Genomic DNA, 72089 nt, shown 5'->3' with positions numbered 1-72089 from the left:
ATATATATTCTTATCTTCTTCTTTATTTTCCTTTTAATATTAATTAAAGAACCAATGATTTATTATTTCGTGAATAATTCATTCATTAGATGTTCTTAGGTTATGTGATAATGATAAATAATTTAATTCATGTTGAAATATTGCCAATTTTTTTTATGAACCTATTTTCTCATTATATTTAATGTATTAATATTATTAGAAAAAATACAATTATTATTTATGGTCTCACGACGTGCAGGCAAATTACTTAGGACTTTTTTAAAAAAAGTGACAATAAAGTTTCAAAATAAATGGGCGATAACATAAGTCTTAAGTATTGGGTGTAGGTGACAATTATGTGATTAATGATTAAGGAATGAGGAGTTGCCCTCAAGTCTATAAGTTGACATTTTGGTCCACTGAATTAAATGAAGGGTAAAAGGGTAAATTGACTAATACCTAATTTAATCAATTTTGGTGGGAATTAAAATTGGGGGAAGCCACCAGCAAGCTGTACCAAAAAAGGAAATGAAATATCTCTCCACCTCTCTTCATATTTTTTTTCTTCCTCTTCTTCTTCGTTGTTCTTGCTTTTCTTTCTTCCCGTTCTCTTTATCTTTTTCTTCTTCTTTTCGTACATTATTGGTCTTGACTGCTAGTCCTTGAGCTTTCTTCTTTCTTCTTCTCAAATCAGATTTAACTAATTTAATCAGTGGATTAGATTTTGTTTTCTCTCAATTGAAATTACTTCATAAATGATTAGGGTCACACACCATTTTCTTGATATGTAAAATTAATAGTTCTTTGAAGTCATTCATCATCATTTGGGCACCTGCAATTTTTTCAATAATTTGCATTCGCGTATCCAACAGATTGCTATATGTTTCAAAAATTGACTGTTGGAACAAATTATAGCAATATGTAGCAACATAAAGGTTATTTCAATAGCAACAGAATTGATAGATGTTGCAATATATAAATTACACAAGCTACAAAATATGAGCTAGACATGTAGCAACATATGACTTACATGTCGCAATCGACATGATAGTTATATAATACCCTTGTAAATCATTGTTTCAAATGTTATATCATATTTTTATTGCTTTAATTATGGTTTAAAGTACTAAAATTTTGTCCAATTTGACATTTTTCGATCCTAAATCACTCAAATTATCGATTAAGTCATCTTGAAGTGACATATGTGATAACATATGCACGTTCTATTGGGAAAATTGAACAAAAATGTCATATGTGGCAACATATCTATATCATAAATGATCTTTTGGTGGTTAAATTAACTTGTCACCTAATTCAACATGTAACATTAATATATAGTCCTACAACATTTCTAAGTACAAAATTATGGTCTAATACAACAACCTTCATCAATTCTATCAATTATTTTTACAAAGACTATCATTTACCCCTAATTCATCATACAATGACCAAGTAACTACATATGATAGTTATATAACACCCTTATAAATCGTTGTTTCAAGTGTTATAACATATTTTTATTGCAAAATTATGGTTCAAATTACTAAAATTTGGTCTAATTCGACATTTTTTCATTCTAAATTGCTCAATTTATTGAATAAGTCGTCATTGAAATGACATATGTAACAATATATGCACGTTCTGTTGGAAATTTTGCAACACAAATGTCATATATGGCAACATATGTATATCATAAAATGGTCTTTGAGGGGTTAATACAATTAAATTGTCACCTAATTCAACATATAAAACTAATATATAGTCCTACAACATGTCTAAGTACAAAATTATAGTCTAATATAAGAATCTTCCTCAATTCTATTAATTATTTTAACAAAGATTATGTAACATCATGTAAATCGTTGTTCCAAGTGTTATAGCATATTTTTATTGCTTAATTATCGTCCAAAGTACTAAAATTTGATCCAATTTTACATTTTTCCATTCCTAAATCGTTTAATTTATAATTAACCCATTCTTGAAGTGACATATGTGGTAAGATATGCACATCCTGTTGGAAAAATTGCAACAGATATGTCATATATGGCGACATATGTATATCATAAAATGGTCTTTTTGAGGTTAATTCAACTAAATTGTCACCGAATTCAACATGTAACACTAATATATAGTCATACAACATGTCTAAGCATAAAAATATGGTCTAATACAACAACTTTCATCAATTTCATCAATTATTTTTACAATACTATCATATCACTAGTTCATCATACTGTCACGACTGGAGTCTAGACCTCAGACGAGAGCGCCGTCATTGACCTCTCAGAGGTCGCAGACTAGCCTACATACGTCATCGTTACTTCATCTAGGTTAATATTACCGGAAAATTTGAACTTCTTGTTACTTAACATTCATATAAGACATTCTACTTAAACTCATAAATGTTCACAATCAACCATCTAATATTAAGATCATCAAATGAAAGAAATAGTTCAATACTGCATTAAGTGTATACTTGCCAAAATGGCACCAATACAATGACTGAAATAAAATGAGAAAGAAATGCTAGTGGAACATACTCCACTAACTCAAACCTATATCTAAACTACAATATAATGGGCAAGCGTCCTTGAAAGCATGAGGTCCTACCAAGTCCGGATGAATGCTCCACGTCCGGATAACTTCAGCATCAACCTGTAAGCTCTAACATTCACATGTGCCTGCACCTAAAAATGTAGAGTTGTATGGGATTAGTACACACTTGTACTAAGTATGGGTATATGCAAGCACACACCGAGGAGATGCATGATTAATAAGAGCTTTTTCCTAATGATATGAATTATGGAAAGTCAAGTCAGTGACTTGCCAAATTTGGATTAGGAAAGTCATGCCATGAGAGTAACATGAATCATCATACTTATCATTTTGCAAACAACACATAACATATTGCACATATCATATCACATAGTTCATATCATTCTTTCATATGTCGTGAGACCTTGGAATCATGGACTTGACATTAGGACTTCCCAAAATGAGGGTTCAAACATATGAGACCTCAACTAGGAACCTTCTTTAGCAAACACAGAGTCTGTTTCATTCATTCATACACACTTCTTTTTCATTCTTTGATATACTAGTGCAACCACCAGTCATACCTAAGATGTAGTTTAAGACTCTCATCGGGTTCGTTGTGCAATGACCAAGAATAACTCAGTGTCATTACTTAAGTCTAGCTCACCTCTTGATTATCCTATCCTAACACTTTTTGTATCGTTCATTTTATTATGTGTATTCTTTGAGGTTGGCCTCATTCTTTCTTTGATAACTTTAACCGTAATCGAATAGATAATGTGAGCATCATGAAATCCAGTTTCTGCCCCACACCAAAAAGAGGTGGAATCACCGGCCAGAGTGACCCGAACATGCTATAGTATATAGGGATTCGAACCCTGCTAGATCCCTATATTGGAAGTATAGGTTCAAAGATTAGAAGATATAAGGAGACCCATATCCGGCATGCCAGACAGTCTCATCTCATGAGATTTACGTGAACCTCCGCTCTTTCCAAAGAAAGGCATCACCACTCATAGCTAGCCTATAGGTGCTTAATATAAAGTTTCATTACATTCAACTCATACATCATGGAAGTTGGCTTCTAGCATGAGGACATCATAGATCATTAGACGGTTTCTCATCTCATCATTAGTATTAAGTATGCATTAACTTCAATATTTAAGTGTTCATAGAGACCGGACTCTTCATTAACTTTACACTCTCAAAGGTGAGTACGTTTTGGTAACATTTACTTAGACTCATTTGAGATTGCTCTCATCTTTCACATTAGCCTCATATCATGTTGTCACCAAATTCATTAGCTTTAGCACATTCGCTTTTCATAATTACTCACGCCTTTTACATGAATGTTCATTTCATCATATGCCAATACACTTGGCCATTTAGTGTGTTTCACACTCTTACTTAACCCTTTTAGGGTTACATCATTTCATCACATACACCTTAGGTTCACTTACTTTTAAACGTATGCTAGACTTATGAGTCTATACATACAAGCCATGAGGCTTCATTCATAGTTCGTTTAAGTGATTCATATCTTCCCAAGATTATGTTGTACAAAACTTATGCATCTTGTATGTATGATAAGATCTCAATTTTGATCCATATAGGCAGCATTCATTTAAACATTTATTCACGTACGACTTATGTATCAATACGGAATTTGGGCAAGGGAACCCGATTTCGAATCCCTTGGACAACACTTAGTTTTACCACTTAATTTTTTATTTACATTTCGGCTTGGAGAGACTCAAGATCGAATCCCCACACCACATTTTCCTTCATTCCCTTTTTTTTCCTTCACTTTTCCTTAGATGTTTAGACTTAGGAGATCCGAGATCGAATTCCCACAACCATATTTTTTTTCTTTTCCCTTAACTTATTTCCATGTTGGTCGAGAGGATTTGGGATCGAACCTCACTCCTCTCATTTTATTAATTTTTTTCGTCTAAGTTAGGAGGGATTAGGCTAAGGGCACACGGGTTCGAATCCTGTGCGCCTCACTCCAATTTATTTATTTTCTTTTTGCAGCTTTCTTGTAGTAAGGTCTTGGGTTCAATCCCTACTGACCTCACATGTTTTAATTCATTTTTAAACTCTCCAAAACTTCAAGCATCTGGCCGAAACCAAATTTCCAGAAAGCTGGAAATTTGTTCACATTTTGCAATCGATTCTCTCCACCTTTTCACATTAGATTTAGGACAATTTTCGTATAACATTTTGTACATAATTAATGGCATCTTTATGATTACTTTTAGTCAAGAGTTCTTCACTCAAAAAAAAAAGCAATAACATCTTCACATGAACATCACGGTTTTACACAGTTATTGACATAAAATAAAAGTGATCTTTATGCCATTAACATGAACAAGCCGAATCTTAAAGTCACGATCCAAACTTGCACACATACACACATGCCTACATTCATATTTCCAAAATACACAAACTTAAGCACATAATCATGAACACATGGACGAAACTAGATCACCACACAAAACATAGTACTCCTAGATTCTATCAGCAATCATACCCAACCTAAGATCATAGGAAGTTAGTGACAGGGAGCATAAAATGGGGGGAACAACCCTAGTTTTCGGAGTAGATTCATCAGAGACTTAAGGGTCTCTTGGGAATGGACCAAGAGTAAGAAAACCCAAACCTGATTTCATGTCGCTTAACACTTCAACTTGCTTCCAAATCCACCCCAAACCAAACGTCCACCAACAAATCTCACACCTTACCCGACGAGAATATAACGTTTTGCTTTACGTTTTCAGATTGCTTTGTCATTTGTAATTTGCGTGTAAGTTCTTCAAGTATGAAGAACTTTTGTTTTTGTTATTATTTTGATTTTGGTTTCTGTTTTGTTAAGCAGAGAGAACGTGAAACAGTGTTGAAGAGAGGGAGATAAACCTGAGAGTGGATAGATGTGAGAGAGAGTGTTTCCTTAGGGCTAGGACTTTAGGCAAGACTTAGTCAAATAAGGTTAAATAATTAATAAATAATAATTAATAGTAAAAATCTGATTTTCCTTTTTCTTAATTCATCCATTAATTATTAATTATTTAAATTAATTCACCAAATTAAATAATCAAATTAAATCATTCCTCCCACCTAGGTTCGAACCTAGGTGGAGCAAGATTTTGCTCAAAGGCTAATATCGGTCCTTTCTTCCCAAAATGTCCCTCCACCATATTAATTAAATATTTAGGGTAATTATGATTCTACCCTTAGCCTGAAAAAATACCATTTTACCCTTAGACCCTCCAAACTTAAGATTTCCCCTTTTGAAGTCTGGTAAAGACTCATCCAGGTAAATCTTCATATTCGAGTGCCCTACATGGCTGGACTCAACCTTTCCTAGATCAACTAACTCACCAAGTTAGTTGGCTTGGCTGTTGCAGAGGTTCATAGGCATGGTTCTACGCGCATCAATCTGTGTGAACCCGGTCTAATCGTCCGCATTCTAGACACATTAAGAATTACTTAGCATATCCATTTTTAGGGTTGTTACATTATCCCCCCCCCCCCTTAGAAACATTTGTCCCCGAATGACACTTCTTATAATCTAGCACAATGTTAGTCATATCATAACATAATCACTATGCACAGTCAAGCAATAACAACAAAGAATGGAGAGATAAGGAAACTTTGACTTAAGAGTAGGAAGTCTGACCTCATGGACCAAAAACATGAGGATAGAGGGATCTCATATCGGCCTCAGCCTCCCACATAACACCCTCAATAAGATGGTTCCTCCACAATACCTTCACTGTGGCAACCTCCTTGTTTCTTAGCCGCTTGACCTGTATGTCTAAAATCTCAACAGGTACCTCCTCATAGGACAAGTCTTCATCAACCTTCAAACCTTCAAAAAGTAGAATCGATGCTGGATCACCTTGGCACTTCTATAACATAGATACATGAAAGACTGGATGAACAGAAGCTAGCTCCGCAGGCAATGCCAACTCATAAGCCACCTCACCCACATGCTGTAGGATCTCATATGGCGCAACATGTCTCGGACTCAACTTCCCCTTCCTGCCAAACCTCATCACCCCCTTGATAAGTGATATTTTCAAATACACCTGGTCACTAATATCAAACTCTAAGGTCCGCTTTCTGTTGTCTGCATATGACTTCTGCTGACTGTAAGTAGTAGCCAACCTGTTCCTAATCACCCTGACCTTCTCTAAGGCCTCCTGAATGATCTATGGACCCAAAATGGATGAATCTCCAACCTCAAACCACCCAACTGGAGACCTACACCTTCTACCATATAGTGTCTCAAACGGTGTCATCCCAATGCTGGAATGATAATTGTTATTATACGAGAACTCTATCAAAGGCAGATGGTCGCCCTAACTACCTCTGAAGTCAATCACACACGCTTTCAACATGTCTTCCAATGTCTGAATGGTGCGCTCTTCCTGCCCATCAGTCTGAGGATGAAAGGCAGTACTAATCTTTACCTGCGTGCCTAAGCTCTTCTGGGAGGATCTACAGAAATGTAAAGTGAACTGAGCTCCTCTATCTGAAATGATAGACAAAGGAATCGCATGACATCTTACAATCTCATCAATGTAGAGTCTCGCATAATCCTCAACTTTGTAAGTAGACTTCACAGGGATAAAGTGGGCAGACTTAGTCATCCTCTCCACAATAACCCATATGGAGTCATGTTGTCTTCTAGTCTTCGGAAGACCAACCACAAAGTCCATATTAATGGAATCCCACTTCCACGTCGGAACCTCGATAATCAGAGTAAGACCGCCAGGCTTAAGATGTTCTGCCTTAACTTGCTAACAATAAGGACACTTGGCCACATATTCAGCAATGTCCTTCTTTATGCCATCCCACCAATAGATTTGCTTAAGATCATGATACATCTTGGTGGAACCTGGACGTATGGAATATCTGGAACCATGGGCCTCTGCAACAATCTTCGTCCGCAAATTATCCACATCTGGTACACATTACCTGTCCTTGTACCTAAGTATGATGTCACCTCCCAAAGCAAAAGACTCATTCATCTTAACCAACACTGAGTCCTTCAGCTCCATCAACACAGGATCAAGATGCTGACCTTTCTTGACTTCAACAACCAGGGATGACTCATAACTAGGACGAACTGAAAACCCCCCACTAGGAGAGTCAACTAATCGCACACCCAGTCTGGCTAGTCTGTGTACATCTTTCGCCAACTCCTTCTTCTCATCCTCAATGTGGGTTGTAATTCCCATGCTCATCCTGCTCAAAGCATCAGCTATAACATTAGCCTTACCTGGATGGTAGTGGACATTAATGTCATAGTCCTTTGAAACTCCAAACATCTCCACTGACGTAGATTCAACTCCCGCTGCGTGAACACGTAGTAGAGACTCTTGTGGTCTGTGAACACATCCACATGCATTCCATATAAGTAGTGCCTCCATAGTTTCAGTGCAAATACCACAGCTTCCAACTCCAGGTCATGAGTGGGATAATTCTTTTCATGAACCTTGAGCTGTCTGGACGCATAAGCTATCATCTTACCACCATGCATAAGAACACAACCCAAACATACCCTAGATGCATCACATTAAACACTGTAATTCTCACTACACTTAGGCAAAGTAAGCCCCGGGGCTGAAGTGAGTCTGTCTTTGAGCTCTTGGAAACTCTTCTCACAAGTCTCCACCCATTCAAACTTGACTTTTTCTTCGTCAAAGCTGTGAGTGGAGCAGCAATGGAAGAAAAACCCTCCAAAAACCTACGACAACAACCAGCCAATCCCAAAAAGCTACGGATATCAGTGGGAGTAAGAGAATTTGGTCAGCTCTTACAGCCTCAGTGTTCCTCGGATCTACCTCCACACCTTTGTCGGCCACAACATGGCCCAGGAAGGTCACTGATCTAAGACGGAATTCACACTTGCTGAATTTGGCATACAGCTGATGTTGTCTAAGTACCTGCAAGGTTAATCTCAAATAATGCTCATGCTCTTCCTTGATCTTAGAGTGGATGAATGAGTTAAGGTACTCATGAAACACCCTGTTCATGAGATCGATAAATGCAGCAGGTTCATTAGTGAGACCAAACGACATAACTAGAAACTCAAAATGACCATAATGGGTACGAAAGGTTGTCTTTGGGATATCTCTGTCCCTAACCCTAAGTTGATGGTACCCTGAACGAAAATCAATCTTCGAGAAGAAACTAGACCCTTGGAGTTGGTCGAACAAGTCATCTATTCTAGGAAGTGGATACTTATTCTTGATAGTGACTTTGTTGAGCTGCCATAATCGATACACATTCTAAGGTTTCCATCTTTCTTTTTCACAAACAACACTGGAGCACCCAAGGGGATATGCTCGGCTGAATGAAACCCTTATCAGTGAGATCTTTTTACTGTAGCTTCAACTCTTTGAGTTCAGCTAGAGCCATTCTGTAAGGAGGAATTGAAATTGGTTTAGTATCGGGTTCTAAGTCGATACTAAAGTCAATCTCTCGAGGGGGAGGAACTCCAGGCAAATCATCAGGAAATACATCTTGGAACTCATTCACTGCAGGCACTGAGTCTATAGAAGGAATGTCATGATCTAAATCATTGACACTCACAAGATGACATAATAACCCCTTGGACATCATTTTATCGGCCTTAAGGTTCGAAATCAAGGGATTAGCACAACTCGAATTGTACCCCTCCCAAACCAGCTCTACTTCATTAGGGAAACAAAATCTCACAACCCTAATACGACAATCGATAAAAGCATAACAACTATGAAGCCAGTCCATGCCAAGGATAACATCAAAATTATGGATCGGTAACTCAACCAAGTCTGCACACATAGTCCTACCACATACAACTATTGGGCAATCCTTGTATACTCTATCAGTTCTTACATTTTCTCCTAAAGGTGTACTAACCACTAAAGGATCATGTAAAACTTCAAGCAATGTCTCAAAAGTGAGAGCAAGCAAAGGAGTTACAAAGAAAAGAGTAGACCCTGGATCAAGTAAGGGATAAAAAGAAGTTGAGAATACTTGCAGCATACCTGTGACCACGTCAGCTAACTTCTCCTACTCCTCCCTGCCTTTCAGGGAGTAGATCTGTTCCTCTTAGGAGGCTCGGCTGCTGCTGCACCCTGTGGATTAGGCCTAGGCTGAGCATTACCTCCAGCCTGACCCCTGTTCTGTGGGCAGTCCTTGACCATGTGCCCGTTCTTACCGCATCCAAAGCAGGCATTAAGTCCCTGTCTGCACTCTACACTGTGAGCACGGCCACACTTGGCATAGTCCTTTCTAGGACGATGTACATCACCTTCATTTCCCTTCTTGGGCTCGGGTGTGCCTTCTCTAGGTGCTACACTCCTCTGAAAGTTAGAGTTTCCTGAACTCTAATGGCCTTTTTTGAATCTGGGCTGCTCACGGACGCCGAAGTTGTTCCTGTTGCCACCATCACTAGGACCTACCTGATCAGAAGGTTTAGGCCTCCTAACATCACGAACACCCCTCTTCTTCTGGTTGTCCTCTACCTGCTGGACATACTCCATCAACCTAGAGAGGTCCATGCTATCATAGAGCATCATAGCTCGACACTCCTCCTCCAGATATTATGTGATTCCTGTGACGAACCTACTCATCTCATCCCTACTATTAAATACAAGGGAAGTGGCATACCTGGATAATTTCACAAACTTTAGGGAATACTCACAGACTGTTATTGATGCCTGCTTAAGGTCTATAAACACCTCAACCTTGGCCTCCCTCATCTCCCTGGGGAAGAATCTCTCTAAGAAGGTTGTCTTAAACAGCTCCCAAGTGACCGGAACTTCACCCAACGCTCGGCTATCCTGCCACATCTTGCACCAAGTCTGTGCAACATCCTTGAGGTGATAGGAAGCCAACTCAGCCTTCTCCATATCTGTGGCCCCCATGGCCACCAAAATCTTATGCACCTCGCCCACAAACTCCTGGGGATCCTCTGAAGTCTTGGATTGGACCCTGTGAAAATGACAGGATTCATCCTCGTGAAATCTCGTAGCCTGTCAGCCATTCTATGTCATAGCCTGGGCCTGCTTGGTGATGGCCTGAGCCATCTGGGCCAGAGAGGCTCGCACCTCCGCATCAATCAACCCAGTTGGGTTAATTGGCATGGCTACTCCTTCAGTTGGAGCCTGGGGTGGAACTTGGTTACCCCCAGCAACTGTTCCTCATCTCCTCTGACCACCGTTCCTTCTAGTGTTCATTTTTTGTAAACAATAAGAATTGATGTTATACACGCTTATAACACCAAGAAATCAGAAATTCGAAAAGGCAAGATAAGATTAGATGAAGGGAATTTCTCCTACACATCATGTAGTCTCTAATTCATGATTGTGGTGCACTTCACTACCATGACCTAGAAACTACTCAATGTGGTTGATGTGAACTTATTATCCTCAGAATTTAACCTAGGGGTCTGATACCAACTTTGTCACGACTGGAGTCTAGATCCAAGACAATACCGACGTCGTTGATCTCTCAGAGGTCGTAGACAAGCCTATATACGTCATCGTTACTTCATCTATGTTAATTTTAGTGGAAAATTTGAACTTTTTGTAACTTGACATTCATATAAGACATTCTACTTAAACTCATAAACGTTCACAATCAACCATCTAATATAAAGATAATCAAATGAAAGAAATAGTTCAATACTGCATTAAGTGTATACTTGTCAAAATGGCACCAATACAATGTCTAAAATAAAATGAGAAAGAAACGCTGGTGGAACATACTTCACTAACTTAAACATATATCTAAGCTAGAACATAATGGTCAAACGTCCTCGAAATCATGGAAGATGGCTTCTAGCATGAGGACATTATAGCTCATGAAGTCCAGTGTTTAACCCCACATCGAAAAGAAGTGGAGTCACTAGCCAGAGTGAACCAAAACATGATAGCATATATAGGGGATCGAACCATGCTAGAACCCTATATTGGTAGTATAGGTTCAAAGACTAGGACATATAAGGATATCCAAACCCGTCTTGACGGACAGTCTCATATCATGATAATTAAACGAATATCTGCCTTCCCGAAAGAAGGAATCGCAACTCATAGCTAGCCTATTGGTGCTCAGTATAAATTTCCATTACATTAATCTCATACATCATAGAAGTTGTCTTCTAGCATGAGGGCATCATAGATCATTAGATAATTTCTCATCTCATCATTAGTATTAAGTATGCATTAACTTCAATACTTTCATTTGATTGTTCATAGAGACTAGAATCTTCATTAACTTCTCGAAGATTGTTTCACACTCTTACTTAACCCTTTTAGGGTTACATCATTTCATCACATACATCTTAGGTTCACTTACTTTTGAACGTATGCTAGACTTATGAGTCTATACATACAAGCCATGAGGCTTCATTCATAGTTCGTTTAAGTGATTCATATCTTCCCAAGATTATGTTGTACAAGACTTATGCATCTTGTATGTATGATAAGATCTCAATTTTGCTCCATATGGCAACATTCATTTAAACATTTATTCACGTACGACTTATGTGTCAATACGGAATTTGGGCAAGGGAACCCGATTTCGAATCCCTTGGACAATACTTAGTTTTTCCACTAAATTTTTTATTTACATTTCGGCTTGGGGCGACTCAAGATCGAATCCCCACACCACACTTTCCTTCTTTCCCTTTTTTTCCTTCACTTTTCCTTAGATGTTTAGACTTAGGAGATCCGAGATCGAACGCCCACAACCACATTTTTTTTCTTTTCCCTTAACTTATTTCCATGTTGGTCGAGAGGATGTGGGTTTGAACCCCACTCCTCTCACTTTAGTAATTTTTTTTCATTTAAGTTAGAAGGGATTCGGCTTAGGGCACACGGGTTCGAATCTCGTGCGCCTCACTCCTTTTTATTTATTTTCTTTTTGTAGCTTTCTTGTAGTGAGGTCTTGTGTTCAATCCCTACTGATCTCACATGTTTTAATTCATTTTTAAACTCTCCAAAACTTCAAGCATCTAGCCAAAACCAAATTTCCAGAAAGCTGGAAATTTGGTCACATTTTGCAGCCCATTCTCTCCACCTTTTTACATTAGATTTAGGACAATTTTCATAGAACGTTTTGTACATAATTAATGGCATCTTTATGATTACTTTTGGTCAAGAGTTTTTCACTCAAAAATAGCAATAACATATTCACATGAACATCACGATTTTACATAGTTATTCACATAAAATACAAGCGATCTTTATGCCATTAACATGAACAAGCCGAATCTTAAAGTCACGATCCAAAATTGCACACATACGCACATGCCTTCATTCATATTTCCAAAAGACATAAACATTAGCACATAATCATGAACAGATACGCGAAACTAGATCATCACACAAAACGTAGTACACCTAGATTCTATCAGCAAGCATACCCAACCTAAGATCATAGGCAGCTAGTGACAGGGAGCATGAAATGGGGGGAACAACCCTAGTTTTCGGAGTAGATTCATCTTAGACTTAAGGGTCTCTTAGGAAAAGACCAAGAGTAAGAAAACCCAAACCTGATTTCATGTCGTTCAACACTTCAACTTGCTTCCAAATCCATCCAAAACCAAACGTCCACCAACGAATCTCACACCTTACCCGACGAGAATATAACGTTTTGCTTTACGTTTTCAAATTGCTTTGTCATTTGTAATTTGCGTGTAAGTTCTTCAAGTATGAAGAACTTTTATTTTTGTTATTATTCTGATTTTGGTTTCTATTTTGTTAAGCAGAGAGAACGTGAAAGATAGTGTTGAAGAGAGGGAGATAAACGTGAGAGTGGATAGATGTGAGAGAGAGTGCTTCCTTAGGGCTAGGAATTTAGGCAAGACTTAGTCAAATAAGGTTAAATAATTAATAGTAATTATTAATTTATTAAATTGATTCACCAAATTAAATAATTAAATTAAATCATTGCTCCCACCTAGGTTCGAACCAGGGTGGAGCATGATTTTGCTCAAAGGCCAATTTCGGCCCTTTCTCCCCAAAATGCCCTTCCACCATATTAATTAAATAATTAATTAAATATTTAGGATAATTTTGATACTATCCTTAGCCTAGAAAAAATCCATTTTACCCCTAGACCCTCCAAACTTAAGATTTTCCCTTTTTAAGTCCGGTAAAGACTCATCCGAGTAAATCTTCATATTCGGGTGCCCTACATGGTTGGACCCAACCTTTCCTAACTCAACTAACTCACCAAGTTAGTTGGCTTGGCTGTTGCAGAGGCTCAGAGGTCTGGTTCTACGCGCATTAATTCGTGTGAACGCGATCTAACCGTAGGCATTCTAGACACATTAAGCATTACTTAGCATATCCATTTTTAGAGTTGTTACACATACAATGACCAAGTAACTTCATATGATAATTATATAACACCTATGTAACTTGTTGTTTCAAGTGTTATAACATATTTTTATTTGTTTAATTGTGCTCCAAAGTACTAAATTTGATCCAATTTGACATTTTTCCATTCCTAAATCGCTTAATTATTGATTAAGTCAACCTTGAAGTGACATATGTGACAACATGTGCACGTTTTGTTGGAAAAATTGCAACAAACATGTCATATGTGGCAACATGTACATCTTAAAATGTATTTTTTCAGATAATATTTCAAAAAGAATAACAACCCAACCATCCTGAAAACAAATAAGTGATAAAAATCACTAAAAAATTCCTAATTTAATACCAATAACTATTATATTTTATCTTAGAAGATATCAACGATAAACTAGAAATGATGAAGGTAACGACGCCTTGTTGTATAAAAAAATCGCAATATATTACCACTAATGTTGTAGAAAACATAGCAACAATTTGAATTGTAAAGAAATAATGGAACGAAAGAAACCAAAGAGAGAAAAGAAAACGAAAAATAGTAAAAATAAATTAAATTTGAAATATGAAACGAAACGACCTTTTATAGAGGAGAGGAGAGAGGGAAAATGAAAGGACGATTGTTTTAGAAATTTTTATTTTATTTTTTGAATTTATTTTTTTGATAATTTATAGTGTGACAATGTTGCCACATATATCCTTTCTGTTGGGGTACATGGAGATAAATTTATAGTTTTTTTTACAACAAAGGTTATATATGTTGCCACAGACACCACATTGGTAATAATGAAATGTTGACACATATCTCCTTTCTGTGACATATGTTACCACATATCTCCATTGTGTAACATATATTGCCACATATCTTCTTTCTGTGACATATGTTGCCACATATCTTCTTTATGTGACATATGTTGCCATATATCTTCTTTCTGTAACATATGTTACCACATATTTTCTTTCTGTGACATACGTTGCCACATATATCCTTTCTGTTGGGGCACATGTAGATAATTTTGTGATGTTTTTTACAACATATGTTATATATATTGTCGCATACACCACATTTCTTCTTTTCCATCATAATTGACATTTGTTTCAACAAAAAAATCATTCATATCAGCAAAAATAAACACTTCACCAATTGTTTTATACAACTTATCACCAAAAAAAGTAATTCACAATGGTATACATAACCATCAATCTAATCTATAGTGGATATTGTTGCTTCACATCACAATTGATGACTTCGATTTTTTTTCTTTCTTTTTCAATTTCTCCTTCTCCTTCTCCTTCTTGTTCTCCTTGCCTTTTGAGTTTGAGTGTGATACAGAATAGTAATCATTGTTTTTTCTTTCACTAATTATAGATAGTGATTGAGAAATAGATTTTTTCAATCTCCTACACTTCAAATATTTGTGGACAACTGAACAAAACTATATTTCTTAAATCATATGAACAAAATGTTCACAAAAAAAAAAACAACAAAAATAACAAAAAATGATTTTTTATTGAATGTTAACATTACATATATATTCTCAAATTATAGCTTTTTAGGTTTTTTAATTCTTTCTAAAACAATAAATAATAGGTACCATTACACTTTATTTTTCACATCTATAGAACAATTTATTCTTCATTAACCCAAGAACAAAGCTAAGTATTGTTCCAAAATTGTTAAGTCTCTCAAATAAATGACTTAACCAATTTAAGTCAAACACAATCTTCAATTCAGAAAGAGGAGAGAGTCACGACCTGAGATGAGAAGGAAGATAAGATAATGGGAGAGAATATTTGTTTTGATAGTCGGATATAGAAGAGCAGAGAGAACATTGAGAGAAAAAGAGAAATACCTATTTTCATTTATTTATTTTTTAAAAAAGATTAGTTTGAATAGAATTATAAAAGTTGAAAAAATGAATTATTTTTTTGTATTTTATAAAAGATTAGAAAATTTTGAAAATGTTAATTTGGTTTCAAATTTACTTAATCACATTTTAAAAGATGATTTGATCAATTTTAAACAATCTGTCACCAAAAATCAAACCAAGACTTATTTGACACATTTCACTTAATTTTCTCAAATTACCTAGCGTGTATATATATATATATATATTGGGCAACTTTCACATATAGCAAACAAAAAATCCATATTTGTATGCTATAGCAAAGTTTGCATAATTCCGCTCCATAGCAAACATAAAACTGTATAATTCGCTATACATATACAATTGTATAATTCGTTGGCCTAAATTTTATAATTCGGTGGCCTATTTCGCTGCAATTGTATAATTCGTTGTCCTATTTCACTGCAATTGTATAATGCACAATTGTATAATTCACTGCCTATTTCGCTGCAATATTTTTATAAAATTTGTTTTGCATACAATTGAATCGAATTAAAATGTATGTATATTGCATAATTATAAGTGTATAGCAAGACGATATATGTTTTTCTCTCGCTTTATACAAAAACAGAAACACAATATATACACTTCTGTTGTATAAAGCTACAAAAAATTGTATTTCACTACAATTGTATAATTCACAATTGTATAATTGGTTGACCTTTTTCTCTGCAATATATGTATAAAATTTCATTTGTTTACAATTGAATTGAAGTAAAATATTTGTAAATTGTATAATTAAATGTATAACACGAAGATTTATGTTTTTGCATGTGTATATACAATTTTCTCTAGCTTTATACAAAACAGAAACAGAAATTATACACTTCTGTGTATAAAGCGAGAGAGGCAAGAATGAGAGAGTGGCGAGCGAGACTTTTGGGAGAGAGGCGGCTGACACATTTTGGCTAACATTTGGTATGGAGCACAATTAAATCAAACCCTAGCTACTTTGCTATTATATACAATTTTCCCATATATATATATGATTGTTGATTGACTGCAAAATTGAAAGAAAAAAAAAAAGCTAAAAGAATAAAAAAAGAAGAAGAGGAAATTGACGGAAAGCCCTGGCAACAGTTTAAAGTGGCCGCAATTAACTAAGCGCTTGCCAGCTAATAATGGCTCATAAAACTACTCTCTCTCTCTCTCTAGTACACATTTCATTCGTAGCACAAAGGGCATACAGCTAAGCTAATTATACGCTTCGCACTTCCTCAATTCCACATCTGACCATTTCTACCTCTTCCTCAGACATTGAAGATTTTGATTACAAACGCTTTTGAAATGTAGTATAAGAATAACGACTTACAAATTCATCACACTTGATCTTCTTTTTTGTTGTATGTATCCATAGATATATCATTCACTTCCCCATCACATACACATACATCTATGTCGACGATCTACAGTCCATCTCGGACTCCAGCTACCTCCAGGTTGCCTTTAGGAGGCGCTGTCGCTGCTGGTGGTGGTGGTGGTGGTGTTAGTGGTGCATCTAGATTGAGATCTTCTTCGCTTAAAAAACCACCTGAGCCACTTCGCAGAGCTGTCGCTGATTGTCTATCTTCTTCTTCTTCTCCTGCTCACCATGGAACACCTTCTGCCACTGCCTCTGAAGCTTCTCGAACTCTAAGGGTCAGACCTGTATCTCTTATTTTTTAATCTAGGGTTTACTACAGTACTTTCTCTTAGATTTTCCTTCTTATCTACATTTTTATTTAAGCTCTAGTCTGTACATTGCCTTGAGTTCAGTCTTAATCTAGGAAATTTCGCAAGGAATTGTCAAGTGTGATGTAGCAATTCTTTTTTTTTTTTAATATATGGGATTCAGCTGCTATCTTTGTGCAAAGATCCCAGGAGAACGTGTGGGGTTTCGGTGCTTGCTTGACTTTAATTAACCTTGGCCAATTTGTCTGATAATCTTGTAAGCAAAGAAACAATACCAAACTTAATGGATTAACTAATACATGAAGATAATTAGATCATGACATACAATCTGTGTGTTCAGACTGATATAGTAACTCTTGCCTAAAAGGGCAAGTATCTAAATAATTCCAAAAATACTGGCATCTTGAAAATTGAAATGCATCTATTTTATTTCATCCTCAATTGAAGACTTTGCAGTTACCCTAAAACTTAGATGCTGTCGTGTTTGGACATTCTTATGAGCCTTATACTGTGAATGTTTTTTTCTTTCTAAATTTTGAGGAGAATCCCTAGTTTTATGTGTGTCTATTTGTGGTTCTTTAGTTGTGCTTTTATTTAGTAGCTGAATAAAGGGATCAATCTAGTTAAAAGAGGTGCTACATTTTTACAAGCGAACTTTAAATGGTAGTTGTATGATCACATATGCTGTTACTCTTGCCAGAAACCTTAAACAAGAAAAGAAAATAACTTGTCCTAGTAGGGAAATTTTCTTTTCATGATAGGAGTTGGAGTCTCACATCGTCTGTGGGATGGGTACATGGACTCCTTTTATGGTCTTGAGCAATCCTCCCCTCATGATCTAGCTTTTGAGTTGAGTTAGGCCAAGTTCGACTTCTTAAACATGATTCATTTATAATTGAAACTTAAATGATTATTGAATTTTGGTGTCCTTACACTTTTATCATAATGACATTGGTAAAGATTACACTTGTTTGGCTTATGTCCTATAATATGATAATCATGTAGTGTTTAATCATTGAAATCCTTTGAACCATCGCATAATATTTCTAAAATTACAAAATGAGATGGGAAGTTGCATTCATGCTATTAACTTATACTCTTACAGGAATATCTGGCAGCATATCCAACAACTGACTTGGCTTATGGTGTTATTTTGGATCATACACTAGCAGAGCGTGAGCGCAGGTAGGCCATACTTTGTTGATAGAGGCAATAATATACTAACATGCCAATAAAGTTCAAAGCAGTATAATTATGTGTCTGTCTCATATGCCATAACTACACTGATTGTTTTTCTAGTACTTCTGTGCTGAATTTCATGTTATAGGTAAAAGCCATTGTTTTAATTTGAAAGTTAAAAAAGATTATCTAATCCTTGTCATGTAGTTACAACAACGATATATACAGTGTAAAGTGGGGTCCAGGGGAGGGTGGTGGGTACACAGCCTTATCCCTACCATGTGAAGGTAGAGAGATTGTTTCAAATAGACCCTCGGCTCAAGTAACGCTTTCTAATAAGCAAGTATGTAAAGCAAATACAAAAGCGAAGAAACCAATGCTGAAACGAGACATGAATGAAGAAGAGAAATTCTCGTCATATAGTTCTGGAACTGATTACAAGAGGTTTCTGATGAGTGCTCTTTTCCGTCTTTATCTTCTAGTCTGATTGGATGTTTGTGAGCGCTAGTTGAAATGAAGTTGTATCAGTATAATTCTCATGAGAAAGATGTCTATCATGCAACTTTATAGGGCACTATGGAACAATGATGTTGAGTCTTGATAAGGGGAAAGTAGGACTTTCAGGCTAAGCCAACTCAATTTTCTAGGAAAATTTCACATACGCAAGCATGAAATTGCACATAAGTTTATGGGTGCATCTCACTCTGATGCTATTAAGTATCATTGTTCTTTATTATGTTAAGTTAGCAGAAAACTAACAAACCATTAAATGCATGCCTGATGTCCTCTCTTGCAGGATGGTGAAGAGAAATAATTTCCTCTCATGGCGTGCCTAAAAAATATATTTTGTTAAAAATCTAAAAGCAACTCTGATTATTAGCTTTTGCAATTTGATACAACGCCGAGAAAAGATATCCCAGTAAATTTTATAGGATTATCTACCCCTTGTTGACTTGATTTAGATAGCCTCTTATGTCTGATTGTGGAATGATGATATTTTGCTGTGTAATATTAGGCTTTACCATGTATTTTCTTTTGTTTATTTCTGATAAGCGACATTGCAGTATATCTTTGTCGAATTTAAAACGTGCTCTTCTGCTAGTACCTGAATCACAACCTACATTGCTTATGCTTTGGGTGTCATATTCTAATCTTTAATTCTTTCTTCAGTAGAAGTCTTTAATTTATAAAAAGATGAAGGTAACAAACAAGTCGTGAAAGTTGATTACCATCTAGAGTTATTTGACCTAATTTAGTGAGAACTGTGAGAACTATTTCCACTAGATTTAGTTCTTGATCCAAGTTAACATTTTGAGTGACAATGATGAACACCATACACTTGAAACATGCAACCATACCTACAAACTGATTTGGAATATGGGATGATTTGGTCACCTCCATCTTCCCAACTCTTAGTGAACCAAAGAGAGTTGAATCTTTGAAGGGTGATGTATATATGATGTTGAATGAAAATATTTAAATAAAAATAGCTATTTCAAAAGACTATTTTGAAAAAAGTTAAGGAAAATGCATAAAGAAACCCTGAAGCAGTGTTTTGGACGGCGAGAGGCGACAAGGGCCAGCCTCGCCACGCGGCGAGGCGAGCGGCGAGGCGCTCGCCTTTTTGAATCGAGGCGCCAATTAATACCAAAAATTAAAAACATTTAATTGCACATATCATATTCAAAATTTCAATAGCAATTACATATATTAAAAATACTATAATAATTACTATAGAAGAATTATTTTTTTTCAAAAAAATAATGGACAACAGTCACAACACAACGTAAGCAGAAAGCATTTTACAGTAATCCGGGACAAAACAGGACAAAATAGAGAGTGAAGAAAACAGAGGAAAAAAAAGAGTAGTGAAGGCGAGCAGCAACTCGAGGGAAAGAGACGAAAATGAGAGCAACGACTGAGGAATAGAAGAAGAGAGCAGCGACTGAGGAAGAGAAGAAGCAGCAGCGACTCGAGGAAGAGAAGAAGAGGAATACACGAAATTCTGATGAAAGTTTGAAAATAGAAAAAAAACCCTAATATTATTAAGTTAAAACTTTTTTTTTTAAAAAAAATCAAAATGGCGACGCCATTTACGTCGCCATTGGGTCGCCTCAGGTCGCCTATTTGAGGTCGCCTCGCCTCAGTGGATAATGGCGACACAGCCTCGCTTCGCCTCGCCATTCGCCAAAGGCGTTATGGCGAGCGCCTTTCGCCAAAGGCGTTATGGCGAGCGCCTTTCACAACACTGCCCTGAAGTATGGTAAAATTTTCAGTTGCACACCTTATTTTTTTGCGGGAATCCTATTATCCCTGGACTTATTTGAACAATATTATCAACCCCTAAATGCCGAGGTGGCAAAGAGAGTGCATTTCACTCTCTTTGAGTGTGAGAAGCACAAAAAACGGGGGTAGACATAGATCACCAAACTTCACAAAATATAACTGATCTTTTAACCTTTTATTTGTTTGAGGGGAACATTTGAAGAATAAATCATGTATATATAACCTGATTAGACACTCAAATCCCAGTTGTAAACTTGAGCCACCTTGTTCAATTTTTTCCCTTTATCACGTGGTAATAACAAGATATTTATCTTAATTATATATTAGCATGGATATGAACTTGGATTATCTTAATAGAAAATTGCACATATACTTGTACTTAAATGGAATTTGAAATTTAAGTAATCAGTAAGAAATGTATTATTCATGTTTTGGGATCTGTATATGCACAGGGATTATTGGTATTTGTAGCTTAGTGCAAATGTATATGCTGGATCCTAGTTTACCCTATTTAAATGACATGACAGTTTGCTGATGCTCTCCTCCGCTCTTTCAGTGTGGGAAAATATTGTTACAGCTGAAGCTAGTAAGGAAAAGGTTATAATTGTTTGTAGTAGCTGGAGTTTTAGTTTTCTGCAAATTTGAACTGTTCTGTGAGGCATTGTGCTTCTTGAATTTCTTTTCTCCCTTCTTGAGATTTTTGTTTTTTGCTATATTGCTTCTTGGATGTTCATGTTTCCTATAACCATTACATTGTAATCTGTCTTACTGATGTCCTTTTTTCCATCTTTGATATTGAATCAGCCCAGCAGTTGTAGCAAAATGTGTGGCGCTTTTGAAACGGTATCTTCTAAGGTAGTTTCTTCCTTTTGCTTAAGATTTCTTCTTTCCCATTGAAAATCTAAGGTTTCATATCTCACTCGAGTACTAACATTTAGCTTATTTAGATTGTCATCATTATACATTTTGTGACAGATTTTTTTTCCTGTTACTAACTTTGAATTCATCACTCAAATTTACATGAACCTGATATAATTAACTTTGCCACCTTTACCATCTATTTATTTTTGGTACTGTAAGTTATCTCCCTCTCAAGATATGCTGTAAAAATCTTAGATTTGTGACTTTTGTTTTTAGAGGCCTTGTTAATATTGAAAAGGACAAGTTTTCGTTAGAGTTAATTGTAATCTTTATAGAACGAGTAAGTTAATCCATTTGCTCAAGTAGATCTTCCAATATTGATGTAAAAATTTGACGTACTCAAACTAGAACATAAAAAAATGAATAAATGGTTTGAGGATTATGAAAGAATTGAATAAACCGACGAACTCTTCAAAAATAAAAAACATTTTTCAATTTCAATTTTCATTGTGAAGGATGTACTTTTAACCTATCCTGCATTTACTCATCAGCATGAATCATCAAGTGCTGGGAAAAATTTGTCGGTAAAGATTTAGGAACAAACAAGTTGATCCATCTGTTCATATGTTTTTGTCAAGTACTACCTACGTTTCCTTCTATATGATAGTGTTTGATATGGAGCATAAGATTAAAATTGCTTTTGCTCTTCAGATTTGCTGAGATTTTAACTAATCTCTGAAGCTGATCTAGTAAGCTTTAGTACATTTTTAATTTTCTTATCATTCAGTTTCGAAAAAAAAGATGTAATCTGAAAAAAAATTGAATTAATTGTTCAAAAGGTAGTTTGATTGGGAAAACATTAAATCAATGTTTATTAAAAGCTCAACAGTTTAATGAATTTCAATTCCTGAAAGTTGTGAAAGTAGTTGATGAGTGTAAAAAGTTGGATATTCCAGAAAGGTGAGAGTATAATTATATTTATTGAATTGGAGGGAATTAGGGGTGTTCATGGAAAACCAAACCAACTGTTAAAAGACTGACTTTTTGATTTGATTTGGTTAGATTTTTATTTAAGAAAAACTGACAAAATTTGTTTGGTTTGGTTTTAAGCAAAAAATAACCAAAAAATCATCCAAAAGGACTATAAATACCTATCCTAAAATTGTATAAACATGGATATATGTATATTCTTATATATATTTTTTGGTGTACTACTCTTTACAATGACTTTGACTTGACTGGTTTCTCCATACGAATTTAGCTCTTTTTGTTGGTGCTGAAAAATTTGTCATCTACATGTTATATATATGCAAGCGTGTGTATAGAAGTACTCTGACATATGGACTAGTTAAGCGTCGATATGCACTTAGTGAAGTGCTATTACTATATCTGTATTAGTGTATTTTGTGCCACAGTATTTCTCATATAACCGATGTCCTGGACAATGTCTTGTTTTTGACAACCGTGGTGTCCTAGCTAGCTTGTGTGCGCCTCGACTGATTCCATGGGTACCTGCTACCTTCCACCAACACAAGTACCGCCAACTCTGTCCACACTTGGACATATAGGAAGATATTACCTAGTGTTTTTGACTTTGGTGGGATTTGAACCATGGTTCTCAGCCTACTTCATTGGTCACTAAGCCACACCTTTCTCTTGGGTGCAATATAGATAATGTCCTTGACAGGGTTTTCTTATTTTTGAGATGATTTCCTTGACAGTGTTTGTCACATTTTTTTTAAAACGACAAAAAACCAAGCAAACTAACAAAAACTGAATGGATGAAGTTTCCACAAAGTATGATTGATTTGGTTAAGTATTTGAAAAATTGACTTAATTGGTTTGATTTCTTTTAGGTAAAAACCGATCCAAACTGAACCATCAACATTCCTAGAGGGAGTAATAACTAACGAGTGAATCTGTGGGAATTGTTTGGTTTACATAAATTAAGATCATCTTTTTGATCGTTCATCAATATTTTGGAATTGGACTACTGGAAAGATGACATGAAGATATGACTGTTGGTTATAAGAATCAATAATCTGAACAAATGAGTTCTTTATGAAAGTCATGTTCTAGTTTCAATCCTTGGAGTGAAAGCTTACTATAACCTACGCACATTTATCATCAGTGTGGGAAACAAATTTTGTCTTAACAAGTTTGGGATTGGAAATACGAGAGACCGTGTAATTTAATCATCAGTGGGCTATAATACTCTTCCCTGGATCTCATTCAGCCAATTTTGTATATTGTGATCACTCATCACTCAAGTAACCTTTCAAAGCACTTAATGTCTATTGAGTGCTTGTGATATCCTAACTCTAGTTGAATACTATGGTCGCTTACATATCTTACCATAAAGAACCTTAAAATCTCTCATTACAACAGTGCTTTATGTTTGTTACAGATATAAACCCAGCGAGGAGACATTGGTACAGATTGACCGATTTTGTGTAAGCATCATTGCTGAATGTGATATGAGTCCCAACCGAAAATTGGCTCCATGGTCACGGTCTTTAAGCCAACAAAGTAGTGCATCTACCGCATCAAGTACTGTATCGCCTTTACCTGTTTCGAGTTATGCATCAGGAGCACTTGTGAAGTCCTTAAATTACGTTCGTTCTCTAGTCACACAATATATCCCAAAGCGATCATTTCAACCAGCGGCTTTTGCTGGAGCAGCTACTGCATCAAGACAAGCACTTCCCACACTGTCATCTTTATTGAGCAAATCCTTCAATTCCCAACTTGGCCCTGCAAATGGTAAAGAGCTATTGGAGAATAAAGATGTCTCTACTGTTTCGACTTCAGGCTCACCTATAGCTGAAGAAATTAATAGAATGGAAGATCATGAATTCACTGCTTTTGATGTTTTCAAGTGGCGTTGGTGCAGAGATCAGCAATCGTCACCATCTCCATCCAAAAGGTAGTTAAATTATTTGCTAGTGGTCCTGTAATATCTATTTGCTCTATAGGGCATTTACTGATTATGGAAACCTCAACTTTCAGTGACCATCTTTTGAATCCGAAAGACGTGAGTGCACATAATTTCCTTGAAGTAGGTGCAGCAGCTCTTCTTGTTGGTGACATGGAAGCTAAAATGAAGGGTGAGCCTTGGAAAATCTTTGGGAGTTCGGAGATGCCTTATCTAGATCAACTTTTGCAGCCTTCACTGCTCACGACCGTGACCAATTCCGTGTCTGCTCGTGCCCACTTAAGAGCAATAACAGCTCTAAAACGTTCTAAACCAGGGCCTCATCAAATATGGTAAATAGAATTGGCACTGATTCTCTATTTCTTTTTTCAATTTCGCATCTTAACATGCTTCTTGATGTTGGTTTCTACAATGTCTGAAAACAATCTCAAATTTTTAATGGAAGTTATAGGAGCTTCACTTTGTCCGGTGAATTTATTTTCACTTTTTTATCTTTGAACTACTTCTTCCACTTATTGAATGTGGGGTTTTTATTTGAGTATTAGAAACATGAATTCCGTAGTCTATATTAGAAGTGTTGAAAACCCTTCTTTATCTCAGACTCTCAGTGTTGTGCATATATGAAGAGCTGTAATACAATTTCAAGTCATGCAAAGTAATGAATCTGAACCAGTGAAACTTTAATTTTTGATAATAATTATTCTTTACTTATATATGTGTAAATCAGGGAGGATTCTCCCGTGAGCACTTTCCGTCCCCGTGCAAAGCCGCTTTTTCAGTATCGACACTACAGGTATGTCACGAGGCATTCCTTAAAAAGATATATTTTTTTAAAGATAATTTAAGTGTTTTGTTATCGCTTGAAACACAACTTCTTTCTATGTGAGATCAAAAAATTCTAGGCGTTCCTACACTAGGGCTTAGTCTAAGTGGCAAAGGTTGAGGGACTTGTGACTTAGGTCACAGATTTGAGCCCTGTACCATGTAAATTAAGTCAGGTATGTAAGTGGAGAATGATAGAGGTTGGACCCATTATCCCCTAGTTTGAAGTTATGATTGGCCCTTAGTTGGCAAGGGTTGAGGGGTGGGCCCATTGTCCCTGAGTTTCGAAGGCTGCGGTCGTTCCTGGGTTGGCCCTGACGTATTTCTTGGTCATAACAAAAAAAGAAGAAACTTACTTTCAAAATTATAGTTGTTCTTGTGTTATTATATCCAGCCTAATTTTTCAAATTTTGTGGCCAATCTATCCTATTTCAGTTATACAGCTGGGTTGTTAGAATGTTATACATTTCCCTAGCCCCTTCCCCTCGGGATGTTGGTCCATGTCCCCCTATCCATGAATTTAAAGTACTTTAGCTAGTACCTCACTTCTTTACCTCCTTTACGGATATGATTTATACTGTAGACCGAAGTGTGAGCATCCCTTTTGAGTTGTTGATGGTCAATTACTAAAGAAAGATGGCTTACACTGTCTTATCTCGTCATATCCATTATTTTTCCGAATTTCACCTTGCTTCTTCCTTGTCTTACACATGCACAACTATAGCTGTGTTACATTGATCCTTTGTTTATCTCGAGACAGGTGTGGAACGAGTCTTACACGGCCACGAGTACGTCGTCCTAGTTCTTAAAGTACATTACGGATTAGCAAAAACTATCACCCAGAAAAGTTTATATAATTGGAAAATCGCCGAGGTTGAGATCCTCACAAGGGTATAAGAATTCTAAACTAGGGGATTTAGTCATTGAGATTCTTAAAGTACAGGAGATAAAATTTGACTTGGGTAGACCGTAGATTATTTTCAGAGGTGATAGATATGATACTGAAAGTTGTTTCTACTAGATTAAATGTTCTCTCTTCAATGGAACATTTTATTAGCTTGTTATAGGTTTCTTTGATATGTGTGTTCATTGGGTTTGCTCTCTTTAATAATATGTTTTTGTTGCTTTCCTTCTAGGTATGCATTCCCACTACCTAATTTCCTCCCTCTTATGTCTTTCTTGATTCATGATACGTTGATGTTATCAGTGAACAGCAGCCTCTGCGATTGAATCCGATGGAGGTCTATGAGGTTATTGCTGCAGCCTGCTCTGAGACTTCTGCTCCAAATACTTATCTGATGACATTTTCATCTAAACTAAGTAACAACAGTGGAAAGCCGTCAATGGACGTGGCTGTCAGTGTACTTGTCAAACTTGTAATTGACATGTACGTGCTCCTTTCCTTGCATCTAGAACTTTTACATTAAAAAGTAACAGGAATGTCGTGAATCTTGTTTATTTTTATATATTATCCCATAATAGGTAGTTTGATAGACCTTAGTAGTGCAATACGGCAGCAAAGTCGAATTAAGTCTGTCCCAAGAAGTTACTTCTCAAACATCAAAGTAATGGCATATGCATAAAATCTTTTGCATGCTCAATATCATAAATGCTTATTTGTTATGGGATACACTCTTCCAGTTCCTTGATTATGAAATCTCATTCTTCGATGAGTAGGCAACAGCTCTCCATGATTCAATTCCTTGCCTTTCATGTTCGTGGGCTGTGTGGAAGCATACTCGTACTTGTCTTGTAACAGAAGTCTTCGATTTTAACTTTTTGATTATGCAAGTGCTGTAGATGTCTGTCCTTTTCTTCTTATTTACATTTACAAGTAATGTTTATTTGACCTAATATGTATCCTTTTTTAGGAATAACTAATAGGTTTCTTAATTGGACTAGTGTGGACCTTATGGGAAATGCAGATTGTAACTGAGTTATGTATAAGATGGTACCATTTAGCGTTAATTGGTGCATTAACATCACATTCCATGAATTACTGGTTTTTAGTATCATTTTGGTAATTGTTCCCAAGGGTAATCTTTGCTATTTGTGGTTTTAGGTATGTTTTGGACTCCGAGACTGCTGCTCCTCTCGCTCTGTCCATGCTCGAGGTGCTGCCTTATTCTAGATGGTCACTCTTTTATGTTAAAATGTTCAGGATACTTACTTTTGTGAAAATTAATTGTAGGAAATGATGAATTCTACTCGTCTGGAATCCAAGACTCGGGCCTTTGATTTAATTTTAAATCTTGGAGTTCATGCTCATTTATTGGAGCCTCCAACAGCAGATGATGCTTCAACAATTGAAGAAGAGTATTCTAAAGAAACATTTTTGGACAATGAAACTCAACTTTCTTTGGAAGGAAATAAGAAATCAGATTATCTCAAGAAAGCTGGGAGTTCCTCAGCCATTGATAAGTTTGAGTGTTGGATTTTAGGCATCCTCTATGAGATCCTTCTTCATCTTGTCCAGGTAAATGTGGCTAACAGTCAAGCTCGTTTTCTATGTGTATTATTTCTTGGTAATCATCTTGTAATGTTTATTTTTACTGAGCTTTGATTTTGTCCTGTTAATTTTTTGGTTGGCTTTATATCAAGCACTTCCATAATTGTATTGTTTTGTTGTAGTTTCTGTTATGTTACTATCTGCTAAATTTTGTTATTATATTTTTTTGTTATTATGTTTTTTTCCCTTATACTTCCATTACTTCTTCTCGGGATTGTTTTGGACTTCTTTTCCTTAAGCCCAGGAACTATCGGGAAGATGGAAATGGCCTCTCTATCTCTTAGGTAGGGGTAAGGTCTGCATACACTCTACCTTCCCAAAATCCATTTTGTGGGTCTGCACTGGGTATCTTGTTGCTTTATATCAAGCACTTCAATGTGGAAAGATAGATCTGGAGGATACAATTTTCCAGACTTAATATTTGGTTTTTCTGTTTTATCATATTTCATCATGAAATTTTGAAAATTAAAATTTGCATGCATTGGTACATAGATGGAGTGCTCACAACTCTATTGCCTCCCACTCCACAGGTTAAATTATAAGTCTAGAAGTTCTTTGATTGTGATGGAATAAGATTCAACATGTACTGCTGAGGAATAATTAGTCAGTTATCGAGAAGGCCATTTGACTTCAGTTGGAAAGTTCTCGATTTTGAGTTGGCGCACTAATTCCTTAGCTTAGTCCTAGACCTGATATTTAGAGTTAGTTTGGCTTTTGCCAGTTACTTAATTGGTTGCCAAATTATTCCTGAAGGTACAATTTTGTCATTGATTGTGGCATTATATCAGAAATTATATTCTGACACAGACCTGGAGACCTCAGTACATTTTTAGGGACTGTCCAATGGCATCACTCACCTGATGTTGCAAGGTCCATTTGAGCCACATGATATTTTGGCAAGCATCAAAGCATGTACAAGGGACAAGGCCCCTGGGCCTGATGGGCTCTCAATGACATTTTTCACACTGCTGGGAGGTAGTCAATAGAGAAGCCATTGATGTTGTTCAAAATTGTTACCATGCATGCTATTTTAATAGTCAACAAATGGCCTTTATCAGTGGCAGGTAAATAATGATGCTATTTTAATAGCTAATGAATGTGTGTATACCAGAATGAATTGTGCGAAACAGGGATCCTGTGCAAATTATACATTGAGAAGGCCTAGGACCATGTTAACTGGGATTTCTTATGTGGAATATTTCAGAGGATGGGATTTTGAGACAGATGGATCAAATTTTGTGTCATTACAGTCAATTCTCAGTATTGGTTAATGAATAACCTTGTGGCTTCGTTTCCTCTCAGAGAGGACCTAGGCAAGAGGACCTCCTATTACCTTTCCTTTTTATTCTAGCCATATAGGGACTGAATTTTATAATTAAACAAGCAAAGGCGAATAATTGGACCAGCGGTTTCAAGCTCAATAACAAGATTGGCAATTGTTTAGGGATTTCTCATCTTCAGTATGTAGATATACACTTGTTTTTTGTGAAGCTGTCAAGAATCAACTGAGAATGTTAAAAGTAATTTTCAGTCTTTTTGAAGCTGTCTCTGGCTTATGCATTAATTGGAACAGAACTTTTATTTAGCCCGTTAATGAAGTTAATGATACACCTGAGATCCAATCCTTGGCAGAGATTCTGGGAGGAAGAATAGGTAAGTTGGACACTGTTTACTTGGGCATGCCATTAAGTGCTAGATGAAAATCTTTAGCCATTTGGAGTGGAGTCCCTGAAATGTTTGAGAAAAGTCTTACAAGCTGGAAAAGCCAATACCTTTCACTAGGTGGAATATTTGTTCTGATTAACCGTTTGTTGGATGCTGTATGCACTTGTATGATGTCTTTGTTCCCAGCTCCTACTAGTGTGCAAGGTTAGCTGAATTGAGAAGAATATTTTTGTGGCAAGACAGTAAGAAGAAAAAAGTACATCTGGTTTAATGCAAGAATATAACAATCAAGGAGCAGGGTAGACTGGAAATCAGAAAACTCCATTTTCAAAACCATAGCCTTCTGATGAAGTGGTTGTGGAGGCTAGCTGCTGATGAGAAATTACTGTGGAATGAAGTAAATAAAACTGAGGATGGGCTAAAGGATAGATGGAATACCAATCGAGTGAAGACACCTCCTTATGTGGTCTGTGTGTGGAGAGCTATCAGGAACTTATGGCCATCAGTTGTGAGAAAGTCCTTTCTTATGGTTGGAAATGGACGAAGGTTGTCTTCTTTCTAGAAAGACATTTGGCTAACATGAGCCATTGCAGCAGACATATCCAGATCTCTTTATTCTATGATAGGAAAAAGAGATATCATTGGGAGAAGCTTGGTCATTACAGGGGTAGAACTTGAGCTTCAAAAGACAACTTAGTGATAAGGAGGTGACTTCTACAATACTTAAGCACAATTCAAAGGGATGTCTGAAGCCGAGGACAACATGTGGGGGCAAGGTGATAGGCATGACAAAATTCTACTTCAAGACAACTTATAGTGAACTTAATACAACTAACAATCAGGTGGGTTGTTAGCCCTGGAAAATGACATGAAAAGTTAGAATTCCATACAAAGTAGCATGTTTTTCTGGTAGCCGGCAAATTAGGCAGCTCGGACTCAACACAACCTAGCTAGGAGGAGCCTTCAGATTTGTTTAATATGTTACTTTTGTGGGGAGCATGCTGAAACAATTAATCATCTTTTTCTCCCTTGTCTGTGGTTAAGCCAATTGTGTAAAATCTTCATCAACTTGAAGGGTATCAGTTGGGTAATGGAAGTGTAATTGATTTATTTGTCACTTGGGCTACCCCTCTTCTCCTCACTCTCCTTTTCCTAATATGGACCTTAGGAGTATAGAAGGAAATCTGTTTAGTCAAAAAGAGAGATGGAAAATTGTCCCAGCTTGCATTTGGTGGATACTAACACTTTTGGAGGTGGCCAGCGTAGCCCTTAATGCTGAGGATACAAAGTTACCAGTTAAAAAAAAAGTGGGAAGAGAAGACCAGAGATGCTTTGAAGATAAAGAAGTTCTATACCAAGGGTGAAAATGAACTGTCTAGTTTTGTACTATTTTTGGTGTAAATAGGAACTTTCAGTGGATTGTGAGTCTATTTTCGATGTCTTAGATTACATATAGAATCTGACTCTGTTGCATCTTTCCTTTTTGGATCACTTGTAAATTTTGAGGTGGTTTCACAACTTGTGCAGTATACTCTTCTACAAGTATATATGAAAACGTACGTCGCTTTAAAATAAAAAATTTATACTTGACATTGAATTGTTGCAGTTTGATAGACTCAGCCAATGTTTTAGACAGCGAAAGGCGATAAGGGTTTGAATCGCCACAGCGGTTTTAAAGTGCAGCCCCAATTTATACCAAAAAATTAAAATATTTAATTGCATAGATATATAATCAAAATTTCCATAGCAATAATAAATTAGCAAATATTTTAATTCAAAAATTGAAAATAGATAGTACATACTAAAAGTCTAGAACTTGAATGAGAAAAAAAGAAGAGCAAAAGTCAAAACAGTGAGAAAAAAACAGTTTAGAAGGTAACAGTGGAGGAAATTTGAAAAAGAAAAGAAAAAGAAATTAGAAGAAGAAAAGAAGAAATATGTATTGGTTGGACTTTGGAGTTGCCGGAAAAGTCTCGCTAGTCGCCGGAGAAGTCTAGTCGAGTCGACTGGTTGAGTCAGACTCGTAGTCTAAGTCGAGTGCAAATTTTGAAAGAAAATCCACCTTTGAACTTTTAAAACCCTAAATTGGTTGCCTTTTTAAAGAAAATACAAAAGGCGACACTTTTTTGCCTCTTGCCTTTGTCACCATGCCATCACCTTTTGAAGATCGCCTCGCAACAAAGCTAATAGGCGATGAAGGGTCGCCTTGCCTCACCTCCCGCCATTGGTGATGAGGCAATCACCTTTCACAACACTCAACCGCCTCAGGGACCCAAGAACATAATAATGAAAATCAGGGTTTGAAAGAAATGTCCGAAAGTTTAGAAGAGAATAAAATAGACAATATTTTATTTTTGAAATTAAGAATTAATTGAATTCAAGAAAGTATTTCTTCGATTTAAGAACAAATCAAAAACTTCAAGATAAGTCTAATTTTCGAAATTGACTCCTAATAACACAATTAACCTAAACTAATCACATTTTTAGTAGAAAATTAACACATAATACCATTTCTGATTCTGACAGAATAACGAAGAAGAATCATAAGCTTAAACCTGTGAATAAAGTAATCTAAGATTTTGAAGAATTGAAACTTATCTCCTAAAAGCGTAGACTTGAATGTTGAAGAAACCCAAGGTAGCCGTATACTCACAAGAGAAAGAGAGAAAGTTATCCGATATTATTCATCATAAAGAATCTGTCTAATACAAAACAAAGCACAGCTATTTACAGCAGAAATTGGTTTGAACAACTAAGCAATAATGAAATATGAACTAGCTAAATAAAAAAATACTAGTATAAAATCCTAGCTACCTTGGAAAGCATTAAAGATGGTTGTAACTATTTAGGAAAATATTCCATAACAAACTAGGAAACGAATTAGGAAGCTTTTGACTTTTCTAAGTTTGGCGCCAAGTAGGAGGCGTTCCTTATCTGATTTAGGTGCTCATCTTCATGCTTATTGGGAAGCAAGTCATCCCATCTTAAGGGCTAAAAACGTGCCTCAATGTAAGGTTTCTTGGTGTGCAAGTTTTACACATTTTAGCTGCCTCAATTTGTCCAGAAGTGGACAGATTTGACTCATATTTAGATGTGGAATCATGGGCTCATAAACGCCTGAATCACTTAGGTAGATGAACTGTGTCTTCTGTGCTCAGATTTCAGGTGCTGGTTCTTAGGCTATTTTGTTGCTTAAATTTAAAATTAAGTTCATTAGTTTCATCTTTGCAGACCCTTTGATGGTTGAAAGTAATGGTCCTTTGATCCACCATTGTCTCCTGCTTCTCACTTATTCTCATACTTTTAACTCACATATATTTTCTTAAATACATTGTACGATGATGATGACTCAAGTGCTATTCTCATTCTAAGTCTATTCACAATGTGATGAACAGACAGAAGAAAAGGAAGAATCCATCTGGGCTTCTTCTCTCAGCTGTTTACTATATTTTGTCTGTGATAGAGGCAGAATAAGGAGGAGCAGACTTAAAGGTCTTGACATAAGGGTGAGTCTATACCTAGGTTTGTTACGCATCTTATTCACTTTATTTTTTATGGAGAATATTTCAACTACTTGGTTTTATACAAGTATAGTTAAGGGAACAATGTGATTGGACTTCCATAAAATTCCGGAAAGTAGAGATATGTGTTTATAGTAGGGGACTTAACTTCTTGATTTGACAGTTCAATTAAACATATAAAAAGGAAATAGATATATGATATGACTGACAAATGAAATTTATCAATTTCATTTATTATTTATCAATGAACATTATGAGTTCCTAAATACTGAGTCAGTTGTTGTAGTCAAAAAGAAAATGTTTGAGTGACAGACACATTATCCACCTAGTTTCAAATCTGGTAGCAATGTATTTCTTGGTTATCCAAAAAAAAAAAAAAGAGGAGAAGAATATTGGTAGATGAAGTAGATTTTTGAAAAAGAAAGTAATTACTCCCTGCATTTCAATTTAACTGGCATAGTTACTTGGAGTGAAGTTTTAAGAAATAAAGGCTTTTGAGTTTGTGGTATTAACTTGGCCATGAAATTTCTGCACGCATGCCATTAAAGTTAAAATTAAATTTTTCTAAATACAAAGAGGTGCCATTCTGTTGGAAACGGATTAATAAGGAAATAGTGCCTCATAAAATAGAATGGAGGAAGTATTAGACAAATAGAAGTATTGAGACTGGAATTTATACAAATAAAGATATTATATGGTGATGCTGGTAAACTGAAGAGCTTATAAGTACATGAAAATGAAGGATAAGTTGGATGCATTTTATTTTATTGTATTTTTTTTTTTGAAATTGGTAAATTGTATTCCTTCAGCATTAAGGCTATGCTGGTCACCTCCAAAAAGTTTACAAAAAGGGATACTCACAAAAAACCTATAAAATCCACTAGTTTGATTTCCTCTTCTATACTCTGTTCTTTACATCAAAAACCAAGTGAAGTAATAACATTCCACTACTAGTTTTTTTTTTTAATTGTATTTTGTCCTTAATGACCTTAGGTTCTCCTCTACTAGTTTCAATTTGTCTCTTAATCTTCTTCAAAATTTTAAATATGAGTGTCAACACCCAGTGTTATAATTTGTTTATCTCTAAAAGAATGCCCATATGACCAATGAAGTGATGGTTGTGCATCTAATATTAGTCTTTCTCACATGTATAGCACTTCTGTTTCTAATTTAATGTTAATCTCAAAAGTGCTTGGTGTTTGTTCCAACTTTTCTCTTAATACTCTTGCAGGTTGTTCAGGTACTTATATGTGTTAGCAGGATGAATTCTTGGGCTGAAATAGTTCACAGCAAGCTTATTGGCATGCTAACAAACATGTTTTATGAGAATCCGGAAATATCTAATAAAGCTCTTTCAGCTACACCTGAATTTCTTATTCAGCAGGTTGATCTGACCGGAGGAATTGAATTCATATTTGTAGAGGTACTGCCCTATCCCTGGTTATAATTCATGTAAAGTTGTCTGAGAGCCCATCATGTGGGAGTACCTTTTGCTTGGCATTTTGTACCTATTGTTAGGAATATAAATTGTAGTGGGAGTCCATCAAATGGGAATAACTTTTGCCTGGAATTTTGTGCCTAGTGTATATTTTGAGGGGTCGTTTGGTTGAGAGAAGTATTAAAAATGCCTCTAAACTTGGTGGGAATTATTAGATTTATCCTCGAACTATTGACATCCTTAAATACACCTGTTTACTTGACTAACTGTACTTAAATACACCACGAACTTGCAACATGAGTGAAATACACCCCCTAGATTCTCATTAAATTTATGGGTGTTTTCACACTTTCTCTCGGCTTTTTATTAAGAGCCCCATACCCCAACAAGAGTTTGAGACCACTTTTTTTTTTTTTTTTGGACAAAAGTACTGTTGTAGTATTCCTCAACATTAAGGGATGCTGGTCACCTTCAAAAACTTTTTACAAGAAGAGAAAATAGAGTCTAGGTTTACAAAGCTCCTAAAGTCAACAAATTCATCCATTTCCTCTGTACAGTTCTCCTTACACCAAAAAAATAATGTGACTAGACAACTCCATTTTACAACATGAATGAACTTAACTTTGTCTTCAAAACATCTCCCATTTCTTTCTTCCCACACTGACCACCAAATGCAGGACGGTATCATCGCCACCAAATGAACTTAACTTTGTCTTCTAAACATCTCCTATTTCTTTCTTCCCACACTGACCACCAAATGCAGGAAGGTATCATCCGCCACCACTTCTTCTGACTTTTGCTGCCACCTCTTCTGATCCAACAACTCAACAGGTCAGCTGTGTGCTCAGGCATTGTCCACTCTATTTTAGTGAGAGTAAAGAATAGGTGCCACAGTTGAGCAGTAAATTTGCAATGCAGGAACAAATGGTTATCTGTTTCCCCAATTTCATTGGACAAAAAACATCTATTTCCCTATTTTCTGGAGAACTTCTTGAGTCAGACAAGCCCTTCTGACCATCAACCAAGTGAAACATTTGATTTAGTAGGGGCCTTAATCTTCCATAAGGACTTCCAGAGCTTTGAGACTTCCCCATGTGTTGAGCAGCTATTTTCCTTCTTGTAAAGTCTGTTCACTGAGAGGATGCTGTCTTCTGTGTATTTCCATCTCAAAGAATCTGGATTAGAAGTTGTGCCAGTGAAGACCCCTAGTACGTTCAGCATGTTTGCCTTCCTCTCCACTTCCCGGTCGTTAAGGTGTCTTCTAAATGTTAGGTTCCAACCTTGGGGAGACCAACATTCCCCCACTGTAGCTTCAGGATTGTAGCTTATTAGAATTAAATCAGGGAAGGATTCCTGCAGAGTGGATTGGAGTGGATTGGCCTGTCTAGAGATCTTTCAGTAGAAGAGTTTTGAGCCCATTTCCAACTCTGATTCTGGTATTTCCTTGCATTTTGTCCATGTTGATCTGATAGCTCTCCACGCACTAACACTATAAGTACTTTTGACCTCATTGTTCATTGACTTTCTTGACCATACTTGTGAGAGGTGACCTGTTTCCAGAGGAAGCCTCTTCCTCACTAAACCTCCATAACCACTTCACTAGAAGTTACTGATTATGTGCTTTAGGTTCTGATGGCTGGTCCTCACTGGTTTTTGCTCAATTGAGTTTCTTCCGACTTCACTAAACTGTATCCCCCACCCTTCTTGTTTCCTTTCCGTAGAAAATTCCTGCTGAGCCTGTTCAATTTCTTAGATAAACTGGAAGGGATAGGAAACAGTGACATCACAGAGGTGGGAAGGGAGTTTAAGACAGTTTATAAGAGTGACTCTTCCTCCAAGTGATATGTGCTGAGCTTTCCGTTTAGATTAATTTTACTCTGTCCTCTCTATGATGTTATCCCAAATATCTAGATCACCGTGTTTGTTACCAACGGGCATGCCAAGCTAAACAGTTGGGAGTTCGTCCACCCCACAACCTAAGATGCCAGCCAGAGTATGAATGTGGTTTTCCTCTTTGATGGGAAATAAATTGCTTTTCCTCCAGTTTACCTTCAGGCCAAAATAGCTTCAAAAACAGTCAACATCACTCTGATATGCCAGACCTGCTCTTCTATTGGTTCACAAAAACAGTTTTCCCTTTCTTGTAACAGTTTTTTGGAGGTGGGCAGCATAGCCCTTAATGCTAAGGAATAGAAAAAGTTGCCTGTTTCAAAAAAAGAAGAAGAAGTTGTCAGTTAAAAAAAACAGCCTCCACTCTATTTTACTTTTTTATATTATCCTTGCAAGCTGTAGTTATTCATTCTTAAAAATAAAGTTCCATCTTATTTTAGCTTTAATTATTTTTATGTGTGCATTCCCATGTGATTGTGTGGTGTGTTTTCAAAAATAGAACTTCCATCTTCTGGGTCGGGGCTCGTTGCACTGGGCTTGCCTAGTGCGGGTTACCTCCCTATGTGGTTTGCGAGCTATTGCATAGGAGAGGATTTTTTACCCTGTACGCACCCAAAGGGTAGCGGCTGCGGGTTTCCCTCGTCATCACAAAAATTCCATCTTATTTAGCTTAAAAATAGAACTTCTATTTTTAGTTTGTTTAAGTAAAAGATATTTAATGTTTACGTCACTTCATATTAATACATATTGCTCCTATATTTTAAAATATTAAAGTTATGTTTATTTTAGTTGATATATAAAATAAAAATTTTCTAGTGACTAAACTATTAATTAAAAATATATAATTCAGCTATGGAGTCAACATTTTAAGAGAAATCAAAATATATATAACATACGAATTAGTCAAATAAATCCAACATTTAATATATTCATAAATAATAATTATATTTATATATTGTATTTTTTAATGGAGAAATATATTATCATAAAAATAACGAGTAGTGAAGATTGTGAATATTATTATAAATGATATAGATATGTGAAAATACATGCATGTAAAAGTAATGCATAAAAGAGGGTTTAAGGGGTGTACTTTTGTTATTTTACACATTTTACAGGATAAGTTATCCCGGTTTACTATTCTACCCACAAGATGGGATAACTTATCCCTGTACCAATTATCAATCCTGAGATTAGTTATCGCGGACTTCGAAACCAAACAAAGAATTGAGGAGTACTAAAAACTTATCCCAAGATTATCTTTCCCTATCCATCACACCAAAAGACCCCTAAGTGTATATTGTTTCTGATACAAGCTAAACTTGGGTCAAGTATCTGTAGAAGCTTTCTTTGTATCTGAGCAGGAGGATTATCAATGTTTCTGGTTTATATGCTATTAGTTATCCTAAAATGTGCAGAATATCTGAAGAGATTTCGTGTGATTAGCTGGAATAGTCTAAAGTTGGGGACTGGGGAGGGTTTTTTTTATTTTTATTTAAAAGTTGGAGCAGGAAAATGATTTTTACACCATGCAGAGTCTGAATCATTCCATTGTTTCATAAGCTGTTAGGAAAAACTCTTCTGGTCTACTTGCAGTCTCAGTTGTGATTACTTGTATGTAGCACAAGGAGAAAGGTTTTGCTTAAAAGTAAGTTTTTTCCATCAACGCAGTTAGTGCTTTCAAACTCAAGGGAGGAAAGAAGGAATCTGTACCTGGTGCTTTTTGATTATGCTTTGCATCAAATAAATGAGTCATGCATAGCTAGTGGAACATCAGACTACAGTGATGATGAAGTCCAACCTGTCGCTATGCTGCTTATGCTTGCAGATGCACCTGAAGCTTTGCATATATCAGTAAAGCTTGGATTGGAAGGCATCTTGGAGCTTCTCCAACGCCCAATATCTAGTGCATTGTCCAAATATCCAAATTCTGACCGACTTTCAATGGTAATGCTAACTTCATTTCTTGCTTAATTTCATTGGCCATCAGACATGATAGTGTGTTATTTAAAAACATCGAAAGCTTATCTAATTGTGCTTCTTTGTGATAACTTGTAAAATAATTGATGCCACTATATGCTGTTTCATTGAATAGTAATTTGGTTGTGTTTCTTGGTGACTAATCAACATAGTTAATAGCCTAAAATAAAAAGGGCCTAAAATATTGTACAAAACTACCATCTGTTGACCTATTGGCCACGAAATACCCTCATTGTCAACCTTTGTGGCCCTTTATTACCCTAATCACAAACAGATCCGTTATTTAGATTAATTAGCCTTTTCATTTAGATTTAATATGTGACACATTCTGATGTGTTTGGAAAAAAATAATTATCCAAAACTAATTTAACCTACCCAAACCCGGAAAGATAATTGTAGGTAGTGGAGTGTTACCTTGCTTTTTGAGGGTTTAGGCTTGTTGGTATCTGTCGTTGTAGCCGTATTCTTGTAGTTCTTGCTTTGATATTAACATCATCTGTTTATTGTGTTTCAGTTTCTGTACTATTTTTGTTGTTCTTGATTCCTTTCTTGTAGGCTTTGCATTGCTTCTCTTATTAGTTGTTATATTTGCATCTTTATATCTGCATTTGCTGCACTATGAGCCGAGGATCTTTAGGAAAAAACCTCTCTACTTCCATAGGTAGTGGTAACGCCTGCGTACATTCTATCCTCCCCATACCCCACTCGTGGGATTTCACCGTGTATGTTGTGAATAGTAGTCCTAGGTTAAACTACAACAACCATAATGTCATTAAACAAGAAAATTCTTTACATTGCTTCAAACCACAAAATATAAACCACTGAATGCTCTAAGATTTCATTAACCCACAAATTTGGGAGAGATTAACGGAAGGACAAGTGGCTGAGCAATATTATGAATGCCCGATGCCCCTACTTTTCCTGAAAAACAAAACTAAAGCGCAAGAACTTAAATTTAAAAGATATTCTTCCCAACTAACAGAAAGTTTATTAAAAGATTGCTAGACAATTTCTTTTTGTCCGTAATCATCCTTAATTGAAAACTATATGTTCAGGATCGATGGAATCTAATGGCATTAGGTCGTTTGATGAAATGTAAAGACAATTTCAGGTTTGAAGCAGGTTTAATTGTGTCTTTTTTTGTGCAAAGTAACCATATTTTTGATGTGATAGAATTTCACGGCATTTGGTGATTTGAAGCAATCTTATGACATTTTTGTGATTCGATAAAATGTAAAGATACTGTGTTTCGAATATGGTGCATTTTCTTGTTTTTATGATATCATGATTCTTGTCTCTTTACCTAGAACTTCTAAGTTAGATTATACAAAATGGCATGCTAATTCGCTTAAAAATGGGTTAGAAAATTCACTACAATTTAACCATGTTGCTTCATAAATGCAACTTCACAAATTGTTGCATAATTGCAGTTAAGAACTAAATTGGACTTATATGCCCTTACACCATGCATGTAATCAATATGCCTTCTGTTAAGTTGTGTGAAATACCCACATTTTTGGCCCAACAAAGTAACAATTGGGGAGCGTAATTGGGCCAAACTATTAAGGGAGAACAAGTATGGTGAATATCACACACTTTAGGTGCATTTTTGACCTTTTCTGTAGCGAAACAGCCATAACAGCTTTCCATATCTTTTGTTTGAACTTCGTGATGCTCATGCTAAACGGAGCCTATAAAATAGGGATAATTTCAAGGCATAAATGAAAAGCTCTTTGTATTGTGACGCATATCAGAATCTGTCATTTTCCTTGAACCTGTTTTATTTTTCTTAGACTTTGCAAAGAAATGAAAGGCTGTTATTACTAGTCTTCTGTATGAGTTTGTATAGACCTACATACTGCTCCTTGCTTCCATTCACGATAATTGTACAGACTTTCTTAATGAATTATCTCTTCTTTCTTGTGGTAGTCTGATCTCTATTTCATTTGCAGCTCTTGGGGAAAATTGTCTACAATTTTGAGATGCTTATAAAGTCATTTACTCATCTTGATAAGGAATTCGCTCATATGAGGCAGATAACTAAATCTTGCAAATCCCTGGAAAGTATTGATGGAGCTTATGGAAACAGTTTTGGCATGAAAGCGAAGCTCTCTTGGGCCACCTTACATTCTCTTCTTCATTCTGAAAGAACTCAGTGTCGTCACAATGGTTATCTATGGTTGGGGGATTTGATCATCACAGAGATTGTCGAGGAAGGGGATGCTAGTATATGGTCAAGCATCAGAAGCTTGCAGGAGAAAATTTCTCAAGCCAGTGTTATTGACTATTCACCTGATTTAGATGTCCCATTATCCATATGGCTCATGTGTGGGCTAATAAAATCGAAAAACAACCTCATTAGATGGGGCTTTTTATATGTTTTGGAGAGGCTTCTTATGCGCTGCAAGTTTTTATTAGATGAAAGTGAAGTCCAACACGCAATTAGTGGTGAAATGGTTGGAGATCTGCATAATAAAAGTCGTCTCGAGAAAGCAAATGCAGTCATTGATATCATGAACAGTGCGTTGTCCCTGATGGCCCAGATAAATGAAACCGACCGCATGAATATACTAAAGGTGATTTCTTCTGTCTCTTTCTGGTTAAAAAAGAGAAGAGAATAAAGGTAGGAGGAAAGAAAGAGGAAAATAATTCAGTCTTGAAATGCTTCAGACATGGTGGTCCTAATAGGATTTAAATTGTAGACCTTGAGTAAGATGACAATTGCACCTTTATGCCTTGTTATTTGACCTTTAGAGGTGTATGCGTTTGAATTATATTTGCATCCTATAATGATTTTATAGTTCTCTGTTGAACAGAGCAATAGTCATACTTCTTTTGAAACAGAGAGCAATAATCATACTTATTTAGGAAGGATAAATATTTTGTTCCCATCACTTGAAAGAGAAATTTAAACCTTATTCACAACAGTGCTTTGGATAACTATGGTCTATGGACTTCAGTGTCATGATACAACCCTTGCGAGTCCCACTTATTTTGTCTGTTGTTTAGGGGTTGCACTGCCCATAGGGTGATCATCTTACGTAATGCCAACTTACATATCAATGAAGATACAAAGGATGGTTAGTGGACTGTTTACCACAAGTAGTTGTATCTTCCTGCTGCTGTTTACCTGTGTCATTAATAGTCAGTATCAGTGTCTCACTCCAATATTGTTGTTAATCTTTTCAACAGATGTGTGAAATTCTTTTTTCTCAACTGTGCCTAAAAGTCCCCCCTTCAACGGTGACATCTATGGATGATCCTACAATCTGTATCAAAGACGTTAGCTGGAATAAGAAGCTTGGTCCAGGAGAAAGCTTACCTCGACAGGAAAGCTTTGGCTGGGAGGAACACATTGAAGATACTAACCATAAACTCAAGAGAAACAAAGAGCCTCCAAAACCAGAAACTGCATCCATGGCGGCGCTGCTTCTCCATGGACAGGCCATTGTTCCCATGCAATTGGTTGCACGTGTTCCTGCTGCTTTATTTTATTGGCCTCTAATCCAACTTGCTGGTGCCGCAACTGATAATATTGCATTAGGCGTTTCTGTTGGCAGCAAAGGAAGAGGAAATGTTCCTGGTTCCACCTCTGATATACGAGCCACTCTTCTCCTGCTTTTAATTGGTAAATGCACAGCAGATCCTGCGGCTTTTAAAGAAGTTGGTGGGGAGGAATTCTTTAGGTGATTACTAGATACTTTTTCTCTCGAATAAAGTATATTTTAGTTAATTTAGAAGTTCATAATCAATTCTGAACATATGGTTATTTTGCAGAGAGTTGTTGGATGATACAGACTCAAGAGTGGCATATTACTCTTCAATGTTTCTTCTGAAGGCAAGTTTCGTGTTGCTTTCCTGATCTTTGGCAATGATGAGTCCCACTATAGTATTAAATAATCTGAAATTGGTATTTTGCAGAGGATGATGACAGAGGAACCGGAAAATTACCAACGCATGCTGCATAACCTTGTTTCTAGAGCTCAGCAGGTGTGGTCCTCTCTTTTTGTAGCGTTTTTGATAGAAAATTTATGGGACTGGTGTGATGATAAACAGTTACTATGTGTTGTTTGTTCTCTACAAATTTTGTCTGCATGATGATAAATACCAGTTTCTTCTAAGAGTTTGTTTCCAGAGCCTCATCATGGCATATTCTGGTTCTATCATTGGTGGTGAAATACATTCTGTAGTTGCATCCACTGGAAAATTCCAACATTGTCTTGAATTTCTGGTTCTTGATGTCCACTTGGACCATGTTATTTCTGGTAGCTGGTATATGTGTGTTTGCTGTTTGGTTGATTTTCCCACTAGACATTCTTACAGTGAAGTATCCCTGAAATGCTGAGATCCCTAGGTTAGACACTTGTGTTCTGCTCTATGAAACATGACTGTGTCGGCAGAATTGCTGACTTAATGTGTCATGATTCGTAGGGCCATTTCATGCGAAGCAGCAGTTTTCTGCTAAATCTGTTAAGCTGTCATATATTGGTATACTAACTAAAAGCAAATGGTAGGTTGCAGATAGCTAATCTGTTTCTATTGAGATTTAGTTGTCCAAATTGGTATGTTACATTCATTTGTAAAAGCTTTCCTCATGATATTATCATTTCATTATTAGATCACCCCTGGGTAGTGCTGGATCATGGAAAATCCATCGGTTTTATGATTTTACAGATATAGGGCCGGAATTGTCATAACTGATTCCCGTTTGGGTTTATGCTGTTCTTTGCAGAGCAACAATGAAAAACTCCTGGAGAATCCATACCTTCAAATGCGGGGGTTACTTCATCTGTCAAATGAATGACATAAGCTCTACTTTATGCAATCACTATTTGAAGAATCTTGATGTTCACTGCTTCTGACAAGCATGGAGCCCAACTACAGGGAAAAGTATTCCATGTTACAAGCCCAAGGAAGGATAGCATCATAAAATGGTTGTAAGTGTGCAGTTCTCTGGGTATTTAACCAAAGAATGGTACTCTCTGAAACATGGATGCTAAGTTGCTGTACGGGGTTGACTCGGTTGTTTATGCTTCAGCAGCTTCTCTTATGTCATCTCATGGAGTTCCTCTGAAGTGCAATGATGGAACTTTGTTTCTATTAGTTTTATTGGCATTCTTTTCATGGATGTGAGATCTTCCAATGGTATTTTGAACTTGCAGTGTTCATCAGGTGATTGCGGCAAGCCAAATATGTCCAGCACTAGCCAGAACATGGAAACCTGAGGATACAGTTTGACCTTATTGTTGGTGTGTGTCAGATTGGGTTACTGAGCAATCTTCAGGTATTAAATCACTTCTTACGACATTGACTTCAAAGTGTGAATGTTTCACCACAGAAATATTGAGTGAACTCAACACACATACTCTCTTAGTCTTTTGTGAGTTGGAGTTTTGTTTCCGGTGGATAAATGCATTCTTAGCCTGTGAGAAAAGAATATCTTGTTCTTGTTCTATTTATTCACACCATGCCTGACTATTTCTATTTTTGCTTGTCATTTTGGTTTGAAAGCAGGTGCTGGTTCAAACAACTTCAAATATCAGAAGAACTTTTGTACAGGATGAATATCCAATTGGCATCCATCTTTTGCCTTTTATTTGGGAATGGTGCTTTCTGGAGTTTATATATTCATCTAGGTCTTCCATGCATCATGGTTGACAATTTTTCGTGGATTATAATCTGGATCCGGCATGCATGTAGGAGAATCACAAAGCTTGACCGTTTTCAGGTTTACAATGTTTAATGAGATCAAACATGGCTGGGTAAATATTCTTATTCTTTTATTTTATTTATCATAGATTTGTACATGTGTGCAATGTTCTTTTTCCTTTCTGGGTCCTCAAAAGGAAATAATAGATCCTTGGTGGGGAACCATCTTTTTGATAGATGTAAAACAGATGCTGACTGAATATCCATTTAACATGTAAAATATTAGTCAATGCAACTCCTTTTATTTGATTTTCCATCAAACTACAAGTAGGGAAAATTTTTAGCCTCTTGCAATAATTGTCCAGTTTATGCTTCAACTTTGTATAAATGGTTATTTTATTCTATTTTTGTCGTGAAACTGGTTTACTATGTCGGTGCTGTTGGAATATTGATATAAATGAAGCAATTTAATGTACCAAAAATCTAATATAGACAATGCAGACCCGCAGATTTTTAATACTTGCAAATATTATAGACAGCATATAGTCAGTTACAAGTTCTAATCAAACACTAAATATTAGTTTATCTTTTGAATTGTGATCGGAAGTGCGAATCGAGCCTTCAAGCATGAGAATAAACGGTCCATGCAACCATTTCTTTTTCATGCCTTCTGTTGTTTAAGTTAGACAAGGGAAAATTTCAATTAAGGCAAACATATAAGTAAATAATGATCTATAGCATAGTTGATCTAATTATGCTTTATAGTTACAGTATAATTTGCTATGGAGCCTTAATCACATAAATACATCATATTAAAAGGGTATTTATCATTTATGTCAAAATAATTTTTCAAACTAAATATAATAATATTTTAGAATTAAAAAATTGTATGGCCTCTTTCTCTGCCCTTTTTCTCTTCCTCTTCTTTTTTTTTTTTATTTTTCTGCTTCTTCATCCGTCTCTTTCTGTGTCAATCTCTTTTCCTACTCTCTTTTTTATTCCTCCTTTTTTTTTTTTTAAAGTTTTCATTTAAATATTTGTTTTTAAATATGTTTTTCCCATATTTCACTATTTTTATTCATAAACACGACAAGAAAAGGAGTATCCCAATGTTATTTGAATTTTACGAATTTTGTGCTTAGTTTGGATTGGTTGTTCCTACAAATAAGTCAAATGTCGTTTGGAGTTTATATCCCAATTTTAAGAGGGTTTGGTTAAGTTTTTAATTGATTTTAGGATAAAATTAAGTTTGAAACTCAAAAAAGGCAAAGTTTATGGAACGGTATCGTGATTGTATTAAAGTTGTACTAGATATGTTTCATAATTGTATTAAAATTATACTAAAATCATGAACAATACATTTGTAATATATATTACAAACTTCACTCCATTTTAATGATCTCAACCAAAATAAATTAACACACTTGTAATACATTTGTAATGCATATTGCAAACATCACTCATATTCTTAGTGATACAAACTAAAATAATTTATAAGACACATATAATACATGTATTATTCATGAATAATACAACTTTAGTTCAATCTGTAGATTATTGTCTTGTCTTTTGTAGGTATTTTTTTCATTTATTATTAATTTTCTCTTCTAATTCAACTTTAATATTGTGTAATGCATTTTTAATGCAAATTTAATTTATTTTATAGTTTATTATTTGTTATTGTTAGATTAGTTGTTTAATCATTATTGGCATAAGTTTAATTCACTTTATAGATCATTGTCTGGTGTTTCATTAGTTACATTTTTTTATCCATGCTTAATTCAACTTTAATCTTTGTGTATGGCCTTTAATATAAATTAATTTATTTTGCAATTTAATGGTTGATTTGTTATGATTGAATTTACATCTTTAGTTCATTATTGATACAAGTTTTATTCAATTTACAAATCACATAATGTTCTTTCTTTTGCTACATTTTGCTTTCATGTTTAATTCGCTTCTAATTCAACTTAATATCTGTGTAATACATTTTTTTATTCAAGTTTAATTCATTTGACAGTTTATATGTTTCTTCATTTGTTACAATTAGATTACTTGTCTAATTAATTATTTATACAAATTTTATTTAGTCTACGACTCATTGACTGCTCTTTCATTTGCAATTAGTTTTGATAGGTTGTTCCTACAAATAGTTGAAAATATTGTTCGGAGTTCAGATCTCAATTTTAAGAGGGTTTAATTAAATTTAAAATTGATTTTAGGAAAAATATTGGATTGAATCTCGTAAAGGATGAGGTTTACAAAACTATATCGCATTTGTATTAAAGTTGTATTAGATATACTTCACAATTGTATTAAAATTATACTAAAATCATGAACGATACATCCTACATTTATAATACACATTGCAAACTTCACTTCTTTTTTAATGATATAAGCTAAAGTGTTGTAGGTAACACATCTATAATACATGCATATACTTTTTTAATACATATTACAAACCTCACTTACATTCTTAGTGATACAAATCAAAAATAATTTATAAGACACATATATACATGTTTTATTCATGAATAATACATTTATAATATGTATTACACACTTCAATCATTTTAAGGGTACCAACAAGAATCATTGTAGCACACAAATAATACATTTATAAGATATGCACAATACATTTTTAATACATATTGCAACCATCACTAATTTTTTTAGTGATAAAAGCAAATATAATCTATAAGATACATATGGTATAAGTTTTATTCATGGATAATATGAGTTTAATTCAGTTTATGGACCGTTGTCTTTTCTTTTGTTATTTACGTTTTTAATTCATTCTAAATTCTCTTCTAATTCAACTTTAATATTGTGTAATACAATTTTAAAGCAATTTAATTTATTTTTATTTATTTATTACTATTGGTTTATGATGTACAGTGATTTCACGGTACTTTCAATTCTTTTTTCTTAAGTTTAGTGTGTGTCTAAGGCCTTTTTGTATTGGTTTTAATGTTGTTTTCTCTTCGTTTGCAGGAAATCTGTCCAGGAGAACGTGGAAGAATTGTGCTGAAAATTGTAGAAGTGACGACCTACGGAGCCATCGACGGTCCGTAGATGGCCACCATCGTACGAAGAAAAAGGCTACTAAAGGAAGTTGGGGAATTCTGACCAAGTATGGGGCTACGGAGGCTCTCGACGGACCGTCATAGCCATGACAACCCGTCCTGCACATCCGTCAACGTTAAGGGAAAAAGTAGCCCAGTACCCATCTTCAAAAGATTCTAATTATGGAGGAACAGAAGCCATCGACGGATCATTGTGCACGCAACGGACCGTCATCCATATCCGTCTATGGTAACAAAAAGTTGGTGAAGAGATCAGCAGAAAAAGAAGTAAAGTATGGAACGATGGAGGGCCTCGACGTCCGTCGTGACCTCGACGATCTGTTGCTCTAGTCGTTGACTGAGACGCGTTTTTGGGAAGATTTTCTTTAAATAGATTTCCCTTTTATGTTAGGACTTGTCTATTATAAATACTTGTAAAAACCTCGTTTTTGGGGTTAGACTCTTGGGTACTTTTAAGATTTTATTGTTCTAGTTGTGAACTTATGATTTTGGGAAGTTATTCTATTTTTCGGTAATCGTTTATTGCAAGCTTATTGATTAATTCAAGTAATTTTCTGGATTTTCTTCAATCTCATCAAAGTAAGTACATGAATTCTTATCATACTAATATGACTTGTGTGATTATTAACATGGGTAACTAAATCCATAGCTAGGGTTGTGGGAACCATGTGTAATTAACAAGGTAGAAACTAGCTAAAATAATGATTTTAGAATAGTGTCTTTCATGTATTGATAATTCTTTCGTTTAGAAGTCTTTTTAAAGAGTGCACGCGTTAAAACTCGCCTTGTTGCTACTTACCGGACCAAGGAGGTAGATAATAAGAAGATAATTATAAACGTAGATTTAGTATACACTATCTAATAGGCTAGTAGCGATTGGTGAGAAGTAACAAATAAGACAAACATCGATTATGATGCTTAATATGAGGTAAAGGTAAGGTTTAGTAAGCATACACACGTAGACGGACCAAGGTGCGGAGTGAAATTTCCTAGTTGCCGGACCAAGGAATTAGGGATACATAACTTACCACTTTGCATGCAGGAGACTAGGAAAGGATTGTTATAGCTAGAATTACCGCGTTATGAACCTGTGGGGAACACTTAAGCCCTAGTTACTCTTATTACTTGATAAAAATCAAATCTTTAAACCTGTCACTTGTTTATTTAGAAATAACTAATTACATTTATTGCTTAAATCCCCCTGTTTGTTACTTTTTTTCAGAAAGGACTTGACTAAATAGTAGTAATAATATGTTAAAGTTAAGTCTAAATCATTTTCCTCGTGGGATCGACTCCAACGTCATAGTTAGGTTCTTTACTTGATACGATCGCTTATACTTCTTTTCAAGAAGTAGATTTGAGCGTATCAAATTTTGGCGCCGCTGCCGTGGAAAGTGGCTTTTAGATCAACTTTGAGCTATCTTATTACCAAAGTTTAGTCAACATTTTCCTAATTTTTCTTTTTCTTTTTGTTTTTATCTCTTCCAGATCTAACTTCCGTGTATGCCAAGTATGTTGAGTAGAGGAGAACCCATACTCTCACCCGACCCCGAGCTTGAGCGTACACTGCGCAGAATGAACCCCAATTTGGGTATTCTTGATGATGATCACAACTTGGAAATTCCACCACCGGTTGATGATCATGATCAATTATAACCTGAAAATCGTGGGAAAGGTGAAATACATAGGAAACCTCCCACTCCATGCCCTCAAGAGTATTATAGGGGATATGATAATATTACTGACTCCGACGGGCCACTTGTCTTGCCTCCCGTACCACACGACCATACTTTCGTGGTAACTAGTAGTCTGATGTAAATGCTCACCACTAGAGGTTTGTTTTCGGGGCTACCTTCTGAGGATCCACATGTTCACATCGCAAAGTGAGATCGGTGTGTAAGATTTGTGTAGGGAGGTCTGATTTGAATATGAACGTAATTGGGTTGAGAGTGTTTCCTCTCTTACTGATGGGAGAGGCCTCTATATGGTTTATCGAACTCCTATAACTCAATCTACACTTGGAATCAATTAAGGGATGTGTTCTTAGCACGTTACTACTAGGTGTCTAAGAAGCTAAACCACAAAGATAGGGTGAATAACTTTGTGGAACTACCGGGAAAATCAGTCAGTAGTTCTTGGGACACATTCACTTCGTTCTTGTGAAGTGTCCCCAATCACCGCATCGATGATGAGTCACTGAAAGAGTACTTCTATCGGGGACAAGGTGATAATAATAAAGCAGTATTGGATACGATAGCGGGTGGTTCTTATGGGGAGTTTCCTTATGCTTACATTGCTGAGAAATTGGAGAAAATCTCCCGAAATAATAAAGCTTGAAGAACTGGGAAGTCAGATACTGGGAGAAACACTTTTGCAGTGCAATCCGCACACAACCCAGCCACAAATGAGATTTATGAAGAAATGTCTCAAATGAGAACTGAGCTCGGGTTGGTGTTGAAACACGTCACTGGGGGTGTAGAGAAGGTAAATGCGGTGAACTACTTGTCTAAACCACCACCGGCGACTGATGAGTATTACTATGAGGAGGACTCTTATGCGGTAAATAAGCAGACGAGGGGGTTTCCGACCAAACGCCCAAGCCTCCAATCAGGAGAACTGGAATCAGAGTCAAGGAAATCAAGGTCGGAACTATGGTAATTATAACCGATAGGTCCATTATGTACGAGATGGGAATTATAACCGCGACAACAACTTCAACTGGGGTAACTATGGTAACGAAAATGATAGGAGTGGGCCCTATGTTCCACCTCAAAATCGTGAAGTTGCTCCTAGGGATGGTGGATGTAGTATGGCGCGAGTTGAGGATATGTTGCAGAAAATGATGAGGAGGTTTGATGCTAGTGATGAGCCCACTAAAGAGTTGAGGAGTGACTTAGCGAATATTGGGCAAAAAGTTGATGCACATGCAATCTCGATCAAGCATCTTGAGTTGCAAATGACCCTATTGTCTTCGACTGTAAACCCACGCCAACCGGGCACTCTTTCTAGAAATACTGTCAAAAATTAAAAAAATGATGGACATTGTATGGAAGTCACAACTCGAGGTGGTAAGCAAACCATTGACCCACTGATGCCGTTGCTGTAGAAAATGTGATAAGAGGCGCTGATGAGGTAGTGGAGGTTAGTGGTGAGTTAGGAGACAAAACGGGGAAAGAAGCTGAGGTACCCCAAAAGATGATCCCCATGCCTAAAACACCACCTCCATTCCCACGGAAGGTTAGTGAAAAAGACCGAGGAAGGTAAATACCGGCGTTTTATCACTATGCTCAAAAAACATTCCATCAATGTCCCTTTGATAGAAGCTCTTGAATAAATGCCCCATTATGCCAAGTTTATGAAAGATATAGTTCACTAAGAAAAGATCGATCAGTTTTGAGGATGATAATAGAATGCAACATTGTAGTGCTATTGCTACAAGGTCTCTAGTGCACAAGAAAGAAGATCCGGGTTCCTACTGTATTCCATTGACAATCGGATTATTACACTTTGCTAAAGCATTATGTGATCTTGGGGCAAACATAAATCTCACGCCTCTCTCCATTTACAAGAAATTGGGTTTGGGTGACCCAAAGCCCACTATGATGTGACTACTGATGCACGATCGAACGGTGAAAAGGCCTATTGGAATAGTCCACGATGTGTTAGTAAATATGGAGTCATTCATATTTCCGGTCGATTTTGAGATTCGGGATTGTGAGGTTGATTTTGAGGTGCCTATTATTCTTAGAAGACCATTCCTTGCTACTGGTAGAGCCTTGGTTGATATGGAGAAAGGGCAAATGAAATTTCAGTTGAATAATGAAGAAGTGACATTTAATATTTATAGGTCCATGAGGCAGAGTGGTGAGAGCCAATCGGTGTCTGCCATATCTTACAGGGTTGAAAAGTCATCTGAGGTACAAATAGAAGAGCTTTTGTGTGTAGAAGCACTAGCGACAGTGATCATAAATTTTGATAGTGATTGCATTGAAGAGTATGAGTCATTGGTCGCGACACTTGATCGAGGTGAAGTGCGGTTTAAACCAAAGAAGTTGGAGTTAGATATGAAGCATCGTGAGTCTCCACCCACGAAACCATATATAGAGGAGTCTCTAAAAGTAGAACTTAAGGCTTTACCATCTCATCTAAGGTATGTATTCTTAGGAAAAGGTGACACTTTGCCGGTAATTATTGCATTATATTTGAATGTGCATCAAGTTGAGAGTTTGGTGGAGGTGTTAAAAAGGTTCAAAAGAGCTATTGGATGGACTGTTGCGGACATTATTGGGATCCCTCTCGGGATTTTTTCACATAAAAATCAACTCATGCCCGATCATAAGCCAAGTATTGACCACCAGAGACGTTTAAATCCACCTATGCAAGAGGTGGTGAAGAAGGAAATTATTAAGTGGTTAGATGCTGGAGTGATATATCCAATCGCCGATAGTAGTTGGGTATGCCCTGTTCAGTGTGTATCCAAGAAAGGGGGAATGACTGTGGTTTCCAATGAGAAAAATGAGCTTGTTCCGATGATGCCAGTGACTGGATGGAGGGTATGTATAGATCACCGGAAATTAAAAACATGGACTGATAAGGACCATTTTACTATGCCCTTCATAGATCAGATGTTGGATAGACTTGCTAAAAAGGGGTGGTACTGTTTTCTTGATGGCTATTCGGGTTATAATAATATATCTATTGCACCAGAAGATCAAGAGAAAACCACTTTTACTTGTCCTTATGGGACCTTCGCATTTAAGAGAATGCCGTTTGGGTTATGTAATGCACCAGCCACATTCAGAGATGTATGATGCCAATATTCTCCGATATGGTGGAGGACACTATTGAGGTGTTTATGGATAATTTTTCAGTGGTTGGTGACTCTTTTGAGCGGTGTTTGAGTCATTTGTCCGAGGTTCTTAAGAGGTATGAAGATTGCCACCTTGTACTAAATTGGGAAAAATGTCACTTCATGGTGAAAGAAGGTATTGTATTGGGTCATCGCATTTCAAAGAAGGGTATAGAAGTTGATCGATCTAAAGTTGAGGTGATAGAGCGACTTCCTCCACCTATCTCTGTAAAAGGTGTGAGAAGTTTTCTTGGGCATGCAGGCTTTTACCGGAGGTTCATCAATGATTTTTCAAAGATTGCACATCCATTGTGCAAGTTGCTTGAGAAAGAGTGTAAGTTTCATTTTGATGAATCTTATCTTAAGACATTTGGTGAGTTGAAGGAAAAGTTGGTGTCTGCACCCACCATCATTTCTCCGGATTGGAACAAGCCTTTTGAGGTGATGTGTGATGCAAGTGAGGTTACTCTTGGTGTGTTATTGGGATAAAGAAGGGAAAAAATCCTTCATCCCATTTACTATCCTAGTAAAGCCCTTAATGAAGCCCAAAAGAACTACACCGTGACTGAACAAAAGCTCATTGCAGTAGTCTTTGCTTTTGATAAATTTCGCTCTTATTTGCTTGGCACGTGGGTTATAGTGCATACTGATCATTCTTCTTTGAGATATTTGATGGAAAAGAAGGATGCGAAACCGAGGTTGATTCGTTGGGTATTACTATTGCAATAATTTGACTTTGAGGTAAAAACTAGAAAAGGGACCGAAAATCAAGTTGTTGATCACTTGTCCCGAATAGAAGATAAATCAATGAGAGATTTGGGTGAAAAGGCTGACATTGATGATACCTTCCCTGATGAGCATGTATTGGCTGCCTCCCAAGACTTGATTCCATGGTTCGCAGATTTTGCGAATTATCTGGCTAGTGATATCGTCCCATCGGACTTGTCCTTTCATCAAAGGAAAACTTTCATGAAAGATGTAAAAAAATTCTTTTGGAATGAGCCATACTTATATAGGAGTTAGTGTTGATGGGCTTATTCGGCGTTGTGTGCCGAAAGTTGAGATTTTGAGTGTTTTGGAGGCATGCCATTCTTCGCCTGTAGGTGGGCATCATACTGGCATTCAAATTGCTCACAAGATCTTGCAATGTGGCTACTATTGGCCAACTATCCACCAAGATGCTCATGATTTCGCCAAGGCATGTGATAGATGCCAAAGAGATGGTGGCATTTTGCGAAAGCAAGAGCTCCTTCTAAATCCCATTCTTGTGATTGAGTTATTTGATGTGTGGGGCATTTACTTTATGGGCCTTTTTTTGAGTTCTCATGGGATGAATTACATTCTTATGGCAGTCGATTATGTGTTTAAATGGGTGGAATCTATTGCACTTGCGAATAATGAAGGGAAGAGTGCGTTCTTGAAAAAGAACATATTTTCCAGATTTGGCACCCCAAGGGCTATTATTAGTGATAGGGGATCTCACTTTTGCAACAAGATGTTTAAGGAATTATTGGAAAAATATGGGGTTCGCCATAAGGTGGCCACTCCTTACCATCCTCAAACTAGTGGGCATGTTAAGGTGTCAAACAAGGATATTAAGCAGATTTAGGCAAAAACGGTGAATGCTAGTAGAACGGATTGATCAAGGAGGCTTGATGATGCTCTTTGGGCTTACCGGACAGCATACAAGACTCCCATAGGTATGTACCTATTCCAAATTGTTTATGGCAAGGCTTGTCACTTACATGTTGAATTAGAGCATAAGACCATGTGGGCAATGAAGAAGTTGAAAATGGATTGAAATGAGGCTGCGGAACAGAGGTTAAATGGGCTGAATGAGCTTGATGAATTTCGCTTTAAGGCATATGAAAGTTTAGCCCTCTACAAAGAAAAGATGAAGAAGTATCATGACCAAAAGATTGAGAAGCGCAATTTTTTGGTTGAGGATTTGGTGCTTTTGTTCAATTCTAGGTTGCGTTTGTTTTCGGGAAACTCAAGTGCAAATGGACTGGTCCGTATTTGATCACCCAACTATTCCCTAATTGTGCGTTTGAGTTAGAGAACAAGGAGGGTGTGAGGTTCAAGGTGAAAGACCAGCGAATCAAAATCTATCTAGGGCATGCTGAAACGTCGAAGGAAGTGATCGAGGCATACCATCTTGATGAAGTCTTATTAATCAAGAGTCCTCTATCATGCCGCAGTGTTAAATCAATTGCTGATTGGGAGGCAACCCAATATGTATCCTCTATCCAACTATAGTCTATTCATGATTTTCTATGCTTAGTTGCATTATTTTTGCTTTTATTATTACTTATGTCATGTCTGAATGTTCCTTTATTTTTCTTTAGAAGTGTTGGATAGAGAATAGATTAGGGTCCGTGTCAAAAAAAAGGTTTCCTAGAAAATACTAAAAGATTAGCTTAATGGGTGTTAAATGTGCAGGTATCAAATCACCAGAAATCTGCAGAAAATTGGTCTGCTGCACCCATCGACGGACCGTCGGTGGAATCCGTCATGCCCAAGTATGTCTTTCAAATTTTCCAAGTTAGGGCACCATCGACAGACCCTCATGACGGACCGCTGACCCTGTTACGGATCGTCAATGGGGAATTCCGCGTCTTTACCCACCGACCCGACTCAACCCGTCCGACGGAATATTAAAAGTTTTACACTTTTAAAGTTCCTACCTCTTCACATAACCCCTCATAACTGTTTCTCTCCTCATTTCCTACCATTTGTCCCCACTTCATCACCATTAACTCCCATTCCCTCTCCATATGATGATTTCCCACATTTTCCCCAGATTCCCACAGTCCCTTTCTCTCCTAATTCTCCCAGTTTCTTCAGTCCCTTGTCCGTCGGTGTTCGTGGTGTTTTTGCTGCTGTTCAACTACCTGTGTCTTAATTCTTCTTCCTGTACTCCAGTTATCAAGTATGTTCTTCTGATATGTGAATTAACTATCGTTAATTTTTTGTTTTCTAATTAAACTTGTTGTCTTACTGTGTGGGTCTCCAATTTTGGACCCTCATTACATGCTAGAGCTCACCCCGGCAGTCCTAAGTTCCCGTAGAACACTGATATTGAAAAGGAATGGGGGTGTTTTGTTATAAAATTGCGTGTGTTTCCTAAATCTGTTTCTGACCTAGGGTTGATATGGTGTTGAAAATTGAATGCCAAAACTCGAAAAAAATTCTTGCCATACGTATGATGGGTGTTGGGTCGTTGCTTGGGAATCTTTGGTTGTTAAGGATACTCCGCATTAGCAAGTTAGGGGAACTAATTTGGCTAAAATAAAATAAAAAAATTCTATCCCTAACGGACAATACGAGACCTCGTTGACGGACCATCATTCCCTCGATGGACCATCGAGGGGGTCCGTCACTCCTCACTTCTCATTCTTATGCCAAGTGTCCCTCGACGGACCCCTGTGATGGACCGACGTGCCTTCGACGGTCCATCCTGCACAATCGTCAACACTGTCAGAACCTTTGTTTCTGATGTTTTCAAATATAAGTCTAAGTATCCCTCGATGGACCCCTATGACGGACCGTCGTACCTTTGACGGTCCGTCCTGCACAATCGTTTCCACTATCAGAACCTTTGCTTATGATGATATACAAAAATTTCACTAATTATTCCTCAACGGACCCCCATGACCGACCATCGTGCCTCCGACGGACCGTCTATGGGTCCATCATGCAGTGCTGCAACTGCTGCACTGCCATTCTATTTCTGTTTCTACTTTGTTGCTTTCTTCTGTTGCATGTACTGGTGCTAATTGCTTTTCTTTGTAGGTGCTAATGGCACCAAAAAAAGATCGCGTCTACTCACGAGGACGTTCCAAGTCCGTCGCCCCGTCCTTCCGGATGGTCATAGGCTCAGACGATTAGTGTGACCCGGAGTAAGTGCCACCAGGAACTCTCACTCCCACCCGTGCTTCACACACCACCAGATCCACACCCATGAAGGTGGCGCCCGGTGCAGTCACTGCCTCCCAGTCTGCAGAAGAGTGCATACTAACCGAAACTCCTTCTGGGTCTGCTGCACAGTCTGAGGGAGCATCTGGCTCCTAGGATGCTTCCGGTTCTGAGGAAGTTTCCGGTTCAGAGGAGGCCTCTACTCCCGCCACTGCATCCCAGTCTGCCTCGTCTGATGAGGCTAATAGTGCTGACTCTACTCCAGCACCAAAACTGGTGTCCCCGCCCCGGTTGTTGATCATCCCAACCGGTGATGTGTTGAGGGGCAATATCAAGTATACACCGATGTCAAGCTACCGAATGATAAGGGGGTCATGACTCGGACCCTGACACTAGAGCGGCAGGTTCTTACGAGGAGTCCCCCCACCATGCCGGCTATTCATGAAATATTCACTAGGCATCGGCTGGAGTGGAAGGCTCGGGATGTAGGACGCTATAGTGAGGAGATGGTCGGAGAGATCTATGCCTTATATGTAGCGACTCTCCGATCTCAGCTAGACAGGAGGGCAGCCCCCGCCAAACATGCTCCTTTGGATTACGTCCGAGTCCGCGGCAAGCGGGTTGACATTTCCTTGCCGGCCATCCGCAGATATCTCTATGGCGCGGATGTTGATGCCACCCGGACACCTCTCATCGACAAGTTTTACTATAGATGGAAGTTGATTAAAGATGGTTGGTTCCAGCGTGCGCCAGAGTTGAGAGAGACCACCAAGCAGTGGATTGCACAGTATCTTTCTGGTGATGGTGAGGCTGCCGATTTGGTACTGGAGCCCAATGGAAGTATCAAGAAGTCTAACCTCACTTTCACAACCAAGTTTTTGTGGTTACTAGTCTGACACTGCCTTTCCCCCACTACAGCTGAGAACATTGTCACTTGGGATCATGCGGTACTGATGGCAGTGATGATTGTAGGGTTCGAGGTGTACTTCACATGGCTACTACAGGCGGTGATGCACGAGAGGACCTTCAAGGCCACTACTACTTACCCCTTCCCGTGCATGGTTTTTGCTTCGTGCATGTTAAGGAGTGCCCGTGTGGCACGTTAATGTGCTCAAGACCCCGCATGGTACAGTAGATATTGGCCTCATTTGTGATGAGGCCAATAAGTTGGCTCTCCACAAAGGGCTCCGTGCGAACCTAGAGGCAACGATAGAGCAAAACCAAGAGGCTAACCGGCTACATTTGAGCCTACCGACACCACTCCGGTCGAGTTTATCCCGGGTGGTAGCACCTCTCCGAGCTTCTCCTGCTTGAATCCATCCGCTACTCTAGTATCGCTTTCTAGAGTCCAGAAACTTGAGACCCAAATGGCCACACTTCTGCACCACATCCAGCCTTGGATGCAGAGGTCTATTGTTGAGGCAGATGAGCACTTAGAGAGGAAGATGGCCCAGCACAATAAGCGAAAGGTCATGGAGGTCCACCAGTGTTAGGACATTTTTTAGCTGCGGGTTCTTGATCGATCAGCCCTACAGTGGATGTGATGGCTCTCCAGGATGTTGTGGAGAGTCTTAGAGCAGACTTTGATTCTATACTAAAGGCTCGGGTGCCGGAGTCTGAGGCCCCTTCTGCAGAGACCGTTGAGGACAAGGTGTTGGTTGCCCTGTTCTCCACCACTGGTGTGCCACCACCTCCACCACGAGAGCGTGCCAAGAGGCACCGAACTAGAGATGAGGATGAATCCCGGGCTTGGAAGAAGGAGCGCCATGAGTTGGAGGCTGCGAGGAGAGCCTCGCTTATTGATGAGGAGGCCCGCCAGTTGAGGGCTTTAGAGTTGGATGCTGGGGCGTCTAGTTCCAGAGTTGTAGAGGCTGTGAGGAGCACTACTGATGGTGATGTCATTGCTGAGGACACTACTGATGGTGTCCCTACTTCAAAGGGAGCGGGTTCCGGGAAACCGGACCTTCCAACTTGTTGATCACCGACTCTTTCCGCCTCAGGTTCGCTTCACCTACCACCCTATTTTATATACTTTTATGCATTGGGGACAATTGCATGTCTTTTTGTTGGGGTGGGGTAAATGGAAAGCGAGTGCTAGGGTGAAGTCTGAGTAGCCCAACTCACAATCCTCTCTTGGGGTTTTCTTGCCTGTGTTCTTTTTCCCCAACAGACTGGTTATTTTTATTGTTGAAACGACATATTGGTATATTTTGTACATAGTATAGAAATGGATTATGAAGCATGATGGATAAAAACAAATGATATCCTGATTTAAAGAAAATGCTCCATGACTAGGCATAGTAACTGATAAATGTGTGGCTCTAAGCATGTCATAGAGATACACCACTGCATGACCCTAAATCTAAAACTCGAACTAGGTTTATGATAATTTGGTAGAGTAATGAGATGTCAAGTGAGTGTGAGGAAAATTTGAATATTCCACCATTTGTACAGAGTTAGAACTGCTAAAAGTAAGTCCTGCTAAAAGTAAGTCGTAATAGACAATTAGGAGGATCACATGCCATTGTTCAATGTAGCCGAGCTTTTGCCTAAATTACAGAAAACCGGATGAAATTAAACCCTTCTTGATCTGAATGATTTTAGCTTTAAATATACCTTTCTTTTTCAACCCAATTGATTTTTTTTGGGAACAATGTGTTGGCTCTGGTCCCTCCTTTGACATGTGCACCTCAGCTTATGCCAAAAACATAAGTTGAGGGTGGCTAATGCAGATAACGACCTTGTTGTGACCCTGAACCAACTTTGGATAGTTTGTACCTTGACTCATGGCAAAGCCATGAATTGAGGGTGGCTATTTGAGGAATGCTCCGTAAAGTGGGGTTAAAGAACAAAGAGACAGAAAGAGCAAAAGAAAAGTGACTCAAGAAAATTTGAAAGAAAAGTGAAAAAAAATAAAATAAATATTTGAAAATGTGAAAATACAAGCAAGAAAAGAAAAGATTCACTTACACAAAAGAAGAAAGAAGGGAGAATATCAAAGTGAAAGAATACAAGAAAATTAAGAAATAGGGCGGAATAAAAGGATGAAAAGGTAGGACGCTTAGTCGTTATGTCAAGGAGGGAAATAAATCACTCAAATACATCCAAATGTACCCTACCTGACCCTGAGCATAAGTTCCAACCTAGAAAGTCCTATCGTGATCCTAAGAGTCTATTATGGTGAACTTAAAGTAGTGAAAATAAGGGCAAGCCTATGGCAATAAGTATAAATGAGGTGTGAAGTTTTTCTTAGAGTGAGTGTTGAAAAATAAACCCTATACTCAAACTAAAATCACCGTGTGAAAATTGAGGATCTTGTTTTGAAGTGAGGACACTAGTTGTAATATCTGAAAATTGGTACCTTTGTGAGAGATCAAAAGTGTCGGTGTGTGGTGAGTCTGTGTCATGGTCTGATCCACATGATCAAGCCCAATAGTGATAGCATGCATAAATCAACTTGAAAATAATCAGGATTGATAGCCAGATGATTGCAAAATGCTAAAATACGGATACTTTTGTACAAAGATTTTGTGGTAAGTCATAGTGCGTCGCTTGAGGACAAACAACGAATATAAGTTGAGGGTGTTGATGTACCGTGGTTTCATGGTACTTTCAATGCTTTTTCCTTAAGTTTAGTGTGTGTCTAAGGCCTTTTTGTATTGGTTTTAATGTAGTTTTCTCTTTGTTTGTAGGAAATCTGTCCAGAAGGAGAATGTGGGAGAATTATGCTGAAAATTGCAGAAGTGACAACCTACGAAGCCATCGACGGTCCGTAGGTGGCCACCGTCGTACGAAGAAAGAGGATACTAAAGGAAGTTGGGGAATTCTGACCAAGTGTGGAGGTACAGAGGCTCTCAACAGACCATCATAGCCAGGATAGACCATCATGCACATCCGTCAAAGTTAACAGAAAGTATCCCCAGTACCCATCTTCAAAAGATTCTAAGTATGGAGGAACGGAAGCCATCGACGGACCCGCATGCAACAGATCGTCGCCCATGTCCGTCGATGGTGACAGAAAATTGGTGAAGAAAGCAGCAGAAAAAGAAGTTACGTATGGAACGACGGAGGGCCTCGATGGTCCGTCGTGACCTCGACGATCTGTTGCTCTAGTCGTTGACTGAGACGATTTTCTTTAAATAGATTTCCCTTTTATGTTAGGACTTGTCTATTATAAATACTTATAAAAACCTCGTTTTTGGGGTTAGACTCTTGGGTATTTTTAAGATATTATTGTTCTAGTTGTGAACTTGTGATTTTGGGAAGTTATTCTATTTTTCGGAAATTGTTTATTGCAAGCTTATTGATTAATTCAAGTAATTTTCTGGATTTTCTTCATTCTCATCAAAGTAAGTACATGAATTCTTATCAATCTAATATGAATTGTGTGATTATTAACATGGGTAAATAAATCCATAACTAGGGTTGTGGGAACCATGGGTAATTAACAAGGTAAAAACTAGCTAAAATAACAATCCTAGAATAGTTTCTTGCATGTATTGATAATCCTTTCGTTTAGAAGTCTTTTTAATGAGTGCACGCGTTAGAACTCGCCTTGTTGCTACTTGCTGGACCAAAGAGGTAGATAATAAGAAAATAATTATCAACGTAGATTTAGTATACACTATCTAATAGGCTAGTATCGATTGCTGCAAAGTAACAACTAAGACAAACATCGATTATGATGCTTAATATGAAGTGAAGTTAAGGTTTAGTAAAGCATACACACGTAGCCGGACCAAGGTGCGGAATGAAATTTCCTAGTTGCTGGACCAAGGAATTAGGGATACATAACTTACCACTTTGCATGCAGGAGACTAGGAAGGGATTGTTATAGCTAGAATTATCGCGTTATGAACCTCTGGGGAACACTTAAGCCCTAGTTACTCTCATTACTTGATAAAAATCAAATCTTTAAATCTGTCACTTGTTTATTTAGGAATAGCTAATTACATTTGTTGCTTAAAATCCCCCTGTTTGTTACTTGTTTTCAGAAAGGACTTGACTAAATAGAAGTAATAATTGGTTAAAGTTAAGTCTAAATCATTTTCCTCGTGGGATCAACCCCAACCTCATAGTTGGGTTCTTTACTTGATATGACCGCTTATACTTCTTTTTTAGAAGTAAATTTGAGCGTATCAGTTTACTTGTTTAATTCATTATTATTATAAGTTTAATTTACTCTATAGACCACTGTGTGTAATACATTTTTAATTCAACTTTAATATGTGCGTAATACATTTTTAATTCAAGTTTAATTCATTTTGCAATTTATTATGTCTCTTCATTTGTCACTGTTAAATTATTTAACTAATTAATTAATTATTGATATAAACTTTATTCACTCTACGAATCATTGGCTACTCTACGAAAGAAAGTAAAAAGAGAAACAAAAGGGAAGAAAAAGTAACAGAAAGAGAGAGAGTGTGCATTAAAAAGAGATCAAAACAGAAAAAAACAACAAAAAGAAGCAATAGGAAAGAGCAACAAAAAGAAAAGAGCGAGAAAGAGAGAAAAATTAAAAAGCTGGGAGAGAAAAAAGAGAAAGAGGCGAGAAGAGAGAGAAAAATCTAATAGGAAAATATATAATATTATTTTATATTGCTATAAATTGTAATAATTAAAGAGTATATCTAAAATAAGTAATTATTTTTAAAGAAGAATTCATTCAAGTAATTAATCCTTTGTATATCTTGGGTTCTTCTTTTGAATTTATACATATTTTTTTAAAAAGAAAATGGATAGATAGGCGCCAATGGATATATGATCAAATGTATATGTTACATATACATATTTGAATTGTATATGTATCGGATACAAGGGTGTCTTTTTGTTCAAAAAATTATTGAATTTATGAACACGTGTGTAACACTTCAAAAATTCAAAACGTGTTCTAGAGCCTAACATAAGTGTCATAAGGTTTAGACACTGTTTTAAGGTCCATTTTAATAAATATAAGTCATTTAGAGCCTAAGATAAGTGTTCTGAATATATTTCTCTAAATATCTTAAATTCAAAGTTAATCATATAATATACATTGAATAATTAACTACCTATCTCAATACATCAAAAAATAGATTTATAATATGATAAGAATATAAAAAAAGAAGCCAATTTTAAACAAATAACGAGAAACCAAACTTTCAGAACGTCAAAATACCTATGTGCCCGATATCCCATCATATACTTTCTAATATCTAAATATTTTCACCTACAGAAATCATTACCTCATGCTTTTATAGTACTATTACCAGCTCCATCAACTTATTTATTTTATCTCTTGAAATTCTAAAGAACTCTAATAGTAGTAAATACACCTATATACTTGCTGCTAAACCAAATCTACTAACAAATCAAATCACTCCTAAGTGTTAGGAAAATAATGATTACAACTTTGAATAAGAATTATAGTACATCAAAAGCACAACCTAAGTTTCTTATACAAATGAAGAAAACCTTACCTGATGCACTGCAATTTTCTTTCTTTTGAGTGACTATATGCGGTAGGTTTCGGTTCTTCGTACGACTACTAATAATAATAATAACCCCATCCCTAAATTCAATTCAATATATGGGCCAAGTGAAAATGGGTATTAAATGAAGGGAAAATTATATATGATGGAAAACTAATAAATCAAATTAAATGCTATAACCATACTTTGATTTAATTGTGACCTGTAGCAAGCAGTTTGCCAGTTACCTCTCTCCCTCAAACTCTCGCTCGTCACTTTCCTCTATCGCTCCATGTAACGCTCACCCCCTCTCACTTTTATACAAACACAAGTGTATAAAATGCGCTTCTGTTTATATAAAGCGAGAAAAAATTGTATATATACAGATATTTTCGTTCCCCTCTCTCCCCTCTCCCAGAACTCGCTTGCCACCCTCGCCTCTATCGCTCATACAAACAGTAACGAAATGTATAAATTGCATTTATGTTTGTATAATGTGAGAGAATATTGTATATACACTTGCAAATACATATATCGTTGTCCTATATGCTTATAATTATACAATACAAATATTCTCCTTCCCAATTTTCTCGTCTTTCTCTCTTTTTGATTTTATAGATACACAAATTATACAATTGATTTGTATAGAACTGCTTTCTTTTATATATGTAAAGTGAATTATATAATTGGTTTCTTTGTATATGTATAGCGAATTTTCAATATTTATGTTTGCTATGAAGCGCAATTATGCAAACTTTGCTATAGCATACAAATATGAATTTTGTGTTTCCTATATGTGAAAGTTTCTCTTAAATGAATTATGGACTTAACCAACTAAATATTAACTATACTAATTATTTAATAAATCTTTGTTAACTAAATAATCTTAGTTACTGAATAGTTTAATAGTTTCATTCAAAATTTTATGAATAGTGTCAAAATAGTCTTAGTTCTCAAAACGACCTAGCAGGTCATTTTATATATATATATATATATATATATATATATATATATTCACAATTTTCTTATATGTATAAATAATGAATAATAAATATATAAATTATTATATACATTTAGAGTTTATACAGATATATGTAATTCTTCAGATTCGTCCCAATCTAATCATTGTCTTTGACTTTTCTAGTGTTTTCTACCGCAACTATTTTGATGTTGCTCGTCATATCTTTATTGATAACTTGCTGCAATGCTATTAGTTTTTTTCTTAGATCTCAACATTCGAATAATTTTTTCCTCTTTAATCTCTCTATATTTGTCACGCTTCGAGCTGCCCCGAAGACGCAGACACGGGACCTAGGACCACAAGTGATCCCAAGCTAACCATGCTTGCATGATCATATGCATACTAAAGATAATAAACTTATGCGGAAGCTAAATCTTAATTAAAATTAAAAATGGGGAATACCCATATGTTATAACTGAGATATATGAAAACTGATGAGTTTAATTAAAGATATTATTAACTCAATACTAAGTTGAAACTAACTATGTCTAAAAATAGCCTCTAATGGACTAGAAATGCTAGGACAGACCCCAACTAAGTCTAGGAAAAACTGAAACTAAAGGACTAGAAATATTAGAAACAAACTCATAACTAATTTTTTGGAAAATGAGGGCTCACCATTGATTCTGCTGAACTGGAGATAGGGATTCGATCTAAGCGTGATCTGGATGCTGAGAACCTGAACTTACATCACAAGAAGATGTATCACACATATTGTAAGATCCCACCAAAAAGAATTAAGGTGTCTAGAGCCTCACTTGTGCCTAATAATCTTAACATTTTAATTAAGTGTTTTAAAGCATGTATGATTGATTTGAAGTCATTTGGAGGTCAAACGTCCAAGAACGTCCGATGACGTTCGAAAGTTAGCCTTGAGACGTGCATAAGTGTCTTTACATGTTATACGTGTTTTATTGGTTAAAACTTATGTGGAAGGTCCATAACATGTTAATTAATTCATTTATGTTAGAAACATCAAGGTACGACTCCCCAAGGGCCCCACAAAAGTCCCTCAAGGAGGACCTAAGACACTACCTTGGCAGTGTCCACTTACGCCCTCAATCGACGACTAGTAGGTGTGGTGACGCCCCGTCGATGGGTGGGAATAGTTTCACACTTATCCTTGAGAAGGATCATCCAAATACCAGCCTCAGACCCAAACCACGGTGGCCACCTACGGACCGTCTTTGGGACTAAGGGGCGTCGATAGAAACGTCGATGCGGGCTGCAATTCACTGCAAGGCAGACTATTTCATTAAGGGGTGAATGGGAAATTCACCCCACGTCCTAACCTGATCCTATGAGGTTTATTTGGTTATTTTTGGGTATATTAAGTTATTTTATAACATCAAAAACCCATCCCAGTTAACTCTTCAAAAATGAGACTTCCCTCTCAAACCAAACTCTCTCTAGAAACCTCCATTGGAAATAAAGCTCAAGAACATCTTGTAGATTGGATGGTGATGATTTATTCATACAGATTTCATGGTTTTATTCTACAATGAGTTATGGTTATCCTTAATCTCTATATAACCTTTCATCTAGAGAGTTCGTTTCAAAGTTTTCAAAGAGAATTCATGATCATTCTTCGTATCTTCCAATCTAGCCATGTGTTCTTTCTCAAAACATTTTAAAATGCTTTCTCATGATGAATTGATGATAATGTACTGACTTTAAAGTTAATTTTCAATCCAATTTCATGATGAATCCATGTTCCATCTAAAATCTCAATTTAGCCTATTTGTGGGCATTATGAACTTGATTTTTATGTTAAGTGAATTATGATTCTAGCATGTTGAATTGCTTATATCTACTGCCTATTATGTATATTGATGGTGAATTGTTGATGAGTTATCCATGTGGATCATGTTTTGAAGGTTTGAATAACATTAGCCTAGAATTATCCTATCTTCTATAGATTGCTACTATAAAGTTTCAATGTGATCTCGATTCTATGGCAAATTGAAGTAGGATTTCGTTAGGTTCTGATCTCTTTATGTACTGCATTATATTGATATTATTGATGAATTTTGTGTATTGATCATAGAGGATCATCTATGTTACTCTCTATTGATTGGTTATGTAGTGTATATAGTATGATCTTGATCATATGATAATTGAACTGTGGATTTCAATGAAGTTAGTATGGTTGTAGTTACTACCATATACATGAATTATTTATGAATTATGAGTATTTATGATTGATGATTAAATCAAGGGAGATTTTGTAAGATTGACCCATGTTCCTCTATCTTCAATAGAATCATATTGTAATGTACATAATATGAGCTTGAATGCTATAGTAAGTGAAGCCTGATTTCGTCTATTCTATGAAAACTTTATCTACTGCCCTATAATTGAATTGTTGATGAAATATAAGTATTTATCAATGGTTATCAAAGGTTGATGAATTGGTTACATCGCCTACTTTCTCTACTTTCTATGCAATTGCTAGTTGAGTTGGCCTTGTATGGCACTGTGTGGTATGTTCCACTTCTGGTGGCGGTGTTTACTTATTGTCAATCTATATTTTTTTTATTATGGCCTTGAAGGAAACTTTATGGTATACGAGTGTGTGGTTATGATGATCACACTATGTAAAGCTTATGCCTAGTTTCTTATCTAGTTATGATCTCGGTTGTGTTGATAAGGGTACAAGCATGTGAATGACTATGTTAGGGTTGGTTTAGGTGCTGCCATGGATGATTCATAATGGTTAATGACCCCTTACCTATGTACCCCTGTATGAATATGTGATTAGTTAATGTTAGTAGTCTTGAATGCAACAGTTGTAGTTACCTTGTCTCCTATGCTAGTATGTGTTGTATGTTTTATGCTTGGTTGTGCATTGTGGTCCTAAGAGGGTGGCTGCGTCAAGGTGTTTTTGATATAAATTAGGTGATCATGTTGACCAATATACACTCACTCACACTTCATGCATGCTTATGAGTAGTATAGGTTCATGGTGTCTAATGAAAGGGTATTCTCATATGCACTTGTGTCTACTACTATGCATGTACGGTATATGTCTATGAAGCATTTTATGTATTCCCTTAACTAGGATGACTTGATAGGTTTACTAGTATGGGCAATGGTCTGGGACCTTGTCTATGAATTGCACATGTGTGCCTTGATGGGATAGTTCCTAGGTTTGACTTTCTATGTACATGAATATGAATGCATGAATATTTTATTAATGTGCATAGTGTCTAAATGTGTTTATATGAAAGGATTGCTCATGTAGTTACACATATAGCCATATAAATGAATAAAAGTGAAGTATGAATATGTGTGGTCTAAAGGTGTTATATGAAAAGTTTGCTCACATATATGTACATACACACAAACATATGATGATCTAGTCAATAGAGGGGCCTTGAAAGGTGTTCTTAAGTGTACCCTAAACTAGATGGTGTTTTACATATGTAATGTCCATGTGAAAGGACTTCTCACATGGTTTAGGTTTATGAACACTCATCTATGACCTATGAGCTAAGCATATGAGAAGTTAACTCTCCTAAGCCTACATTTTATAAAGTTAAAGATAATAATGACTTTTTAATAAAGGGAACTTAGCTTATCACCGAGTGAATTTGAATTTTAGGGGTGTCCCTTCTCAATGTGGGATTGTAAGTTCACCATAATTCTCATGAGGTGGATAACTACAATGCCTCAATTGGCATAAATAAGGTTTAAATATATACCTCCATGTTTCATAAACTATGCTTTCCCAATAGGATCTAGCAACTGATATCACTTAGTATGCTAACATGTGTTTATAATGTTCTACTTTCGCTAAGTAGAGCACCTTCCCTTTGTGTAAGGCTCTACAACACCAAATTCCATGTTAGCACTCATGGTCTTAGTGTTGGTTAAGTCTATAGTTTTCCTTAAGTAAACTGGACAATGGAAGTAAAGCTAGGACCCTAAATAGGATAACCCAAGAGAAGGTACTTAGTCTAGTGAGGATATGTGACTTTGCCTATGAATTATACAAGTGGCTCTTGAAAGGAGTTCTAGGAAGGTGTTCTAATGTTATGACTAAGTTTATGTTTCTTATGCATGACATTGTAGTATTGTGTACTTATTGTGCTGGAATGCATGGTATGAGTGTATATGAAGTGGTCTTATTCTATATGCATAATGTTGTTATTAATGACTATATGATGAAGGTATTGCTTGGCAAGTATGAAGTTGTCTATGTTTCCTTGTTGATGTATGAAGTGAATTATTATGGATTGTGGTCTCACGATAGGTTTACTAAGAATGTGTGAGGTTATGGGGCTTCACATTTACATTGCACTAGTGGAATTTTAAGTAAGGTCGTATAATGTTCGATGTGAAGTGAAGTTAATATATGTGCAAATTGACTAGGGCTTACTATAATGTCATTTGGGTCTCGACGTAAATGTGTCTATAATGTACTATACTTCTATGAATGTATGTGTTGAGTTAGGAAAGTTATATGTATGAGTACTTTGTGGCCTTAAGGTGATGTATTGCACCAAGTATCACTAGAGGATTACTTGGGAAGTCAAGGAAATAAAGAAAACGGGAACTTACTGTAAAAGAGGTGTGCTTACTGTAATTGGACTAAGCTTACTGTAAAGTGGTGCCGAATATGCCTCAAATGCTAAGTGTGATTTTATATGATATTATTACTATTGTATATGCCTAAATTAAGTATGTGAATTGTATGATGCTTAATGTATCAATGTTTATGATGTTTTCACAAAAAGACATAATGCATGGTTTCAAAGCAAGACGTCCCTTTTAAATGCATGTTTTTGCATGGTTGCCATACTTAGTACATTCTTGTACTACCTCAATTCTTCTTTACCTTTTTACACCAAGTGTAGGTTATGGGTGCTTAAAGGAAGTCTCTATGTTGAAGATCTTGATATGTGTTTCCCATGCTCAAGGAAAGGAATCCTTAAGATTCAAGGATGTCCTATGTCAAGTTTTATAGAATATTTTGCAAAAGTTTAGTTAATGTTTTATGTTGAAAGGGTCGTGTCCCTATTATAATTTAATGATGTTGAGTCTAAGATGGCAAAGAGACTTATAGTGTAACTATGTGTTACAATATTTTATATATATTGGAAGTGATGTTCTAGAATATGATGTGCTAAGAATATTTTAAATTTTTCGCTAAATTTACCGATGCATGATGACTATGGACTTGTATAAGACCTATAAGAGGTCAAGTATGCCATTTTACTTCTACGGGGTGCTCCTCGGTCGTGACAAACGTAGTATTAGAGCATGAGGTTTATGAAAGTGGTTTTAGGGTCCAAAGTCGCATATTGCCACGTCTAGTTGAGTCTCGATCATCTGTGGTAGTCGCGACACATCTATGAGCGAGACACTATAAGAAGATAGAGTTTCCCTTCTTCGTTATTCTCATGTCATGCCATAGAACTTAACTCTATAATATCTATCTCTTATGTTTTCTTGTCTGGTGGTCTTTTAGATGTGATTGCTTGGATGGGATGGTACCTCTATGCTTGAGGGAGAAACGTGAGTTTGATGCTTATCTTGGTTTTATGGTTTAATGAGTAGGTGTGAAGGTGAACTTTGGTATATGTTGATGTGATGCCCTTGTGGCTCTATATGTGAATTATGAGAAATGACATATTATGTGAATATTTATGTTATGAGTTAGTTATACCTTGTTAAAGAAGTTGTTATAGTTGAATGGAGCTTCCTTTCTGGATTGGCAAGTTACTATTTGGTTTTGCATAATGGTAGCCTAATGATATGATTTGAGCTTGAAATGCTTAGTGACTACCTATGGAAGCATGATGCCCTAAGTATGTCTTTAAAAGTGTTCATTGTTGCTGTTCATATATGTTGGAATCGTTCATGTGTTGCTATATATGTGTGATACTTTCATAGTTACCTTGTATGGATTGGAGTCTTTTGAATAAGCTTGTGATTAGAGGTGAAGATAGTATTCTTATCTTGGTAGGGTGATTATGTGGGTTGTAATGACCTAGAAGTTACCTTACCTTGGTATTGAAAGAAAAGAAGGAGGCCTTATGGCTAAGTCTCCTCTATTGTTTCTCTAACACCCCGTAGCCAAAACAGACCAAAAATTAGTTTTTCAGAAAAATCTGCAGGTGCTACCAACGGTGGCACCGACGGATTGTAGCCTAAACCACGGTCCTTCCTGCACAACCGTCGATGTGATCAGAAACTCCCAAAAATTTCAGCCTAGAAAAATTGGTCAAGTCTTGGACGACGGACGGATTTACGGTCCGTAGGTCAAACAACGGTCCATAGTCCGTGACCGTCGATCAAGACTCCCTTCAACTACTCTCTGACAAGAGCTATGGATGACCAGCATGGTGCGAAGGTGGACCTACGGTCCGTAGGTGGAAAATTTGCAGCCATTTAAGGGGAAGTGCAGTTGGGTCAACTTAAAATGATCATAACTCTTATATTAAAATTAATAAGGTCTCCCATGACCTAACCACAGATAGATAATTGAATTATATTTCCATAGCCACCGACCTTGCTAATATCAGAACTTCGAGTAAAAAGTTATGCCCATTTTAATAAAGGCCTGTCGAACAGGCCCTTACGACGGACCCAACGACGTGGCGTCGGGAGCACGACGGATCGTCAGTCCTGGCCTTCGTGAGTTACGACAGCAACCTTCCCAGGGGTATTTTTTACCTTTCCCACTCCATTTAAACCCTAAGTTACATCGTTTTGACCCTAAATCATCAGATTATAGGTAGTTTAAGCCTAGAAACATAATTAAAACATATCCAAGTCAAATCATTAAATCAAAACATAGAAAATTAGAAGCAAGAGAGGAGAAAAAAAAGCTCAACAACCCTAGTTCAAGAATGCCACAAGCTCCAGCAGTTCTAGCCCCAAAACTTAAGTATTTTTCTGTGGATTTCATCACCAGGTATGTGAGATTTCACTAGTGGGTTCCTTTTACCCATTGGGTCCTTAGTTTCAGTCAGTTCTTGATTCTATTATCATGATTAAACCTAGGGTTTCTAGAATTTTGATATAACTTCATGAATTTATTAAATATATGTTCCAAATCAGATTATCATGTTATTACTCATATTATCACATGAATTTTAGAACCCTAGCTTTGTATTTCTTTAGTTCTTGAACTACACATGCCAGGTCATATATTTCAGACACTTCAGATATACATACCTCAGTTATAAATGCATAATTACCAGATTAATTAGTTCATTCTCAGTTTGCATGTTCAGTTTCGAGTTATCCAGTATTTGCAGAAATTTAGATATAATTAGTTAATTTGTAGAATTTATTGGGAGTAGCATAATACCTAGTTGGACTAGGGTTTAGTGTACCCAATAGTCCTAGAACTACTAGCCATGTAGGTTGTAAGTCCCCTCTGTGGGCAATCAGTTTAGTGATCCCGCCAGCATGCCTTTATACCTTTGGCAAGGTATATCGGGTCCTCTCGATGGGGCGTATACATCGGACTCCACATTTAGCTCATGTGATTTTATTATCGGTTATTAGTAGCTCCCACAGTTCAGTCAGACTCTCTACACTGAGCATTTATCAATATATTCAGTATTCAGTTTCGGCATGTTATAAATTGGTCATTGCATCTAGTTAGCTCAGAAATCAACACATCATGTTGAAATTATTATACTTGTTTTTGTGCTTGTTCATTTATGTTTTATTTCAGCTTTACTCTATCCTACATGCTCAGTACCTTTCAAGTACTGACGCATACGTGCACTACATCTTCTCGTGATGTAGGTTCAGGTTCTCAGCATTTAGATTACGCCATAGATCGATTTCTCGATCTCTAGTTCAGCAGATTCAGTGGTGAGTCCTCATTATCCGAGGACAACAGTCATGAGTTTCATTTCAGTCTTGAGGTTGGTTTAACTTCCTCTTAAATGGGCTTATAAGTGGGGTATGGTTATGTGAGTAGTAAGGTTGTAGATACTTCTATCTTGTTCTTCTCCTCTTACTTGAGCTTGAAACTAAAGACTTCCTAGAAACTTGTTCATGATAGGAGTCTTGCATAAAAGTATGAGTTGCATGTTCTCCATATGTTTTGTATGTCTTAATTGACATTATGTTAAGCATGTTTTAAGATTATAAATTGCATGAAAGTTGATTTTTGATCAAATTCATGATTTCTCATGTTGATTGTGCATCTTGCTATGTTAGTTGGGCATTTAAATTCATGAGATAAGGTAAGAAATATGTTTGAAGTCACTATTGATGTGTAGTATTTAGACTCATAATGAAAAATTTGAGTCTCCTTAAAATGAAAATGATGAGTATCTTGAAAATTATGTGACATTTATGGTTTGAAAAACATGATTGTAGGTTCACTACTGCAAAGTGAAGGCATGTCTAGCTAGTCCTTGTGTGTTCATATAAATTGTGAGATTTTCTCAAATTGATGCTTGCTTATGCAGGCTAGTGTTATGCTAGAAATTGAAATCTATGTGAAATGACTTTCTATTGTTGTAAGGTGTATGGTGTGACTTACAATTTTGACTGCACTAGGAAGAAAGTTTGAGCATTCTATGGTTAAA

The 72089-nt window shown here is 36.6% G+C and overlaps 1 protein-coding gene and 1 non-coding gene across 3 annotated transcripts; both read left to right on the top strand.

Annotated features, from left to right (window-relative positions):
- The first annotated feature begins 16913 nt into the window (after window positions 1-16913).
- Window positions 16914-44523, top strand: LOC107023390. 2 transcript variants are annotated; one of them, XM_015224073.2, is made up of 18 exons: window positions 16914-17434; window positions 18573-18652; window positions 21737-21787; window positions 24201-24719; window positions 24803-25060; window positions 25456-25521; window positions 26758-26937; window positions 27613-27664; window positions 27742-28026; window positions 33120-33230; window positions 34477-34668; window positions 38245-38520; window positions 40506-41129; window positions 41746-42239; window positions 42331-42391; window positions 42475-42543; window positions 43286-43837; window positions 44068-44523. In XM_015224073.2, exons 1-17 carry the CDS (start codon window positions 17192-17194, stop codon window positions 43355-43357), a joined length of 3633 nt encoding a protein of 1210 aa, XP_015079559.1. In that variant the 5' UTR covers window positions 16914-17191; the 3' UTR covers window positions 43358-43837; window positions 44068-44523. The 2 variants fall into 2 exon arrangements, with proteins under 2 accessions (XP_015079559.1, XP_015079560.1); XM_015224074.2 differs by having other exon boundaries at window positions 44065-44523.
- LOC114077694 lies at window positions 22425-22559 on the top strand. Its single transcript, XR_003579067.1, has one exon. It is a non-coding gene; the product is annotated as a small nucleolar RNA snoR77 (small nucleolar RNA).
- Window positions 44524-72089: the final 27566 nt, after the last annotated feature.

The sequence above is a fragment of the Solanum pennellii genome, chromosome 6, assembly GCF_001406875.1.
Source record: "Solanum pennellii chromosome 6, SPENNV200".
Taxonomy (NCBI): Eukaryota; Viridiplantae; Streptophyta; class Magnoliopsida; order Solanales; family Solanaceae; genus Solanum; species Solanum pennellii.
The sequence above is the reverse complement of the archived record's forward strand: the minus strand, read 5'-3'. Positions and strand labels throughout refer to the sequence as shown.

Bases quoted from the DNA above. Each gene is read 5' to 3' on its own strand.
- LOC107023390 (XM_015224073.2), top strand. From the start codon at position 17,192: ATGTCGACGATCTACAGTCCATCTCGGACTCCAGCTACCTCCAGGTTG. The intron at 25,061-25,455 runs GTAAATAGAATT...TGTGTAAATCAG, and splicing joins CCAGGGCCTCATCAAATATG to GGAGGATTCTCCCGTGAGCA. The intron at 38,521-40,505 runs GTAATGCTAACT...TTTCATTTGCAG, and splicing joins ATTCTGACCGACTTTCAATG to CTCTTGGGGAAAATTGTCTA.